General features: G+C 25.6%; 7 protein-coding genes across 8 annotated transcripts in view; 6 read left to right on the top strand and 1 right to left on the bottom strand.

Moving 5' to 3' along the window:
- LOC145829449 (uncharacterized) overlaps nucleotides 1-581 on the top strand; it is a 4496-nt gene extending 3915 nt beyond the window's left edge. The window contains exon 3 of the mRNA XM_082937239.1: nucleotides 1-581. This exon is cut by the window's left edge and continues 648 nt beyond it. The gene's annotated coding sequence lies outside the window, so the exon portion shown is untranslated.
- A 1-nt stretch (nucleotide 582) lies between these two features.
- Nucleotides 583-9685, top strand: LOC145829448 (ferredoxin-fold anticodon-binding domain-containing protein 1 homolog). 2 transcript variants are annotated; one of them, XM_082937238.1, is made up of 5 exons: nucleotides 583-943; nucleotides 4975-5101; nucleotides 8719-8881; nucleotides 9069-9179; nucleotides 9420-9685. In XM_082937238.1, the coding sequence occupies exons 1-5, from the start codon at nucleotides 606-608 to the stop codon at nucleotides 9650-9652; spliced, it is 972 nt and encodes a 323-aa protein (XP_082793364.1). In that variant the 5' UTR covers nucleotides 583-605; the 3' UTR covers nucleotides 9653-9685. The 2 variants fall into 2 exon arrangements, with proteins under 2 accessions (XP_082793364.1, XP_082793363.1); XM_082937237.1 differs by having other exon boundaries at nucleotides 9069-9182.
- A 25460-nt stretch (nucleotides 9686-35145) lies between these two features.
- Nucleotides 35146-44466, bottom strand: LOC145849857 (mitochondrial-processing peptidase subunit alpha-like). Its single transcript, XM_082954938.1, has 10 exons — nucleotides 44406-44466; nucleotides 42046-42335; nucleotides 41682-41844; nucleotides 40598-40793; nucleotides 38198-38381; nucleotides 37793-37968; nucleotides 37074-37192; nucleotides 36807-36960; nucleotides 35913-36057; nucleotides 35146-35604 (listed from the first exon to the last, which is right to left on the bottom strand). The coding sequence occupies exons 1-10, from the start codon at nucleotides 44441-44443 to the stop codon at nucleotides 35435-35437; spliced, it is 1635 nt and encodes a 544-aa protein (XP_082811064.1). The 5' UTR covers nucleotides 44444-44466; the 3' UTR covers nucleotides 35146-35434.
- A 14975-nt stretch (nucleotides 44467-59441) lies between these two features.
- LOC145828528 (MIT domain-containing protein 1-like) lies at nucleotides 59442-59894 on the top strand. The gene has a single exon (XM_082936284.1). It carries the CDS (start codon nucleotides 59442-59444, stop codon nucleotides 59892-59894), a length of 453 nt encoding a protein of 150 aa, XP_082792410.1.
- An 886-nt stretch (nucleotides 59895-60780) lies between these two features.
- On the top strand, nucleotides 60781-61799 carry LOC145830080 (proteasome subunit alpha type-1-like). The gene has a single exon (XM_082937969.1). It carries the CDS (start codon nucleotides 60796-60798, stop codon nucleotides 61573-61575), a length of 780 nt encoding a protein of 259 aa, XP_082794095.1. The 5' UTR covers nucleotides 60781-60795; the 3' UTR covers nucleotides 61576-61799.
- Nucleotides 61751-69258, top strand: LOC145830081 (pleckstrin homology domain-containing family F member 2-like). The gene is made up of 3 exons (XM_082937970.1): nucleotides 61751-61856; nucleotides 66641-66897; nucleotides 68664-69258. The coding sequence occupies exons 2-3, from the start codon at nucleotides 66643-66645 to the stop codon at nucleotides 69048-69050; spliced, it is 642 nt and encodes a 213-aa protein (XP_082794096.1). The 5' UTR covers nucleotides 61751-61856; nucleotides 66641-66642; the 3' UTR covers nucleotides 69051-69258.
- A 1679-nt stretch (nucleotides 69259-70937) lies between these two features.
- The window catches only part of LOC145829783 (p21-activated protein kinase-interacting protein 1-like), a 9410-nt gene continuing 8258 nt past the window's right edge, over nucleotides 70938-72089 (top strand). The window contains exon 1 of the mRNA XM_082937652.1: nucleotides 70938-71163. Coding sequence (XP_082793778.1) covers nucleotides 70942-71163 — 222 coding nt within the window. The 5' untranslated portion in view covers nucleotides 70938-70941. The remainder of the gene's footprint in view (nucleotides 71164-72089) is intronic.

Raw genomic sequence — 72089 nt, 5'->3', positions numbered from 1 at the left:
TTAAACAGTGATATAATGTTTTTATTCTGTGACGTTTTTATAAAAATCTGCTCTGCATCTTTTGAAAAGCTAATTAATACTAAATTTATTATAAATAATCATATTATTTAAAAAATATGTTTGCATGGTAAAAGTATTATTATGCCTTTTTAAAATGTATAAGTTTAGCTTTCTTTTCTACTTTTTAGAATCTTATGCACAAGCATTATTTTATTGTATGCTTTTACCAATTTTTTTGTGTCTTGAAAAAAGTGTAAGGGTTGCTTAACAAATTTTGCAATGTTAGATAGGTCTAGTTTGAGATTGTTATTGAGTATTTTCGTATTATAAATCTATTACTAAGTTTAGAAATTTTTAAGTAAAAATAAATTTTGTGCAGTTTAAATTTTGAACTTGCTTTAATTATTAAAGCTATAATATTTATTAATTAAACGTTTTTGTTATCAAGAAAAAAAATAAAACTTGAAATTAATTATAGTTGCACTTAAAAAAAGGTTATGTTTTTTCAACTGCTAATGAGATGTGTGCCTTTAAATTGCTTAGTATTCGTATAAAGCTTGCTCTCAAATTTTTACAGAAAATTTTAGGTTATTATAAAAAGTATAATGAAATGCAATCAAAAAGTTCTTATTGTTGGTGAAGGAAACTTGTCGTTTAGTTGTGCTTTTCACAGCTTACAAGTTTTAAATTCTCAGTCAGAATTTTACCAATGCCAAGTAGTAGGAACTACATTTGAATCTAAGACTGAATGTCTTAAGAAATATGGAGTAGAACTTACTATGAAAAATATTGAATATCTGGAAGAAAACAAGCAGACAGTTTTACATGGGATTGATGCGACCAATTTGCAAAGTTGCTTAAAAGGCATAAGTACTTCGAATATCAGAAAAATAATATTCAATTTCCCTCATACTGGAAAGAAAGCAGCTATACAAAATAACCGGTAAGTAACAAAATAAAATAGTATAATTTTAAATCTTAAAATATTTGTTCTTTCAACCTCAAAAAAATCTCAAGAGAGTTGTTATCATTCACTACATCAATAAAAGTTATTATTTTATAATTGTAAGTATACTCAACTTTCACAATTTTAGTTTATTAGAATTAAAGGGTTAAAATAACATCAAAAATAAACTTTCATTGTTTATAGTGATAGTCAAAGTTTTTCAATAACACTTTAGTTAAATTGCAAAGTATGTTATTATTCTAATAACTATTCTAATAACCGAAATATTTAATTGATAAGTTTTAAACTTGATTTTAAGTTTGACACCTGTGTGTGGTATTTAATAAAGAAAACATATTATTTAAATCATAATAAAATACATTCAGCTCCAATACATTATATTTAAAAAATTATAGACTGTTTTACATTTACAAACTCAGTTAAGCATAAATTACATGCGTTTAGCAGGGTTGCCACTCGGTCAGGAAATCAGGAAAAGTCAGGAAAAATTTTAAAAAATGACAAAAGTCAGGAAAAGTCAGGAAATAAAGTTTTAAAAAAAGTCAGATTTTGTCAGTTTAAATTTACAAAATTTATTGTTTTCCAAACCCTTCAAATGGTAAAAATTAATTAAAAGTCCTTTAAAGTCAGAAAAATTTACAAAATTTCCCTATAAATTTACAAAAAAATTTGATTATATTTCCAATGTCTTCAACTGGTATGAATTAGTAAAATATCCTTTACAAAACTGCAAAAATTTTCTATTAACATATTGAACAAGTACCCTACTTGAACAAGCAGATTTTGTAAGCTTTTTAGTGTTGATGATCTGTAGCAAGGACACTTCCATAGTGAAACTGTGATATATACACAAAAGTTTATCTAGCATAATTTTAGAATCAAAGTGTTTTTTGTTTAAGTAAATAATTGAGTTCATTATAACTAAGCAGTTAGTTTAGTATTTTATGTAACAAATTAATGTGTATACTTTACCTTTTTATAATTTTTTCAAAGTTGTTTAAATTTATAAAATAAGTTATAAGAGAGGTATATGCCAAGATTAAGTTTACTTATTATTTTTATTTTTTGTAGAGTAACTTAAGCTTTTAAAGTAAACAAGAGTATATTTATTTGTTACAAATTTTATACTAAATGATAAGAGGAAATATTTTATAAATGAAAGTGAAAATAAATGAGTACCAAAAGAAAATAAATGAAGCCCACAAGTTGTGGCTTGATTTAGAGAAAAGATTCTCTTCAACAAGTGTAGGGGCAGCAGATGAGAGCGATTTAAATAAAATAAGGCAAATAATTTTAACTGCAAATAAAATGAAGCGGAACGCAGTTCAGATGAAGGATACCATTTAATTTTAATAGATGAAGAGGTTGAAGTGCAAATAAAAAAACGGAGAAAATAAATTTTAGTACATCATTTAAAAAAACAGTATTTGATTAAGCTCTTTATTGTTTTAATGTATTAACTGTAAAAGATTGTTATTGTTTTAAGGTTTGAGTTGTGAAAGTTCCTTATTGATTTAAGGTTTTAATTGTAAAAGTTTCTTATATGTCGTTTTGTTTATTTAGATACATTTATGCTAGGAAATTCTAAAAAAAATGTGTTCTTTATTGTTTTAAGGTTTCAACTGTAAAAGTTCGTTATTGTTTTAAGATTTTAGTTGTGAAAGTTCGTTATTTATTCAAGGTTTTAATTGTAAAAGTTCCTTATATGTTGTTTGTTTATCTAGATACATTTATGCTAGGAAATGCTAAAACATTGTGTCTTTTTTCAGACAAGCTGTGTTTATAAGGTAATAATACAAGTATTTTGCTGATAGAGCTGTTTATTACAAACATCAATCATACACAGATGGTTTAAGTGATGTACTGGAAGTTTGATGATTGAATTCAGCAAAAAAAACTGTTGTTTTTAACCTATATTAAAATTAGATTGAAAGCTTTATATAGTTTCAAGTGTTAGAGTATGTATTTTAGAATAAGTTTAATTTAAGAGTTTGATTTAGAAAAGTCAGGAAAATTTTGGAAAAAAGTCAGAAAAAAGTCAGGAAATTTTTCTCAGCTTGATCAGTGGCAACCATGGTTTAGAGTATTTATCATTTACTAAATGTATATTAAATTGTATGTCAAAAAAATAACAAAACTTTCATTTTTTAATGTTTAAACTTTTTATTGCTATGCTTATTTTATTGCATGAAAATTTCTGTTCTTACAGTTATTATTTTACCTGAATGCTGATAAATTTTTGTAACTACTCCAAGCAAATACAATGACTTAAAATAAAAGCTTTGTAGATTTTTTCACGTATAATTTTTTATACATTTAGTATTTTTTTACAAATAATGTGTTTTTTTTTTAATTTTGCAAAAGCCAACTTACAAATATTAAGTGAAAGAAATCTAAATGTATTGGATCCTTGTTGGTAAGCTTATAGAAATTGTAACAATATAGAATTTAGTCTTTCATTCTCAATAATAGTTTACATAAATGATAAATACTTTAAACGCATGTAGTTTATGCTTATTTGAGTTCGTAGATGTAAATTTTGTACTTTAATCAGTAAATTGCTTTTTAATCAGGGTTACCTAAAAACCTGGAAAAATCTAGAATTTTAACATGTTCAGTATTAAAATTTCGATTTGACACAAAAATATATCATATAAGTGAAAAAATTTCATCATCAAAAACATTTTTATTAAAAAGCACATTTAAAGCAGGTTTACTTTACATATTTTCTTTTCAGTGTTTTTACACTGTTTAACACAGTTTCCTACCTTGAACTTAACTTGAAACTAGAAATAGATCCAAAAATGTGTACTTTTAAAAAACCTAAAGGAAATTTTGAAAACCTGTAGAAAATTTGCCAAAAAGATTTTGCAACCCTATTTAATTCAGCTTTAGATGTAGTTTAAATAAAATTTCAGCTGTTATTTGTTGACCGTTAAATTTTTAGTATTCATCCATGAAAAAACTTACCAAAATTCTTAGGTTAAATTATCTAATTTCTATCTACTTCAACTATTAAAAGCCTTTTGTAGGTAACACTATCTATACTCTATAAAGAATCAATTCTTGTCATTTATTTAAACAATTTATAAACAACAACCACTATAAAACAAAAATGATTATAAATACAAATAACTAAAATTAGCTTACATTATATTAACATCCCCCCAGCTCATTAAAGGAAAATAGAAATATTTATCAAAAAAGGATTAAAATTATTGAAAAAAACATTTAATAAGATAAAATTTTACTTAGTTAGATAAGACTTTACAAAGTTCAAGCATACTTAGATAGAATAGCTTTAAATAATTAATTAAACACATACCTACAATAAAACACAAATCTTATTAATATTTAAATATAGTACAGAGTTGCCCGAAAACCTGGAATTAAAGAAATTTTGAAAAAAACCTAAAATTAAAAAAAAAATACATGTGAAGTAATGAAATTTCAATTCGATGCAAAAAATCTGTCATGTGTATTAATATCATTGTATCATTGATTTTTTTAACACATTTGAAGTAGCTTTACAGTATCTTTCCAATGATGTTATACTGTTTTAGACAGCTTTTGACCCTAAACCTTATACTACAAATGACCCAAAAACTTCTTTTTTTTTAACTGTAAGAAATTTTGCAAAAACATTTGGCACCCTTGAAAATAGTACATAAAATTAATTGTAAACTTTATAACTAAATAAAATTTTTGGTCAAAGTTTGAACTAAAATAGTACTTTTCTACTGAACTATTAGTTTTTGTAAAGTTTTGAAAAATCCCTTGATCAAACGAAAAGTAGTCAAATATTATGTATATGTTATGTTTTTATTTGAAATTTATTAAAAGAAAAAACAACTAATTTATATTACTAACCTAAAATAAATGTAGAATTAAGTTCTTTTTAATTTGTTAAACCTAGTTGCTCGAATTAAAAAAAATGTATTGTGCCTGTTTTGAAAATAAAGTATGTTTAAAGTTTCTTGCCAACATTTTTTCAAATATTACCATAGAAAACTTCTGAGAAATTTTTTCGAATCTGCAAGTGAGTTGACGTCTCATGTAGAAGTTTCACTTTGCGCCGGACAAGGTGGCACACCTCTAGATTCTGTTAAGAGGCTTCCTTTTAATTCATGGAAAGTTTGTTGAGGTTTTTACTAAAACTATTATGATGTGAGGAACACTGGTATAAGCATTTTAATAACAAAGATTTTTATAATCTGTTTTGTTAAATTTTCAAATTATAAAGATAGTTTTAATATCTTAAGTTATGTATTTTTATAAACTTGAAGGGCATAGAGGGCTAACATTTTTTTTTTACAAAAATTAACATTGGCTCTTATTTGAAAGCTTATAGTATACACCATAAGATACTGTTTATAAAATAAAAAAATCAAATAACTTTTGAGGTATAACCTGTTTTGTAAAAAAAAATCTTATTAAACCTTATTGAATCAAAATATTTTCAAGGCTGATTTTCTCAGAGTTTTGATATTCACAAAAATTCTATCTCCTCTTTCATTTTAAAGTAATTTACTTCAAATTTTTAGGAAATGTACTTTTCAACATTACAAACAACTTGTAAGAGCAGATTGTTGAAAAAAAATTCAAAAAATTTTATGACCAAAATTAAAGGAAAAGTCTACTTTTTTTGTTTATTTTTGATCAAAAATAATTTAAGAAAAAATTTAAAAATCTGTTTTCTAAGTTTTTTAAAATTTATAAGTTAAAATTTTTTTTAAACATTACTCTTAAACATTTTTTAATAATTGCTCAAAAACTGAAGTAGGAGATAGATTTTTAGTGATATAGTCTAGTTTTCAGTTTGCATCTCCAATAAAGGACCTATTGTACCCTCTAACTTTGATCGCTTATATTCTAAATTTTTTTTAAATTTTAATGAGCTGTAAAAAATAACTTGAAACTTAATTATGAAAAAACAAGACTAAATTTAAAAAAAGGGTTTTACCCCTCGCCCCTATTCCCTTAATATTATAAAAAAAAGTTATATAAAAGTAATTTATGATTAAAATAATTTTTAAGCATGATTAAGAAAGTTATATGGTAATGTTTTTTAGTATTTTTTTGTCTGGTAACATAACGTATTTAATAAGACAAAATTATTCTGGTTAGTTAGATAAGTATCTACTTATATATTTATATAAGTCAGTTTATTTATATGACCAATAAAAGAAATATATTTTTTATATAAAGAACTGTAGTAAAGTGTATGCTGAAACTAGTATTATGTCCTATAGTAGCACTTTATACTATAAAATTTATCACAATAAATATTATCACAATTATAGAATAAGTATTATACTTATTATAGACCTTAAGTGATAGTATAATCTTGAATCTTGTTTTTTTAGGTTAATAGCATATGGTGGTAAATGATTTTTTTCTATAAACTAATAATGAATATGATATAAAAGCTTAGGTAATAATTTATAAGCTAGTTAATATAGAATATAAGAATTTTTATTAATGTCGTTTTTGTAAAAAGTTTGTGATACAATTGTGAAGACCACACTTTTATAAATGTCAATTTTTTTTTAATCTTAGAATTTAATAAAAATCTACCTTCGTTTTCATATTTTGTGTTAAATAATTTTTTTCTAAATACATCTATTTTTTACTACATGAATAGTGGAAGGATTCAGACAGACTAATAAGATTAAAAACATAATACATATAACATAATACTTTAGCTTATTATATTACTATAATAAATTATAAAACCTTTTGCTAGTTAAATTTTCTGATAGGAATTCTTAGACACTATATTTTGTTAACCTTTTGTACATTTAAAGAAGTATCATTAAATTTTTTGAAGTAATTTAAAGATCCACTTGAATTTTTTTTTCAACTACAGAAATTATACTGCAATATGTATTTAATCTAATCAGTCTGTCTAAATATTTTCACAGTTCATGTGGTAAAAAGTAGATGTATTTAGATAAAAATTGTTTAATCATCTCGTATTTTTATTTTACGAGTTTTGTATTTATTTACAAATTAAGTCTCAAGTTTTATACTGATATAGATAGTAAAGTTTTATTTCAGTATAACAATGCGAGTTTGTTTATAACTTATATCCCTATGGATACCAACTAAAACTTAATATGATTCATACTTTAAGATTTTAAATCTATTGATTTTTTTTGTCATCTAATGTTCACCTGCACATTACTAAATATACAAATATTTAAAGTAGAGCTTCTGATTTAGTAAAACTATGCATTTCCTTAGTTTTCGTTGTGAAACTAAACAAACTATAAAGTTTTATATACTTTAAAAAAAAGTCGCATTCAATTAAGTAGGTTTATCTAGTTCTTTTTTATCTTAGATAGGTGAAAATTTTATAGAATCATTTAGAATATAGTATCTTTTTAAATATTTAAAAATACTCATATAAAGCACACTGGATAGTTGTGTTGCTGGCACAAAATTCATATAAAAGGTTACTCTCAAAATACAGTAACCTGCCGCTTGAGTACGGACTTTGTAAACGATGTGTTCAAAATGCATATTTTAATTTGAAATTAAAAGAAGAATTATCTGAAAGAAGTAATACAAAAAATGTTTTTAAGATAAATTTTCTTTTATTAAGTTTAAATGAAACGAAAACTAAAGAAAGAGTAAAAAGAAGGTTATGAAATCACAAAGTATCAAGTCAAATATTTAAAACAAACATATTACAGTTTATTTATTTAACGAACAAGGCAATTGACATTTGCATACCCCATGGCTAAAATATAGAAATAAAAAATGAATAAGTCATATAAAATTTCAGAAAAACGAAATCAATGAACAGTGCAGTACATAATTACGTATTCCATGATTGTAACACAAATTTAAAAGATGTATTAAAAAAACTATATTTAGGTTTAGACTTTTAATGAAAATAATGAACACTTCAACTGAATTTTATTTACAAAAAGATGCTCTTGAAAACATGTATGTTAATATAGCTTGTCGTTTGGGTTTAGCAGACTTTTTTTGTTGTTTGCAAGTTCTTTTTAAAACATTTTGAATTTTTTTTTATTTATTGTAGATTTCTATAGTTGTTTTTATCAGCACCTACTTGCATTTCTGCTGAAGACTGCTCTTCTTCTAGAATGACAGACTTTATTTAAACTTTATCAATGATAAAGGTAGCTTGTAAACTTAGACTTTTGCTACCAACATCTATTGGCGCTTCTTCATGTGTTGTAATACTATCATCTTCTATTACTGGTTGATGTTCTTACAAAAAAATACGGTTTGCTTTTTTAATATTTCTTCTTTGAAATTTTGACTACTTTCATCTTTAATGCCTACAAATTCATCAATATCTTAATGTGTGGCATTAAAGTAAAAACTCTTAAAAAGCTTTAAAAAGTCATTGTTGTTCAAGGTCTCTGTGACAGCACTACTTAAAGTTATTTTGAAGTCTGCTTTTAAAATATTTTGATAGTTTCATCGGTTACTTTATTTCATGCCTCTTAAGCATAGTTAGGTGCATCTACCAGAGTTGCAGGTCAACTATAACGAACACCAAATTTAACACACTTGTATTTCTTATGTACGCACTGCTGACTGAGTAAGTGCTTTTGCGCTATGTCCAAAGAGTGTACTTAAGCGAAAAGTTACTGTTTTTTGAAAACCATACAGAGTTTCTAAAATAAGTTTCTTAAAAATTAAAAATAATTGTAAACTTTACGGAGTATGTATATAGAAAATGCAATGGTGGTAGATTTTGTATATATTTTCAGATAGTTGAGATGGCAACTTATGGGGGGTTTGTTTTGACTTCGGCAAAACCTTTTGCCAGTTACCACGGATACATATCTACTGGAAAGAGAGGCAGTAGTAACACATTCGCTCTCCAAGGAGCAATTACACATAACTTTTTTAAGATGCCTTTCCCTGTTTTTGGTTAGTGGTTTTTATTTTGATTATGCTTTTTTTTAAGTGAGACAATAAAAGTTTATAAGTAGTAAAAATATTATTTTTAAAAGAAAAGTAATAATTTTTTTCAGCCGTTAAATTATTTTTTTTATAATTGGTAAGTAAAGTTACCATACATATTTAGTATGAAACGTATTCTCTAATAATTTTTTAGATAAAGCATTTGTCCGAGACAGTATAAAGGATTCTACTGCAGAAGAAATTTCATTGTATCCTCCAACTTACCACTTTGATATTAGTTTCTGGGTTGACAATTGTTTTGCAGGTAGTTAGTTTCGTTATTAAAAATTTCTTTTAGCATTCTTCAACTTAGTTTAAATGTATCAGATAAGATAAACTTCTAATTGAAGATTACTTTTTTCAAATAGTATTTAATTATTACAAAAAAGTAAAATTTTCTTTAAATAATTGTACAAATAGAATTACAAACTACGTTTTTATGTTCCTAAGTTGATTAATTACAAAATTTCTATTAAATAAAGTACACTTGAAAATTATTATTCAGATGAAGGAGACGAACTCGAAAACTTGCAATTAGTTTCATCCGAAGTATTCGGTAAAACTGTCCAATCAATAAATTTTCTTCAGAAATACACCAACTCTGAAAATCGTTCGAGCCATTCTTTCCGTTTTCAAGTTTGCTCGAAATTTTTCGCCTTATCTCCGGTACAATTTAAGATTTTGGAGAAAAAGTTTAGAGAATTGCTTGCTAAAAACATTGGTGTTGAAGTTAGGTAGCATAGTAAATATTAATAAATTAGGTTTGTAGTAAATTATTAGTTGTTTTAGATTTTTTTAATAGTGAATTTAATTATAATAGTTCGAAAAGTTATAATTATTACAATTAATTTTCTACATTAGTATTTTGTAAAAAAACATTATATAAATTCTCTACAAAATTTTATATTGTGCACAATATAGGAGATTTTGTGATAAAATATTGTTATTAATCAACAACGTTTAGGAAAAGTGATGTGATAAATCTACTTAATTATCAGTAGTTATACTTTGATGGTTGATTATATTGTTAACTGAAAACAGAGAACTTGATACTAAACAAACTTAAAGTTATAAAGTATTATTTATTTCTTAAAAAAGTGATACTATAATTGGTATATAGTTTTCATAATAACTATAACTTTTATTTCATGCATTTAAATAATGGTTTTTATTAGTCAATTTTTTAATAAACGCAAATTTTATAATTAAAAGTTTTTAATGTTAAGAGTATACTATATATTTGTACAAAAGTCTTTATTAATTTAGCTTGATAAGTAAAAATACACATATCTAAAAATTGATATTAGCATTTTATCATACGTTTTCATCATAAACGCATACAAAATTATTCGAGTAAAATACACATGTACAAGACTTTGAAACTCTTTGAACTATAAACGTACTTTAAACTTGTAATTTTTAAGTTGTTAATCATATTTAAATTTTAATTCGTAGAACACATAAAAATCTAGTTTTTTAATTAGTTCAAAGTTTTAGTGAAAATTGTTTAGAAAAAAATTTGTTACTTTTAAAAATTAATTGATGCCTATAATTTTTTAATTTAAGTTTTGTAGTTACAACAAACTTACTTTAATTTTTTTTAATAATTAGTTTTTTTAGTGAACTAATGTGTAATTTATCAAAAAATATGATAAGAAATATTAAAACTTTTACACTGATTTATGATTTAAAGCGATAATAAATTTCATTAGTTTTCAGTTTATATTTTCGTAATGTTTTTCACCTCAGTCATCAAAATTGATAAATGAAATTGAAAAAGAGCATACTTAGTTTTAGAATATATATAATTGTTTCAAATAAAATAGTCAAAATGTAAAAGTTAAATACATAAGTCTAAACGCTGAAAATAAACTTGGTTACAAATACAATTTATTACTATAAATATTTATCACTAGTAAAGTTGGTATATTAAGGCAATGCTGATGTAATTTCTTCTACTTGAAGCATTAATTCTGATAAATCTTCGTCTTCAAGATTCATTTGAGACACAAGAGCTCCTAGTTCTCCAAACTTATCTAACTGAAAATTGAAATTTAGTACTTGATTAGTAAAAGATATTAAAAGTGAAAAAATTACTAAATTTTTATCTTAAAAAAAGTGTAAAATGAGTAGGTACTTTGATGAATTTTTTGTGGTAAATGAAGTTAATGTTTTTGATTTTACAGTATTTTTTCTTACTTTTTATAAAGTAAGTATATTTTACTACTAATCCATTGATTGGTCGTGCTTTGTACCTAAAATCATTGAATAAAATTAAAGGAGTATATATCTTTTTCAACTTAAGTAAATTGATTAACTACTAAACACAAAAGTTGGTGTTTTTAAAAAACGTTTTGCTATATATTTACATTACAGGAAATAATCAACAGAAAAAGAAACCTATATCTTTAAGTTAGGTTCAGATTGTTGTAGTTAAATAATAATTTAAGAAAAATTATTTCTAAAGCATATCTTAAGTAAGGGTTTGTTTCTTAGTATATCTTTTCATTGAAGGTAATCGCGAAAATACGTTTCTTTGTTTAAAAAATCTGTTTGCCAGAGGATATGATACTGGTATCTGTAATTCGAACTCAGCATATGTACTTACTACAACCGGTTGCCCTTGAAGGTTTTTTAAACTTTAAGTCGATAACTTAAATTATATTTTTTTATCGTTTTCAACTCTAACTGATAACTTAATTTTTATATAGGCTAAACTCACAGATAAAAATAAAACTTGAAAAAAAGTTTGTATCAGAAAACATTTTGATCACTTTTGTAGTAGGTAATTATATTTTCATCTTAATATTTTTCAGAAGCTCCACAAACATTATATCACTTAAGTTTTTTAGCTTATAATAAATAAATTACTTTCGATATTACAAAAATATATAGGTTTATCGATATTTATTTGGTTTTGAAAATACATTTCAAAGTTTTAAAAAAAGCTAGAACAATAACTTAAAAATAATATAATAGTTTTTCTGAAATGCACGACAATTCAAATTTCGACTTTCTAATAAATCTAGTTATTATGTAGTAACTCTTTTAATTATCATCAAAGTCATTTTAATATACATTTTTTTATTTTTAAGGTATTTCAGAATGGCTAAAAGAAGTTATTTATTCTTGGGTTATGGCAAAAAGAAGTATTAGATTTAATAAAGCATGGCTATTTCTAATAATTATTAAACATATTATTTATAACATTTTTTACCATTATAATCATTTTAATTAAACCTTCAGGTACATTTTAATGATTTTTAATTTCAAGTTAACTTTCAAAATGAATCCCCGTAAAATTTTTACAATAGTTTAGACTTTCGGTATTCAAGTTGTCGTGTGACCGAAAAAACCTAAATAAATTTAAATTGTAAAATTTTAAAACATAATTAAAATTATTAAACTTTAAATCGGGTATACATAATAAAAGATTTTGTTTTTATTAGTATACGATTATTAATCGGTCAATCTAAATCATGTTTAATAATTTGCTATATAGTTCAGTTTTTACAACTAAACATATCATAATTTTGATATTTTAAAAAATTACTTATGCTACATTATTTTACTTAAGCCAGCAGAAAATATTTTGTTAAGAAATTATTTTTAAATGTAGTTCATTGCTTCAATAATTTTTATGAGGTACAAATAATTGACTATCTTATAGCTTTAAGTATTATAACATATTCATTATAACAAAATTTTAATGAAATCAATATGCTCAAACAACTTTGAAGAAAGCACTTTTACGATTGTTTTTAAAGTTTGAAAATAAAAAAACTTTTTTTTATAAATTATCTCAATAGATATTTACAATGTTTGTTTTTTTATAAAAGTTAAGAAATTTTTTTAAGGGCAATAATCTTACTTTATTTAATTTATAAAAACTATTCAAAAAAATTCAACACTAACTTTTGTTAAATCTTGCCTGCATACAGGACATGATGACTTTATTTTTAACCAATTTTTTGCACAGGTTTCATGCAGAATATGGTTGCAATCTAGTTTCATAATTCGTTCATCTATAAAACACTAAACTAAACAAAATAATTAATTATTGGTTATACTCGATAACAGACGTTTAAAATTGAGTTTTAAACCTACATTTTCACAATAAATGTTATAAAACGTATTAATTGAATTAATTAGATTGTTTGAATGGCTTCATAAAAATATAACTTTAATGATAAAAACAAAGTTAAACTATCTTTTAGTTAAACTGTTTTTATGTATCTCAAAAAATGTTTATTTAGGTGTATGTTATGAAAAATTACTAGTACTGTACTTATAACTAAAAAAATGTTTAACACTTTTTTATTGTACAGGACTATTATTAACAAACAGTTTTTATAAGAAGGACTTTTAAATGTTTTGTTGAAAAAATATATTTTAAAAGAAACTAGATGTCAGTTTAGTTAAACCACTTTTTTTGACAAAGTATTTAAAAAACTTTTTTTTGGCATTCCAAGACAAACTGGGCAGCATTCAAAACTTGTTTGTGATGTAACAATTACAATTTTGAACTTGCTGATTCTTTCATCGTCTAATCCTTTTTGCTCCTCCTCTAGATCTGAGTCAACTTCATCCTCTTCTTCTAAACGATCCCATTCTACTAAGTATTCCTCTATCTGTAAAATAAAAATCATTTAAATATAAGAGTATGCTTTTATATTATACAAAGTAAAAATAAAACTTTTTCGTAAATAATTGAATAAAAATTACCTTTTTTACTTTGAATTTTATTGAATTTCAAAACTTTATATTAAAAAAAGTATATTAAAGTAGTTAAAAGCTATATAATTATAACTTTATTTTGGACATGCCTTTTTGAATTATTTCTAATAAAAAAACTAATGCAAAACGTTAAAAACACTCATTTTTTTGTAAATCTTATTACTTTAGCTTTTAAACATAAAAAAGTAAGTATTAGATTGTTAAAGTTTTTAAACTTTTCTTTTCATTACTTTAAAAATGTGCACTTTATGTTCTGGAATACTGCCACACTTAGTACAGACTAGTCTAATATTATTTATTGAACGACAAAAAAGCGCTCAAAATATTTGGTCCAAAGACCTAGTGTACGATGGAACCTTTTTGTTATCAATTCGACTTCACATGGATACAGTTTAACGTCATTGTCCAGGACTAATATTATGCTGTAGTAGCCGGTTTCTAATGATAATAAATTTAAGATAATTAAAAAATATATATATAAGGTTTGAGTTTTTTTAATATATTGGCTTAAAAAAAATAGATTATTATTGTTATTTAACAATTAAGAATGAACAAATTTAAGCAGTCGTATAGAGTTATAAAAATTTTTTTTGATAAAATGTTATTTTATTTAAAGACTTCAAAGCATTAAAGTTTATCACTGTATTTTCTAGAAGTTAAAAATTTACGTTGAGTACGTCTCAATACATATAAATGTACAAACAAAATTATCATTAAGTTTAGTATCACTAAACCTAAAAACCCTTAAGTAAAACACTTTATATTATTTAGAGTTGATCTGTAATTAGACCAAAAGACTAATTTTATTTTTGAATTTATGCATAAAGAGCTAAAATTTTACACAAAAATATAATTTATAATACTAGTTAAAACGTTTTATTAGAAGCCTGAAGTCAAACTAGTATTACAGTTTATTAACAGAAAACTTATAAATTTTGAAAACTAAGTATATCCTAGAAGTGTTAAATATTTATATATATATGGTCCAAGACGTAAACAAAATTTATATAAGTACAATTACAAACTAAAATTTTTGTAAACGTAATTTTTACAATAGCATTTATAAACAAGCGATAATAACAAATTTTCACACTACTTTTCTTTATTAGACTAACATATATTTCTGTGTATTAAGAAGTAATTAATTAAAGTGCTCGGCTGTTTTTTTGGACATAAAATATAAACTATCTAACTTACAATGCAATGTAAAGGCATTTTAAATTTTTAATGTTTTAGAACGTAATATCATGACATAATTATTAGTTAAATTTTTTGTATACTTTACAACCATTTAGTTTTGTGTATATTTTTAACTTTTATGTGTGTAGTTTATATTTTGATTTCTTATTTTTATTTTACTTTATAATAATTGAAATTTAATCATTAAAGATATTGTCTAGTTTTATAACAGTCGGATTGAACATCATATATTGTATTTAATGTTAATCATTAATATTTAGTAATTATTATAAGTTTATCAAGCACACATATACACACACCTACATTAATAAAGAAAGAGTATTTCGAAAACTCGTTATTATATATTTCAGTGAACTTGCTTCGCAAGGATCTCTGTTAGCAGACGATTAACTTTTATGCAATCGATAGCAACTTAAGAACTAATATGAATAAAAAATTTCAACGTACATTATATAAAATATTTATATGTTTCTTTGTTCTATGCATCATTTTATTAAATACTGGTCTTACACAACGTTGTATTACTGCAATAAATTGTTGAAACTGTCATTTCAACAACCAATTTGTTTCTAGTTTTATTGTATATTTTGTACCTTTGGTAACTTGTCTTAGTTTTTATTATCTAAACCTAAAAAAGAACGTTAAACTAAAAGTTGTACGATATTTAGTAGCTGTTTTGCTTTGAGATTTTGAACAATTTTCAAACTTATAAAATAACATTTTCACTGAAATACTTACTCAAACTAAGACTTTTCAACTTTTTAAAATGATTTTTTGTACTTAAAATAAATGAAAACTTTAAAAACAGTTGACAGACTATCAAAAGTGAGCTTAAACTAGCTTAACTTTAAAAAAACAGTATTAGTACGACTTTTATGTACCGTTTTAAAAAAATAACTATTTTTTAAAACGAAGCACAAAAACATACTTTTTTTTGATAAGTTACAATCGTTTTACAATTATTGTAGTCTTCAACATCGTCATTTTCATCTAAAGGGAATATAAGCCATTGTTCAGGGTAATCAGGCCAATAATAATCTTCATGTTCTAAACAGATGTTGTATTTAGTAGCTAATGGAGTCAATTCTTCTTTTACAGATGTCAGTTCAGAATCTTCACTTTCAAAAAGCCTGGAAAAGTGTGTAAATCTATAACTTTAAAAGCTTAAACCCAGTTTTCAAACTGCAGTATTTACTGAATATTCCAATTGATTTCTTAAAGTAACTTCAAAATTATTTGACTTTAAATTGTACTTGTATATTTTTAAACAGAACTTAAAACTATACTTTTGCTGTGAAAACATAACTAAAAGGCCATTATCAATTTAAATTGAAACATAAACTTATTAGGCCACACCAGAGGTCTTCAAACCCACAAATATTCGGACAGTTACTTATATTTAAGTTGAAAAGATTGTACACAAAAAAATTACTTGATAAAACAACTTTAATTCAAACTTATAAAAATGCTGTTGGTTGTGAGTAAGTAATATCGAAAAGTTTATGACTATTTTATAATAGTTTTATTTTTAAACGTTTTTTTACACAGCGTCCCGCAAAAGAATTTTTAAATTACATCCGGCTTCCTTACTTATTAAAAGCTGCCGCCCCTTGACTAAAGAAATCTAGAAAATGACAAAAAAATATAAAAAAAGAGTGTTTTTTGATATTAAAGTTTATTTTGATAAATACTTACCAAATAAACCAACCGATAAATTTAAGCACTTTGATACAGTTCTCATTTAAGTATTTCATTTCTTTTAACAATTTAACTTGTTTAAATTGATACTGAGTAATTAAAACTTCCAGTTGACGGCAATCTAAATTTTGTGCTGTAGAGTTAGTTGATACGACTAATGTTTGTGCATCAGATAAAGTATTTGAAGCTGTATCGATTTCAGAGTCTTGAAATTCTTCCATGCTGGCTACTTTTGTTTTACTACACAAAGAATACAAACGAAGTATTTACACTGTGGAGTATTGTTTAAAAACAAGGACAATTTTTTTTTATACTCATTGTTTATTTAAGCAAAATATTTTTCTAAAATACACAAAAACGGGGTGTCATAGCGCAATCATATAAAAAATAATAATAAATAACAATTGAGATAATTTCTTAAAAGTTTTTATTTTTGTTATTGATATACATGAGCACATGCTTGTTTTCTTCATTAAAAGTTGTAAATTATTACACTCTGTAAAACATTATGACGTAATTAGTAGTGCAGAAAAAGCATTACTTAAGTCACTTGTTGTATTATCTCTATAGATTATTCTGTTTAAATAACCAAAATTGAAAATATCTTGTTAAACGAAAGAGTAGAATAGTTATTAAGTAGAATAGATTAAGATATTCTATCTTCATCATTACTTAAGTATGCGATCTGTATATTTAACTGATTTAAAAAATAAGTACATTTCATTCAAAATTCATTAAATATAAATGTTTAATATTTAAACTAAACTAAAATGAAAATCAAAAGTTTACCTACGATCTTAAAAAACAGTTTTAATATTTGAAAACTATGTTATACTTTAAATACATATAAAAGAAATACAACTTATAAAGTCAGCTTTTTACCGTTAAACTTAAAATCTACAACCACAAATCTTTTCAACCAAACTAAATTATCAAATTTCATAACTCTGGTCTTAAAACTCAGGTTCTTAACTCTGAATCCTCTTTTAAAGGTTAAGCAACATAACATAATGATTATGTATATTTGTGTATAACTATGCTCACGTTCATCATCAACTTGACCCAAGTGGCACGAGTCTTAAGATACTACGTAGTGTTTAGAAAGAATTTTCGAAAAATAGCTAGGAAAGCCACTGAGTTTTGGTTAAAAGCTAGTGCACGTATTCAAGCTGCTGCTGAAAGAGGAGACACTAAATCAGTCTATGAAGGAATAAGAAAAGCAGTTTGACCCACAAAAAAGTTAACACCACCTTTACTGTCAAAAACTGGAAGAAATATTACACAGTAGGAATGAACAGTTTGGTAGATGGGTTCAAGATTTTTCCCTTCTTTATTCAACACAAAATAATGTTACTGACAATGCACTTAGCAGTATGGATAGTCTACCAACGATGGATGACCTGGATTGTGAAATAACTACTGAAGAACTCAGTAAAGCCATTATTGATATGGCTCATTGGAAAGCTCCATGCAGTGACGGCACACCAGCCGACTTGCTCCGTCATTGCAGGTCATGCTTAGTACTCCATCTACATGAAGTTTTAGTGAAATGTTTGAGACAAGTTAAGGTGCCACAAGACATGCGTGTACCAAGATCAACCCCTTATATGAAAACATAGGTTTCCGGACGGACTGCAATAGCTACAAAGGAGTTTCACTTCTTGCAATTGCTGATAGTTTTTTTTGCAAGAGTAGTTCTTCCTCGACTTCAGAAGCTTGCTGAAAGAAAATATCCTGATTCTCAAAATCTAAATGATCTACCACCGACATGATCTTCTCTGTACGACAGTTACAAGAAAAATGTAATGAACACGCATTATACATCGCTTTTATTGACCTTTTGGCATTTGACTTAATTAGTAGGGAAGGACTATTTGCTATACTGATAAAATCTTCTTTTCAATGCTGTTAAAAAAAAATAACACTTTTAGTTCATCAACAATAGGAATTAAGCTGCATACGAGAATTGGTGGTCGCCTTTTGAACCTTGCACGTCTGAGAGCAAAGCGAGATCTGAAGCAACACGTGATTATCTCTTTCTGGATGATGCTGCACTCGTAGCTCATAATGCTCAAGACCCGCAGACACTACTGTTTTCATTGGCATACTCAAATATTGGACTTACAATAAGCTTCAAAAAAACTAAAGTCATAAGTCAATGAAAGTATATTTTACCATCAATCAAGATCAATTATGTAAAAAAAATATACCTTGGCTCAATCGCTGCATCAAGCGCACCATCGGACACAGAAATCACTGGTCGTAGTGGTAAGGCTACATACACTTTTTCTAGTTTGACTGTAAGAGTTTGAGATAACCTTAAGTTAAGCATTCGCATAAAAGCTTAACTTTATCGTTCCTGTGTATGCAATACTCTACTATACGGTAGCGATATATGGAAGCTGTCTAGCGTCCAGGAGAAAAAAATCAACACCTTTCACCTACGATGCCTTCGTCGTATCGATATAATTGCATGACAAAAAAAGATGACCATTGAGGAAGTGTTAAGACGTACTAGTCTTACCACCGTGTACTTTACCCTTAGTCAGCGCTGGCTCGGTCATTTTCTAGAGCGAACCCCAAAGTCTCTGTTGTATGGCGAGTTGGTCGTTAGCAAATGCAACTGAGGTAGTGATCTACCAGATCCGGCCGGATCCGAATCCAGTTAGTTTTAAACGACTTTGTTTTCCGCAATAAACTTTTTTCAGTTTTTTATACTTAGATTATTGTGTTTTGAATATTTAATATATATAAAACTAGTCAAGCGAAACAGACAAATTATTAATATCATGATTGGAGTTTATTGTGCGAAGATGGACTCGGGCATTAAAACCTGAGCTGCTTAAACAATACACACGAAAAAAGAAACAAACAAATTACATTAAATGAAAATTAAAAAACTAAACATAACATAGTAGAAAATTACAAACAAATAGTCCTGTATGATCAAATATAACTTAGTATGCAAAAAAAAACAAAATAAATTTCTATATATAAACTTATGTATTGACTATAAAAGATTACACATTTACAAAAATTATGTAAAACAATTTATAATCTGTAGGGGGAAGGCGTAGGGAAGAAAAATTATTCTTAGTGATAATAATACTTTAAAATAAGTAAATAAAAGTTACTTCAAACCATCATTATTATGAATTTTTAAATCGATAATCAATATATTTTACTGGTGTTTATATTATTTAAAAATAAAGTTTATTAAATTCAATCATTTGTTGTAGACTTACAGGTACATACATCCATTAGAGTAAAAATAGTGAAATGTTAATTTAAAGTTTCTTGTAGATTAGATTCTTCTACTGATTCTATAATTTAATTCTAATTATAAACTTTTTTTTTAACATGTGTTTAAATTTTAATATTTTTCAATTTGTTAAGAGTCTTTATATTTCTATTTTAACTATTCAAAATATAAATTTCAGTGTTTGTTAACTTGTTATCAACAGATCCTAGTGAAACAAGGTCACTGGAATATATTATATTATTATTTCTATTTTAACTACTTTATTCTCATTTGAATATATTAAATAATCTAAAAACTCTACAAGTATAGCTCATTTAATGTTTGGTTATTATAACTTTAAGAGACAGAAATTGTTCAAAAAAAAGTTGTTTAAAAAAATAAATTTATCTTTAGCCCTGGTTTAGATAAAAAATAGAGTATTGTAGTTTAAAGTATTTCTGTAAAAAGCTTAAAATTTTGTTCAACAACTGATGCGTCTAAAAGTTATAGTAACTTAATACTTTATTCTATATATACAGTAACCTCTCGCATCTTTACGCACTCGTGACGTTACGCACTCTCGTTTAGTTACGCATTTTAAAATTCTAAAAAATTCAAAAAAAAATTTAATATTTTTTAATATTGCACAAATTAAGTTTATTTTATATTTTTAATGTAAAGTATGTTTCTAAATGCTAACTCACTTCACTATATCTTTAGACTTTGTAAACTTATGTTCCTTGACTAACTGATAAACATTTAGTTTTACTTCAGTATATCAGAAATTTTATAAACAATAAGATTTTAAATTAAATTTCTGAAAGATATATGACTGTGTTAAATAATGAAAGTATAATGAAATAATGAAAGTTTAAAACACAAACCAACAATACAGCACTCTTGCCCTATATATGAACAAACATCTAAAAAATAAATCTTATGAAACTTCCTAGCAAAAAGTAGCAGTGATACTTAATAAATATAGAGTTTACATTTAACACAAATGCTTAATTATAAATTGAATTTTCTAAGTAGAATAGAGTATAAATGTTTAGTAACATATAAATCACATATAAAAAAAGATAAAATCTACTTATTATTAAAATTAGTAAAAAGCTTCTAAAAGTATTATTATTTTTTATAAGTTTGAATCCTTTTTTTTAGTATATGTATTATTTTATCTTTTGTTTTCATATTTATAAATAAATTAAACAAATTTTTTAAAAGTGAGAAAGTGCTCAGTCTGCTTTTAATTAGAAGCAATATCAAAAAATAGCCATTATAGTAAGTATATTTGGTACCTCTCGTATCTTTACGATCTCTCGTATCTTTACGCAGTATTTCTGTGGACACAATGTGCGTAAATAAGCGAGAAGTTACTGTATATATATAAAGTATTCTCTTAAGGATAACTTTTACATTAAACAAGAATGTTTTCAATTTTTTTTTGTTGTTCTATTCTACATTTAAATCGTAAACAAGTGCAAACACTCACTAAAGTGAGCAACAAGATTTGACAAAGATTGAGAGAGTAAGACAGAAATAAAATTTTTATCTGTTGAAGAAGTTAAAGAAGCTTAAGTTTTGTCTTGGTGGAACTCGAACAAGAAAAAATACACTCATTTTGCCAAACTTGCAAGAAGGTATCTTTCGGCACCACCATCTTCTATTTATTCTGAAAGGTTATTTTCAGAAGCTGGTAACTTGTACGAACAAAAGCAAAATCGATTGCTTCCAAAAACGGGCGAAAAACTTTTATATCTTCATAACAAATTGAAAAAACAAGAATAGGTTTCTTTGTAGCTTGATGGCGATGATATGAGTAATTGTTATTTACTAAATTACTAACTTTTATATATGTAAACAGTTGCTAAAGAAGTTATTGTTCATCTTACAGTTCGAACTTTTGTAAATAAAATTATAATTTAAAACTTATGATAAAAGAAAATAAATAAAGTTCGTTATTTTTTAAAGCATTGTAACATTTAATTTATTTTACGTCATACAAGGTACAATATTCAAGTTTAGTCGTATAAGTAGCTTGAAATTTAACATTTAAACTGAGATTTTATATAACAATTCAAAATATAAGTTTTTACGCACTACAAACATAAAACTAGTTTTATAACAGTCAGATTTAAGATTAAGTATTTTACCTATTATTAACCATTAAGCTCTAAAAATCTGTAGAAATTGTTTTTATTTAAATGAACACATGTATACACTTACTTTAGCTTCTACTCTTTCCTTGCAGTATTTATTTTTTTACAGAACCCAGTTGAAGTGTTTTAATCCGTTAACACACAGAAACATATGTCGGTATAACAAAAGAAGTTCTGTATAATTTGTTTCTATATAAATAGTTTTTTTTTTTACAACATTCTTTTTCCTAGTGTTCAAATAAAATATTTAGACAATACAATTGTTTTTTTTTATCAGAATATTTGTACTAATCAATTTTTACTAATAATTGGTATTATAATAACTAAACTTTATAAATTTGTTCTCTATTAAAACTACATAAAACTTGAAACATTTAGCATCCGGATCTTAAGTTGTAAAATAGATTCGGATCTGGCCGGATCCTAATTTAAAAACAAGATCCGGTTCCGGTCGGATCTTAAACAGTGGATCACTAAACCGAGGTCGCGAAAACAAGCGCAACCTAAAAAGCATAAATATAGGAATTGATGAGTGGGAGTTGCTTGCAAATGACCGCGCCAAATGGCGATCTACCGTACATAAAAGACTGCAAGAAAGAGAAAAATAATACTTTAAAAAACGAAGAAATGAGAAGCAAAATAAGCTATATTTATCAAATTTTATGTATTTAATTTAATTATAATGATTATTTTGTTGGTTTTGTGCCACTCTAGTGGCAATTGTCTCTTTTTACTTTCTTCTTTTCTCTCAAGCGAGTATAAATTCAACAATCTCGCGTAATTTTGACTTCTTTTAGTTTCTACTGCATTGCAGCAGACTGAAGTCAGTGCAGCTTTTCGCTGCACTTAAGTTTTAATGGTTTCAATCTTGTTGTCGAGTTGATTTCGATTTTAGAACACTTTTTGAGTTTGGTTTAAACATTTAGTTTTTAGTTTCTTTTATTCGAGTATTGTCGTCTTTTAAAAGAATTGATAATTTGGTTTATTAGTGTAATGTTGTGCAGTATTTTATCATCTTTTCGTTTCGCAAATTCATTGTAAATATAATCATTATCACAGATTCGAACTAAGTTTAAATTAGTATAAGTAACTGATTTATTAAACCTTTAGTAAATAGTAAGTAATTCATATTAGTTTATTTAAGTCGACTATAATTTAAGCGTTATCTTGGGGCATCTACTATACAATTTAAAGCGCACGTTGCGTTATAAACCAGGCCAATAATAGTGTATAAGTAGAAACCCGGGTTAGCGACAGTTTTATTTATTGTATCACTGTATTTATAATTTTTTATGGTTTATTTTTATTCTTCTATGCACAATATGCATAGCTGAATTGCTGGTAGCAGGCCTATTATTATTATATAATTAAACATACACCTTTTATTTATAAATCAAATAATACGGTATAATTTCTTTCGTTTCAAACTTAGTTTATATAATAAATTTTAATTTTAAACTTACTAAAATATGACTAACTTTTTCGATTTGAATTACGCTTTTTTTTTATAGCTTATTTTTACTATTGTACTTATTTTAGATAATAAATCTTTATAGATTAGACATATTGGCACATTTATTTTAAACTTTAAACTATTTTTTGAAGTATGGCCAATTGAGAATCTCATAACAATTTGAAACGTCATATAACTTAAAGAACAGTTATTCTTAAGGCATTTTTGAAACTTCTTCAGAATTAAAAGAATGAAATTAATTTGAAGTTTAAAATAATTTCAATCTTACAACTAACAAAAAAAACTCAAGTGTATTAAGTTTTTTATACCGGACTATTTTTGAAAAATGAAATAATGAGTGTAAATATTTTACTTTCCTCGAGAAAAAAAGTTTTATGTTCCATAGTAAATCAACTTTTAAAACAGCTAACTCACACTTGAAAAAATATGAATACTACCAAGGTATTGTGTGAGATCATCAATATGTTTTAAATTTAACTCGTATTAGAAGTAAAAAAAAATATGCTTTCTTAGTTTTAAGTGTTTTTATAAATTTTCAATAAAAAGTTAAGAAATAAATTGATTAGGTTTAACTTAAAATCCAAAATAAATTAATTCGAAGTGTTTTTAAAAGAAAAATAAATAAAGCATTTTCTTAATTTTATATCACAAAGTGTAAATGTTTTAGTTAGATTGAGTTATAGCATTTTAATTTAAATATAAAAATATAAATTTAAATTCAAATATTAAACAATTAGAAGTTGATAAAAACATTTCCGTACTCGGTATACCAATTTGGTATTTTAAACTATTTAACTCTTTTTAATAAATTTTCGGTAGCACTATATTTTAAAGTCTAGTAATAATGGATGTAAGATTTTACTGTAAACTAAATAACAATGTATCAAAATGTAACTGAATCTAAATTAAGTATGACGTGAGATCATCTAAAATCTATTCAGATAAAATTTATAAAAAGAAAGCAAAGGTTAGCATGCATGCAAAGTAGTTTTTATATTTGTATAACATTCATACTTAAAATAAAAAGTTAATTTACATCAATTTAAATAAGTATTTCAAATTTAAGGGTAATAATATCCACATATAAAAAAGTTATTATAATTAAAAAACTCCATCATTTACGCACTACAAACATATCATGTTACATTTTTGTTTATTTTGGGTATAATGTTTTGGGTAAAACTTATATTCCCTAGATAATATACACTAAAATTCAAATAAATTTAGTTATTGATAAAAGTGCTATATTAGTATATTAAAAGCTAAAGTCAGTGCTCATAGATTTTTATTTATTAAGTTTGAACATAGATTAGATAGCATTTAAACTTTTTTAATTATTTCTTAAGTTTTTCATGACTTTTTATTTTATATTAGAATTAGAGCATAAATTAACTTGCTAGACTTATAATTTCAAAATGTTACTAATTTTATTACGTTTCTAAAGTATATACTTCTATGTAGTTTTATGTAATTTAAAAAATTTATTAGGCAAGTTATACATAATTAAAAAAAAAATTATATTATGTGTTCAGTAAAAGTTTATTACAGTTCATATGGTTGGACGTAGGAAAATTAAATATAGTTGTTTATACTAAAATATTTTTAGTATTTTATTGAATAAATCAGACAACGAATGAGAAGTTATTTAGTTTATTATAAAGCATTAATTTTGTTGTTATCTTTTCAAAACTTAATTTTAAACCTCTAAAATTCTCAGACAAAAGATTAGTTATTAATTACTTAAAACACATACATTTTTTTTCACTAAGATAAATATTATTTTTGTCAGATAAAACTTTTACTAAAAGTTATTAGAGTAAATATTTTTAATATATTTTTCCAGCAACTTGACTTAAAACTTAAATTCAAACAAGTAATCGGTTTTCGAGTATAATACTTAATTGTGCTTAAATTAAATATTTGAAATATTAATAGATATATAAATTTGAGACATATAAATAAATATTTTAAAATGAAGAACGTCAAAACTGTTACTACTTGCATAGATTCAATAGATTACCATTTAAGCTACTTTATCTCTCTAAAGTTACTGTATAAAACTGCTAAAAGTAAAAATATATTATCTAAATTAAAAATAAGTATAAGGAAGATTATATCACTTTATAAAATAGTAAATCAATATATAAATCAAATTTTATTTTAGTAATAAGCCCGAATTAAGATTTATATATATATATATATATCAAAAGTTAAGGTTTTTGAATTTAAATTATACATTTTTTTAAATAAATACTATATTTTTTGTTGTAAAGATATAACCAAGTAAACTTATTTTTGTGATCATATAAAAACGTTATTTACCTTTGTAAATTTTGTGGATTTAAACTTTTCAAAGCAGTAGTTTTTTAGGAAAACATTAGTTTAAGTATATACCTATCAGCTTATTAACATCTTTAGTAGTCTTCCAAAACTGTTACCTAAATTATTTTTTATTTTGTTTTAATGAAACATACACAATAAAATTTAACACCATTTTGCTAATTTATTAAATGTGTTTAACATTTTAATATATTTTTAGTATCAATATAGTAAGCGAACTCATTTACATAAGTATAATTAGAAATAATCAAAACAATTAAATGCTATAAATACAAATCAAAAACAGATTTAATGAGTCTTAAATCAGATCAAAGTGTTCGGGATTCAGGAAAAGATAAATTTTCTTTAGAAAAATTTTATGATCACATACATAAAACACCGCTATGCGATCATGATCTTTGTAAAAAGTTTAGATCTGCTGAATTTGAAAATGTATGTTTATTTTTTATACATTAATTAACTAGTTTAACGCATTTTAATATAATATAAAACAAGCTCACAATTTTTTTTTATAGTTTATCATGCATATTGATTACTGCCGTAACGAAGCTTGTTACAAATGCAATCTGTTTTATGACTTCTTTAACATTGAGCAGTACTCCTGCCAGGTAAGTTTTTAAACTTTTAAAGTTTTGTAACAATTATGTGTTTTAAAGAAGAACTGTTTTTTCAGTAGTTTTTTTCAGTTTAATTTGTTTAAATAGACTTTAAATTACTATAATTAAAAACTACAACTTATTTTTTTGCTTTTTATAATTCATTTATTTTATAAGAACGGAGAAGCCATAGAAAGATTTGCAAATGATTTTATTGGAAAGGTGTTTCAGCTTTACAATGCAGAAAAAATGTTTTCAATTCAATCAAGGTACTTAGTTTTTGATTAATAAAAATATTTCATTTTTTATATTTAACTCCTTTAGTAACTCCTTAACAATAAATTACTTAGTTCTTAAGTTAAAAAAGAAATTAAGTAGTTTTATTTTCTATAAATTTTTAATGTTTTTCCGAAAATCCTTATCAAAATTTACTTTAGTTTTTTGTAATATGATAGAATATGATAGTATATGTTGATATTTTCTAAACATACAATGTTTTAAGAACAGGTAATGGTGCAAGCGGTTATCATAATTGAAAAAGTTATCAATTATCATGCAATAAGTAGATATAGTAAAGTGCAACTATTTACAATTTAGATTTTTTCTCAATTGACTTTTATTATAGTTCTACAATAAAATAAAGTCTATAGTAAAACTTGCTGTCAGTCTATTTAATTATTTTTTGTAAATAATATTTTATTTTTTTAAATAAATGTATAGTATTTAAAATAACTGGTTTTAAAATAAAACTAAAACCTGAAAAACAAGTATTTGTTTTAAAGCTAAACTGAAAGTTTGAACTGTTTTAATTATAATTACCTTTTTTTGATAAAACTAGAACATTTTTTTGTTTTACTATGTAAGAAAAAACAATCAAAACTTTTAAAATAAAGTCAATTTAAAAAAAACATTAATAAACTAGTAATGATAACTTTTCTTTATATTCTACTGAAAATCATTCTATTTATTTTTATATTAGGTCCGAAAATATTGATGATATCCTGTTTTTTTATTCTTATAATAAATAAAACAATGACTTTTAAGCTTTTTTTTCAAGGTATGAAAACTTTAAAATAAAAAAAAGATATTTTAATTAAAACTTTACTTTCAAAATCGCTAACAAGCAAGTGTTATTACTAATATGGTTTATCTTTAAAGTTGGTCGCAGTCATAGAAACCTGAGCCCCACTTAAATGTATAACTTATAAAATTTATAAAACAAAAACTTATCGAACTTCATTTAATTATAGGTTAAAACATAGAAATACCAGACTTATATATAAACGATAACTTAGTATGTAAACTATCATAGAATATTGAAACCGATAAATATTTATAAGAAGTGCGATTATTAATTTTCAAATACATTTACTATAGCAAAGCTAAATTGAACATCTTCAGAAGGAAGACGTTGTATTAAAAATAGAACTACTGAAAAAAAAATCGCATAAGAAGTTTACCTATTCTTAAATTATTTATAATTTTTTTGGAACCAAATTACTTATCAAATTTTATAAACAGCTATTTTTTATATAAAATTTATTTTTACAAAAATACTCTACACTCTCAGTTGTGTTTGCATGTGGTTATTATATTATTACCTTCCAACATACAATTTTAAAAATATTTTTTTTCAAAAATCAAGAAATATTTTGCGACACCATCGAAAGTTTGAAAAGAGTTTTTAAGTGAAATGCCCACCTATATTCAAAAGGCTCTAGGCCAGGTGTCGGCAAACTGCGGCCCACAAAATAATTTTTAACTCTAATTATACTTTTTTAAAAACAGTAATACAAACATTTTAGTAGTAAAAACTTAGAAATAGGCTATTGATTTGATATTTATTCACTACTAGTGCTCTACTATTACTTATTTTATCACATTTTGGTTTAAAACAGTACTTTTAAACCGATTTCTACAAATATTTTAAAATAATTGCGGCCCGCAGAACATTTTTTAATACAGTGCGGCCTGCGAGCAACTTTTACGAAAACTATATATAGCCAGCGACTTATAAAAGTTTGCCGACACCTGCTTTAGGCCAAATTTATTAAGTTTTTCTGGATACGATATATTAGGTATGTTGCAACGATTAAATACTAAACGTGTAAATTTTTTTGTAATGATTTGATTTTGCTTATATATGCTTATAGTATGGTAAGACTATTAGTTTAAAATTTTTGTAGTAGTTGCTACGAGGAAACTGATGTAGGTTTGTATACGTAGTTTCTGTCAACGCTTCAGATATATAGATTCTAGAGTTCTACAAATGTTAAATAGAGTGTAAATTAATGTTATTTGTTTAAAAATAGGCTAGTTTCATTTTGTGGATGTAAATTTATTTAGAATATGTTTACGAACAAGCATTGTAATTAATAAAAAAAAAAGCTCGTTCTACATAAAATAAAAATTAGCTTAATACTTACGACTTATTTAAAGAAGAGACAATAAGGAATTAGAAAAAAAAGTGAACTAAGAACTGACTATAACTAAATTTGTAGAAATAATAATTCTCATTATAAAGTAATTACATTTAAGTTAAAACTTATCAAAGTCTTAAAATTATACTTTTAATAGTGATCATGCCTAGCATAAATTACATGTTTAATTATGCCTAGCAGGTTTAGTTATAGTTTAATTTTAAAATATTAATAATTGAATCAAAGTTATAAAAACCGTAATACTAAGTTGTGTTTTTACAAGTTAATTGCAGTTTTTATGTTGATTGTTTATAAACGAGCATATATATTGTAAGCAGCCAGAAATTTAACAGCGAAGTAAACACTTTATTTTCGCCGAAAAACTTCAACGTGCAACAAAAACTTTGTTCCTTTTTTTTTTTTCAGATAATACCAAAAAAATCGATTAACTTAGTTAGAATTTGTCGAGAAAGCATAATAAATATTTGTCCTGGACATGACATTAAACTGTATCCTGGTTTATGACTCGTAAACCGAAAGGTTTTTTCGTACACCTGGTCCTTGGACCAACTTTTTGTGCGCCTTTTTTTGTTCAATATTATTGTTTGTTGAACGATAAAAAAGCGCTCAAAAAGTTTGGTCTAAGGACCTGGTGTACAAAGGAACCTTTCGGTTATCGAGTCGTACACCACATGCTTATAAAGTTTCTTACGAGCTATTACACATAGTTTTTTTTTATCATTTAAATAAATAAATCTTTACTAATAATACAATCAGTAAAATAAAAGATAATAAAACTGAACAAAAATTAACTGAATTTTGTGTTTGATAATGTACTATGAATCTTGTTTAGTAACATAAGAACTAAAAAATATATATAACTTTTAATTAACTTTTAAAAGAATATAAACAACACCAATAAAAAACGTGTGAATACTTGAATTATAGGTTATAAATTCTTTAAAGAAAGTAAAATGTAATACGGTGAAACATTACAATCAACAAAAAATGTACATGGCAAGAATGTTAAATTAATAACAATAACTTATTATTATTATATTCTTTTTTTTGATAAAGTTATTCTTCGTCCTCTCCCTTGGTTTCTAAATATTATTTTTGTTTTCGCTTAAACTGTTTTGATCATCAGACGGCTTTTTCTATTTATCAATTTTAGTGTTTAAAATATTAAGGTCGCGCTTGCAAACTTCTTTGTAATGTAATCTTGGGCGTTTGACGTTACATTTACCAACGAATAATTTTCTACAAACTAAAGTACATCAAAGCTTTAGGATGCGATCGTAACTCAACTTCAGAATATGACTAGGCCAACAAAGCTGGCAGAGAGTAATAATGTACGTAAATTCAAGACCAGTCTCAGCACTTCTAAGTTAAACACAGGGTCAACTTTTTTTAGCCGTATAAGGCACGAGTAATAGCAGTTTTTGTGCGCATAGTTAGCTTGAAATTGTTCCAAACTCTTGCTGTCTTTTCAGAAAAAATATTTGAAGTATTACTAATTCTACAAAAAGTCTCAAAATCTTTGATGCGCTATTTAGACATTTGAGCGAAATTCGTTGGCGTACTTGTCATCAATTTTGATTTTCGTGAATTTTTTTTTGCTTTTGACTTAAGCTATTAGGTCAAAGTCTGAGCATTTTCAACAATTATTTGTCAACAATTTTTCAACTAATTTAACAGTGTGTACACATCATTGGCAAATTGAGCTACAGTGCAGCATAACCTGTTAAGTCTGTTCTCAAATGGTGATCTTTTTTACCTTTCACTTTGTTTTTAGACGTGCAGAACTGAATAAATCAGGGTTTCCCAAAGTGGGACAGATATTTAGGGGGTCATGAGCAGTAAAAGAAGCACAGGGGGCCATGAGGTCATAGTTTGAAACTTACACTAAATATTTTGGAATTGATGATGAAGAACAAAAAAAATAATAAGGTCTTAGGTGTTTTTAATGGTAGTTTTTTGAGTAATTTTGTTGAAGGGGTTTATAGCTTTTTTAATTTCTTTAAAGAGGGCCATTTGAAAAAAAGTTTAGGAAACCCTGGAATGGATGATCAAAGAACCTCAACTGCAGCTAAACGAGTATAAGTATTTTTCAAAGTTATAAAACTAAAGTTTAAAAAAAAAGAAATAGAGCAAAAACGAATTATAGCTTCACTCATTTAATCATAAACTGTTCCTAAACATTATCATCAGTAGTGATATAGCTTTAGTGGAAAGAGTTTTAAGTGGATTGGATAGCAGCCAATATTCGTCATACTGCAAACATTCCTAATCTACTCCATAGATCGAAAACTTTAGTAAACTTGATAAACTTTACAAAGCGATTTATATTTCTGTTTTTTTTTTTTTGCATTTATTTAGCATATGTCGTTTACATACAACCATATAAAGTGTTTTAAGTTGTAAATTTACATTGTGACTTATGACTTATTTCGTCGGTCGGTAATTTTCTTAGTCCTTTGAATGACAGTTAGTTAGTTTAGTTACAAGATATTTAGGTAACATTGAAATTCACCACAAGACTTTCGCTTCACTCTGATAAAAAGTAGCAGCACGTTTATGTTTTTTTTTTCAAGTTAGTCTTTTATTTTTGATATATTTCTGTTTCAAAATAGTTTTAAAGCATTCCAGTAATACTTTGTTGGATTCTAGTATATGTATTAGAGGCATAAGTGTTCGAGGATGATAGAATAGATCGCATTAAGGACGATCGATATTTTTTAAAGTCTTAGAATATTTTCCGTGACTTTTAAAACTGTCTTTTCAAAGTTAAATTTAAGTACAGATGAGCTCGTTGAGCGAAGCACTGTCTATTTAATAAAATGTAGAAAGAATTAAGTTGTATTGATTTTATCTTGATTTTTATTTTTTGATCAGTAGTTCTTTAAAATCAAGAATAGTTAACTTAATGATTTATATTAACCTTTTAGTAGCTAGTAGTATAATAATCAAGCATAAACTTTTAGTTTTTGTAAGTTATTTATTTTTATTGAATACAAATTGAGTTAATTAAATGCTGTTTTGATTTATTTTACGTCTTCCATTGATATGTTTTCAATACTATTTTCAGATTTAATTATAATCTCAAGATATCTCTACTGGGAAAAACATTGCATTCTAAGTTAAAAACTAATTAAATAAGTCATAGAAAACATGTCTCCTTATGTGAACATAAAATGGGAACGATGATTGTTAAACTTAGTAATAAAAGTATAATACAAATAACTTAGATATCAATGTTCTGATAATTTAATTTATAAAAAAAAATTATTACCTGTCATCTTAAACAAACTATAATTCATCTTAAAAATACGCTTTTCTGTCTTTGTAATTTTACGAAATAAAATTCAGAGATGTGTCATTTTAGATATTGAGTTTCTTTGTCTTAATGTTTATTTAAAGCCTTTTATGCATTGTCCAAAAAAAAATTAGTTAAAACTTACCAATACATCTGTTTTTAATGAAACTATCATTAGGATAAGTCAGGGGTCGGCCGCATGTTATAAGTCGAAGGCCAATTTCTTAGAAAAAGTTGCTCGTGGGCTTTTACAATGCGTAAAGAAAAAAAAAATACGGGCCGTACTTATTTAAAATGATTGTGGTAATCAACATAATAACACTATACGCCAAAAAATTATGGGAATATGCAATAATGAAACACTAGCACTTTCTAATTGTTAAATATGAGCTTCAGTTGTATTTTTTACAGCAAAAAACATTTTTTGTTGTTTTTAAAATGTTTGTTTTTAGCTAATAAGTAGCTCGCGGGCTGCAGCTCTCTGTTAACTGGGATAAGAGCACCCTAAACAATAAAATCAAACAACAGCAAATAACTAACATCATAACAAGGATGTAAAATCAAATTAAGCCGTATCCGAGGTCAAAACAAAATCCAGTTATCTATTATTTCAGATATTTGTATAATTATACTCAAGTCAAAATTGCACTTGAGCTCAAAATAAAGCTGTCCAATGAAACCTATTTGAATAAGCCGTTTCATTTATTAAAATATCGATAAATGATGAAAGCTTTGAATATTAGTTTGGTTTATTTTTTCATTGGACAGCTTTGATTTGAGCTCTTGTAACAATTTTGAATCATAACAAAGAAAAATCACAAACTTAAAATAATTTAATCTAAAGAAATTGAACTTTTAACTATTGGTGTACCGGACCCACAATTTCTGGTCCGGCCAGACCCAGATCCGAACTTTTTTTTCAAATTAGGATCCGGATAGTTTTTTTAAATCAGAACCGGCCGGAACCGGATTTTTTTTTCAAATTAGGATCCGGCTGTAACCGGATATTTTTTTCATATCAAGATCCGGCCGGATCCGGATATCAGACAAAAATGGAAATATCCGGATAGTGAGTCATATTATGTCAGTTATGTTATATATATATCATTTAAATTGGTCCAGCACTAAAAAAAAAGTAAAATTTAGGAAAATTCATGATTTTTTCAATTTTATTTAGAGAAATTTATGTTTTTTTTTGATAATTGCAAAAGTCTAGGGATATGGGAAACCTGTAAAGTGAGTATAAACTAGCCTGAGTCAGAATGAGGTCTTTAAAAACTGAAAATAAAATACTTTAATCTAATAATAAGTAGAACAGCTAGCCACAAGGTTGACAATTTTAGGTAATATCTACAATTAACAATCTGAAATCAAGTTCTTGAACAAAATTAACTAGAAAATCACAAAATATTGAAAACTGGATCAGCTCAAACTCACTCAAAATCTAAAAGAAAACTACCCTGAGTTTTTCAAAAAATCTTTAAACTAGCCTGAGTTTTTATAAAAAACTAAACTAGCCTGAGGCAGCCTAAGATTTTCAAAAATTCCCAAAAATTTTCAAGCTAGCAGGGTTGCAACTGTTTAAGTCAGAAAAAACTAACTAGAGTGAGTATAAACTAGCCTGAGTCAGAATGAGGTTTTTAAAAACTGAAAAAATTATTTTAATCTAATAGTCAGTAGAACAGCTAGCCATAAGGTTGACAATTTGGTAGTAAAGTTTTTAATTTTACAACATAGGTAAAGAGTTGAATTTCTGAAATGTTTATTTAATAGTTTAAATGTAAAATAATGTAAATTAGTCACGGGTACAAAATAAGCCAATCACGGTAGGTGTTTAATTTTAACTGACGATAATGACTCGTTTAAATTTACACAGGGTTTGTTTTTGAAAAAAAAAATTCTGTATATTCTTTTTTACTAACTAGATCCGAATCGGCCGGATCTCTGTTAGGATCCGGCCGGAACCAAATCCGAACCTTTTTTAAAATCAAGATCCGGCCGGAACCGGATCTTTTTTTCATATCGAGATCCGGCCGGATCCGGATATCAGACAAAAATGGCAATATCCGGCCGGATCCGGACCCGGATAGTAAGTCCGGTACATCACTACTTTTAACACAGTAAAATTAAGAAACATATTTTCACATATCCAAGTTAATTTGATAATTGATTTAGTAGAGTATTTTTCATTTAGGAATTTTAACAAATAAACAGTCATAACTGAACTATTCCTACTTTAACGTCACTTGAAAAGAATAAATTTAATGTAAACATTCTAGAACTTTATACAACTATTTATAAGAGAAAAATGAAGTCTTTTGAGATAAGTATTCAAAATTTCAGGCTAATAGTTTGCTACTACATGTCCTAGCGAAGCAAGTTCGCTGGAATAAATAATAAAAACAATTTTCACTGTGCAAATTGTCTTTGAAGTAATAAAATATATACTACTTATACATATACCACACTGTTTTAATTTAAGTAATGGATATTACCAAAATTTAAAAATATTTTGATGTTAAAAGTAGAAAAACTAAATCTATCATTAAGAGCATATAACTTACTTAGATTTTATTAACGGAGAAAAATAATTAATAATAAAATCAATAATTTAGAAGCAAGTTTTTTCTTAAAAAAATAGTTATATTTATTCCATAACTATGTTTTACCTTTTAGATAAAACACATTGTTTTAAAATAAAATTTAGATAAATAGTATAATTACTACAAATCAATCTGATGCAATAAAAATTACTAAGTATAAGATTCTAAAGAAAAAACATACTGTATGTTGTTTGTATGAAATAGTTTATCTCGTTTAATAACAATAGTATTGGTTTGATATATCTAACTATTTTAAACATTTCATTTTAAATCAATATTTATTAATTATATATTTCTTTTTTAAATTTCAACTCAAACAATAAACTCTTGAATACTAAACTTAGATGTCTTTAATCAATGAAAATTGGCTTTAAATATGAGTAAAAAAAAACCTAGGTACTAAAACAATCAAAGATCAATATTAAAACAAACGCTATTGGACAATGTAACTGATAATAATTAGACTTAATTAACACAAAAAAAGTTTATAAACGCAACTTAATAAACTTCATAGAGCTTTATACTTAATAAAAAAAGCTTTGATTGAGTTTTAGTATTTTCAGAATGTTATTATCTTAAATAAATTGTAAAAATTTCCTAAATCAAATCAGATGTTAAACAGTCTTCTCTTGTTCACACAAAAAACTCTAAACAAATAAAAACTAAATATCCTAAAATGAAGTACTTATTAATCAGCATGACTTTGTAAACGTTCAAACATTTTTAATCACATTCAACGCCTGAACAGTCGGAACCTGGAAGTCAGCCTTTTGTTGGTTGTGAGAGCCGACTCGACTTCCTGCAACGTCGGCAAATTAGTCAGGTTTCCCACTGCGGACAAGCACGGTCTGCTTCTTATCATGTTGGTTGCCACTCTCACTATATCGTCGTTGCTCACTTGCTCTGTTCGAATCATGAAAAATTAGTACATTTTTATGCTATTGCACATAAACTAATTGTATTCATACACTGTTTATAATATATAGTAATCTTCCTCTTGAGTACGTACTTCTTTAGGTAAGCACTTCGTATTGAATACGCGCTTTAAAGCCAAGTACTTTTAAAAAGTGCTAAAGACAAAAACCTCTTTTCAGATTGGTCATTCTCAAGTACGCACTTTGGAGTTCAAAATTATTACTCAAGAGGAAGACTAATGTAGTTTTACAAAGTCCTACATTAGAGCATATTTGTTATTTCAATTTGCGACGTACCGATGAGACCGCACAACTGCTGGGGTGATTTTCTGATGCCGGTAGCAAGTATTTGTCTTCCCACGTCTTCAAAGATCACCGGTCTCGCCTCTAAGTTCATCATCAGCATCGATTGAAGCTGCTTCTTCGCTCGGCTCAACTCTATCTGTTGACAAGTGTTGTTGGGTGATGCTTTGTTTTGTGATTTTTTGTTGTTAACAATTTTTGTAACGTTAATAAAATTTTTGGTGGTTGATTTTAAATTTGTAAAGATAATACTGCCATTTAATGGACATTTTTTCAAAAATACTGTTATTGATGCAACTAAAAAATTAATAACTCATCAAAAATTAGCACCATTAGATTTATCAGGTCAATAGATAATACACAAAAATATTGTTTCAATTTTTTTATTTACAAGAAGCTTTTTTAGGTACAGAGATGAAATATATTTAATGATGACACTCATTTTATTAACTATGGAGGTATTAATATAACTTAAATATATTTTTATTTGACGTGCAACATTTTATCACCAAAATAAAGTTGCTATTGATGTTTCAGTAAAATTGATACTATTGAATAAATAATATGAAATTTTGTATTTTAAATAAAAATTATATTCTTAATTTACAGACACAAAAAACTTTAAACAATTGCAATGTTATTAAATTAAATAAACTTCAAAATTACTTATTTAAGTAAAAAAAAAATTATTCACTTAACTTATTGAAAAAGTTCTGAGTAATATTTTACCACAATCAAGGTGTATTTATCGTTTTCGTAGTACATTAGCTGCTAGTTTCTTACTTACTGACAAAAACTTTAAGAGCAATAGTTTTACACAAACTTTGTTTTGAAATTAGAAAATCTAGAATACGAAAAATAAAACTAGTACTAAAAATTTCAACAAACATCTCCGACACCCTGGGTGAGATTGTACAGTTCCTGGCAGATGACATCCACGCATTCGCGCAGCTTATCGGGTGACACGGAGGCTTGTATGCAGAAGAAGCCGCCATCTTCATACGTGTGATGGAAGGCCGTTGCTGCGTACATGTAGTGGTGCCTGAAATTAGTTTGAAGTATTTTCACTCCTGAATGACGATACGTGTAAATCAATCATCAAACAAACATGCTCGTTTGTTCTTTTGAATATTTAATTTTCAATCAAATACAAACCTGTTGAGGACATTGAGATAAAGTCTCGAAAACATTCCTTTTCCGGGTCCTCCGGCGGAAAAACTTCCTCCTCCTCCCATTAACATGTTGATCACCGCAAATGGAACGAAATCTTCGTGCTGTATAGAATTTGTAAACATATAAGTAAGCATTACCTTAAACTTGATATATTTAGTACCGCTTTTACTTGTTTCTGACTGTTTAACACTTCGGCTATTGACGTTTATTTTGAAGTAAAAAACTGTATATGAAGAAACACCTAAGAATTTTAAACAAGAAAAAAAAACCTGCTTTTAAATTGATTAGTACAAGTAACATATATCTTAAACTAAAATTTGCTACTATGGGTGTATGCCTAAAAATTAATTAGATTTTTTAATTTACTATTTTCTGTATCCAAAAACACATTCTAAACTTTTATAAAGAATACATACACACTTATTAATATACTTTAAGATTTAGTAATTTTTCTGTATTAAATACTTGTTTTAATAAATTCAATCAAAAGTTATATATTAAACTATTTTTACGTTATTTTATTTTGTAACTTTAAAAAAGTATTTATAAATTATTTAATAATGTAAAACTTTGACTAGTTCTATTTAATAAAGATACAAATTTATAATAGAAAAAACCTTAATTGGTATTTAAGTATAAATACTACTTGAGTAATGAAAACATTTTTCATAACTAATGTTATCATTTTATATCATATTAACCTTGAAATTAACTGATTCCAACCCGACAGATACATGGGTGAGATCTGGCATGGGGACGACGGACATGCTCAGATCTGATTCTTTCTCGATCCTGATTTCCCCACCAGTGTACCTGGCGAGTGAATCGTCTTTGATGATCTTTCCATCCAATCCCCATGAAGGCGATTTCGATGCATCTGTTAATTTGCTAGTAGTTTCATGCACTTTTTTGTTGTGTAATGTTAACAAAAAATAATTTAATATAAAAATGTTTTAAAGTATCTTTAGACATGCATAAAATGTGGATATAATATCTGTTTCCCTGCACAATATTCAAAATATCTATAACTTTAGGGATGAAAGACATTAAACAGTTGGTTAGCAAATAGATAAATTAAAACGATATTGTAAACAAACAAAGTTAACCAGTAAAGTATTTATCTGCAAGTTCACATAAAGCATCATGGTCAACTCCTACACCAGCAAGCACCATTCTATCCGGTGTGTAGTAGCTTCTCAGGTAAGTCTGAAGCACTTCCTTGTCTATTTGCTGCATCGACTGTTGATCGGGATACTTTGGAAGGCCTAAAGTGTTTCCTCTGAATGCTGCCTGCAGTGAAAAAACAATTCAATACAGTTTTTCAACATAAACGAATGAAGTAATTAGCTTTTAAAATTGAATGAATGATTATCTAACATGATAATCTTATCGAGCTATTAAAATTAAAATTTTATGTACATATAAAACATCAATCGTACTTTCAAGTTAAATTACTATCAATAATATTAAAAAACTCTTTTTATATAAAATTATTAGATTACTAGCGATACTCAAAAATTTTAATTGGTTAAAAAAAATTACTGAAATTTTAAATGCATTTTAAAAGTAATAAATAATTAAATTTTAAACTAAATACTAAAAACAAAATTCACAGTAACAAATTCTTTATTTTAGAAACATTAGTTAAGAATTTTACGTAGAGCTATAAACATTTTGTTCATATAGTTATCAATAAATATGATTTAACTTGCACGACTTAAATGTCAAATAGTCTACAAAATAATTAAGAAAACTAAATCACATAACGTTAAATCTAAATTCTAATTTGGCAATTATAAAATTAACTTTGTTAAAATATTTAATTAAAACTAAACGCAGATAATTAATTATTAAAACTTTTAAGTAATTTGTTTTACTTGACTAAATCTAGGGCATATGGAGGTCCAATTAATTTTTATAAAATTACAATCGGTTTTATTCGAAAGAAAATATTATACCAGTAGATATTGTAAAAAAACAAAAAACTTTGAGATATAATCAGTACTGTAAAAGTTTTTGATTGAAACATATGGAAGATATACTTTCATGTTAAGTTTTATGGAATTTAAAAATCTTAATATAAGTCTATCTGCTACATTTTTTAAGCAACTTACTTTAAATTTTCAGAATATAACTTTTACAACGTTACCACTGGTTAAAAGTAGATTTTGACCAAATTTTTTAAATATTATACCATATAAATTGTTTATAATTTATTAAAAATTAACCTGAGAAACTTAAAAACATTTGTTCAAAGTCTGTAGGAGATAGATTTTTAGTTAAATTTCGCCTTTTTAGTCTGCGCCTTCCATATTGAAGGTGAGTATTGAGTTTAAAAAACAGTTAAAAAGAACAGATAGCTTAGCTATTAATGCAAAATATAAGACTAACTTTATAAATAATAATTTACCACCACCCCAATGCTCTTAACAAAATTGATTTTTGCTAAAATTAGACTTTTGATGAAAATCAATTAGTATGTTAAACTCAATTAGGTAAACTAAAATCATGATTTTTTTTCAAATTTTAGCTTAATTAATATTTTCTAGAAGATAAGTGGAGAGAAAACAGTGGTGAACACTTTTTAAAGTGGACTTAATTTGATTATAATTGTTTAAAAATTTATTGTTCTTAGTAGGTATCTTAAACAATTTTTATACACTCCTTACTAATATAATTTTCTTTAGTAATCATTTTAAATGTCCAAGTATATAAAACTGTACAAATTCGTTTTTATTTATTTTTTTATTTAAAACTAGCTTATTTTTTTATTAAAAATTATTCGGGGTTATGATTTTCACTTGATATAAAAGCTTAAACTATCTCTGTCTTTCTCTTAAATAAAATTTTGCATAAAAGCTAACAAAAATAATTAGTGAAACTTAAATTAATTTTTTAGTTACAAACAATATTTCATACTTTTTTTAATCTTGTAAGGATGACTTTTAATTCTTAAACATAATACTTTACTTCTAGCTTGAAGCAGCAATTTAGATATCATAACAATTATATGTAAACATAAACAATTTGGGTGCACGACTTATCATATTCATACAAATTAGATTCTATAAATTATAGCCGCTGTTAATTATCTCTTTTAATTAACATTTTTTAAAACTTTTTTATACTATTGTAATCCTATTAATTAGGCCTGCAAAACTTTTTTTTTTCAATTTTTAAATTTATTGACAGATTTAGCCAAAACAACTTTTATATACAGTAACATTTTAAATTCTCTTTTAAATTTTTTTTAACCTTTTTTAAATATCATATACTTGTTAACTATACCTACATGAGTTTTTTTATTTATTTTAAATATATAAGATGTGGCTTCTTAAAACTTATCTTTTAGAATTAGAATTTTCTGAATTTACAACCAATAATTTGATAATGTACAGCTTCTTATTGAATGTAAATGTTTTGTTGATCAGGTTCAGTATTTTTTATTTCAATAACTAGTCAGTATACATTAATAATAAATACCTCTTATGATTAATAAAACTAACAGCATGGATTGTTTCAGTCATAAGAGGTTCAGGATCAGGCCTTAAATTTATGTCTTGAATTTCGAAGTCAATGCCCATTTTAGCAAGTTGTATGTCTTCATCATTCAGCGAAGGTTGAAAGAGAGAATCTGCAATCAACTCAACAAGACCTTCTACTTTTTCCGTGCTAACACTAGCAGCGTATATCATGGAGTCTCTGTTAATTTTTTTCAAAATCTAGTATATATAGTATGTTATATTAAATTTAAAAACATGCTTTCATTGAATAATTTAAAAAGATAATTTGAAAATGTTGTAACCAGTAGTTTTGATAATTTTTTATTACTTTTAATCTATTGAAACGGAGTAAAATAATTTTAAAAAGCAATTGTATTTCAATTACCTTAATATGCTACAAGTCACTTAATTTGACTTAAATAATGCCTATTTTACAAACTCTAGACTTTTTTTTTGAAAATTACAATAATTTGGAAAAACCACAAATACACTTGTACAACTTCTTTTTATATGGTTTTTCATTTGATAGTAAATTATAAATTTAAAAAAAAAAAGATACTATTTTTTGTAAATAGTTGAGCATTTAAACATACAAACAAAAACTTAAAATTAAGCACTACAGTGTTAACATAATTTTCAGTACAAAAAAACTAACAGAAGTTAAGAAAAAAAAAAATTTACTATAGGCCTGAAATTAGTTACACTATCCTATAAGTTAAAATTCATTTTTGTGTTAATCCATCACTTGCTCATTTAAGATTATATAAAAAGAATTATATATTTATGAACTTTAAAACTAACATGATAGTTTGAGCTGGTGTAAATAACAAACTTAAATTTATTTACTTTTAATTTTTGTGATCAATCAAACTTTTTTGATCATTGCTTTAAAAAATATGTTTAAAATTTGTTCAATAAATTAGTTATTAAAAGCATATAAAAACTTTTTATTTTTTGACAGGCCAACCCTTGGTTTGAACTATTGTTTCTTACCTAATACACACAATAATTTCATTACATCAATAATAGTTGAAATTTTTAACTGAATAAAAAAATTGAAAAAAAATGTTGAAAAAAAAAACCATACCTAGATGATTGACAATCATGGATACCATTTAAATTTTCAATTGCTTTCAAAACTTCATCTTTAGACTTATGAAGTGATGAGCCAGTGAAAGCAATTCTTTCTAACAACAAACTGACTCCACTTGGATAGGAAACTTCATATCTTGAACCAGCATTCACTAAGACTGTTTTTGAAATTTGTAAATACATGTGTAATAGCTCAACACTTAACAATAAATAACAATAATTTTTGCTACATTTTGTTTGAAACAAAAAGTATAAATCAGATTTATTTAGAAGAAAAAAGTTTTATTTCAAACTATAAGTTAGGACTTAGAAAAAATACTATTGATTTACAAAACTTTTTAATTCATCATTTTATGTACCTCCAACAGTGCAAAAATTTCCATATATTGGTTGTGTAGCAACGGTGAGACCATTGGAAAGTTTTGTTGATTTTGTTTCAAATGATTCGTTGCTGTTTGTAGCATATTCAACATCTGGAAAATTTTCTAAAGGTTTGGACAATGAAAGTTTAAAATTTTCAGAATTTCTTTTCTCTTTTTTAGCTAATTGCTCTTGTTTTGGTTTTTCCTCAGACACTGAACTGTAAATATTGTTAAAGCTTCTGCAGGAGGTTTGTAATCTTCTAGAATAACTCGTCAAAATATTCAATCTGAAAAAGTACTTTGTTTAGAAATAAAACTAAATTGAACAAACACCAAAACAATGTCAACTAAAAAACAATTTTATTAAGTATGCATTTCTTATTATATCAAAACAAATATTTCTTTATTTTTAACAGCATAGAGGGGGAACTCATTCATTTTATATTTTGATATAATTTTAAGATCTTTTTCTTAGCTAACAGTTGCTTTTTATAGTTACCTTTAATTCAATTTACTTTGAGATTTAAAACTACAACATTAGAGAGTTAGGTTTCTTATAAAAGGGCCTAGTTAAAACAAATATTTCATTAAAAATCTATCTTATTAAAAACTTTGATAAAATAATGTCTGATACCCAATTTAGTTATCCCTTGCAAATTTATATTGATAAATTAAGTTATCATATAATTAAACAAATATAGTATTATATATTTATGTTTTCATTTCTATGTTAAAAAATGTATAAAAATTTTTTAATAAACATTGAAGATACTTATAAAAAAATGCTATATTTGATAATAAATTTTACCTTTTACAACAAGTGAGCCTAAACATAGATAATAATTAATAAATGAATAATACAAGTACATACATAAAAAGTCATTTGAATTTTTACATAATCAGCTGCAATAATTTAATAATGCCTATTCAATTTTTTTATTAAAAACTGATGTTATTTATAATCATAGATAAATGTTTGTTTCAACACTCTCATAACACATTAAATGCTATATTTAAGCATAAGAAGGTAAGCAAAAAGTTTTGCCTAATAAACACCACAAAATAAAAAATTTATAGCAAAACTTTTCTAAATAGAAGTGGGCAATGTTTTCAAAAAATTTGTTAAACTTTTGAAGTATGTGCTTTTAAAGATTTTTGTTAACTCTTTAGTGCAACCTTTTCAAACCAACCAGTTCCAAAAAATACTTTATATTAATTATGTCTAAATATAATTTATTTCAACCAAATTTAACAAAATATGCTCAATTAATTGATCCTAGGACCTGGTTTATGAAAAAATATTTCGATTATCAAGTTGTATACCATTTGGATACAGTTTAAGGTCTTGTTCAGGAAATGAAAAACAGATGACAAATACCCAAAAAACAGTTAAGCAATATAATATCTGCATGTAACACAATTTATACAATTAAAGCATTTTAAACTTACTTGGTATACTGGCTCAACAAAAAAAAAATTAACTAAATTCTAACTGATCCTTTTTTAGGTTTTATTTTTATTTTTTCTGGAACACTAGACCACAGCTGAGAACCCAAACACCTGAAGGAATTTAGGTCAAGCCTTGGCTTAGTATTTTTTGAATGTCTGGTATTGTGTGTATGAACCATACTGGTAATTACCTAAGATGATGTCGCACCAATATCAAACTAAATATATATTATATTTGATGTCTTTTTTAACCATAATTATATGCTAAAACTCAATGTTTTATGCCTAATATGATTAATCTAAAAAGATACTTTGTTTTAAACAAGCTATATAAATACATAATAAGAATTAAATTTATTTATTATAAACTAAATAGTTAATCTACTTTATTTTACAATATTAAAATCAATATAAATTATAAATATAGTAAATTGTCAAATAAAATAATTAAATATTCAAGTTTTATTATTTTATAATAAATTAGTTTAATTTAATTTTATTTATGAATTTATAAAATACAATTTTTTTGCCAAAAAATATGATTAAAAACGACAATGAATATAATATGTTTTCAGTTTGATATTGGTGCAACATCATCCTAGGTAATTACCTAGATAATTACTAACTGGAGTAAAGCAACTGTAGTCAAACTCAAGTCCTCTCAAAGTATTCAGTATCAATTTAAAAACATGCATATTAAAAACTTCATTAATTTTAAGAATACCAGTTTTTACAAACAAGGAATCTGTTGGAGTCAGTGCATGCAGCACGCAACAAACAAGAAGTTAAAAGAAGAAGATGATAAAAAATAAGAAGTAAATTGAAAAAGAAAAATCTTGCTAATAAAAAAAATTTAAAATTTAACTTATTATTACAAAGTTATAAGTTTTCTTGTTAATTTATCTTACCTGCTGGTATTCGAAATCAACTTTTTTATAAATGTCATCTTGATGATTTTTATTATATAAAACTTTCCTTTTAGCTTTGAACTCTGTTAATTCATGCTGTTTGAAATCTGTTCTTAAACATTCAATGTTGAAACTGTAAAGATATTACAAACAAAACTGTTGTCAAATAATACATTTATAATTTACATAACTCCTGACTCCTGAGCTATTTTTTTATAGTTTTTATATGTTTAACGCAGATAAATAAATATCTTTTAACTAAAGTATAATTTTATCAGTTTAAGATAAATTATAAAAATAATGAAAACTAACAATTTCAGTCTTGCATAACCATGTACTTATAAATAAGTAAAGTACTTCATTTAAAAAGTGTTCATACTCATTTAGGAATTGCATAAAATTTTCAAAATAAAAAGCTAAAAACTTTGATAGTTGTAGGTAATAGTTTTAGTTATATTTTTTAGCGATAGCTTATTTAGTATGAACAACTGAAGTTATAAATATAGCGAAATTTAAAAAAATTATACTGTATCTGTGGAATATGACTCGACTTGATAACCGAAAGGTTTATTTTTACACCAGGTCCTTAGACTAAACTATTTGAGCGATTTTTTCTTTGTCGTTCAATGAAAACAAGCACTTACAATACCGCAAGGCGCAATGATCTAGCCTTAGCACACTATCACCTGCCTAAGACCTGCAGCAGACACTACTGAGTCGGTTTTCATTGGCATGATCAGATTTTAGCATTACAATAAGTCTCAAAAAAAACAAAATTCTAAGTCAAGGAATAGATATTCTAAAATCAATCAAGATCAATAGCAAGGGTATCAACCAGAGATGTTAAAATGCTAAAAGTTACTATGGTAATTCAGCAATGAAGTGTTTTATTTTTGGTTTGTTTTAAGTTAGTAATTTCACGCTTGAGTAAACAAAGCAGAGCTTTTTAACATGTCTGGTATCAACTATTTAAAAAAAGTATACCTTGGCTAAAAATGTTACGTCAAACGTACGATCAGACACAAAAATCAATAGTCGTATTGGTAAGGCCACAGACACGTTTGCTAGTTTGACTGCAAGCGTTTAGGCTTACCAAAAGTTAAGCATTCATACAAAGGCTAAGGTTTATTGTTCTATAAATTCAGTACTGTGCTATACGGTAACGAAAAATGAACGTTGTCTAGCGTGCATAAAAACAATATCAACACCTTCCACCTACGATGCCTTCGTTGCATGCTTAGAATTACATGGCAATAAAATATCACCAATGAGGAAGGGTTGAGACGTAATAGTCTTAATACCATGTACTTTACCCTCAGTCAGCGCAGGCTTAGCTGGCTCGGTCACGTTATAGAGCAAATCTAAAAGTCTCTGTTGTATGTTGAGTTGATCGTTAGCAAACACAACCGAGATCGCCCAAGACTACGTTTTAAAGACGCATGCAAGTACGAACCAAAAAGCTTGATTATAAGAATTGATAAGTGGGAGTTGCTTACAAATGACCGCGCAAAATGGTGATCTACTGTATACAAAAGACTGAAAGAATAAAAAAACAACGCTTTAAGAAACCAAAGTAGACAATTAAATAGAAGCAAAAAAAGTTTTTATTTAAGTTTATGTTTTTTATTTTATGCATCTTATTTTATTAACTTGTATTTATTATTTGTCTATTTTAGTTAATGCATCACTGTATTTATTTTATTTTTCTTCTATGCTTAGTACGCATAGCAAATTTTGGCTAGTATAGCAAGCCTAATATTTTTGTTATCATTATTGTTATATTATTATCATTGTTTAGTATTGAAACTGAGTTTTTTAACTGGAGTAAAGGTATTACAGCTTAAAGATACTTGTAGATATTTTTTAACTGTTAATTTTAACTGTTAAACACATAAAAAAAAGTCTTTAACTCTAATATGAGTATATTACATGCAACATTAATAGGTAAATAAAAAATGTTATTGGATACCTTTAATATAATAGTTTTTTAAATCATAAATTATTTATTATTATTTAAAAACATCTTAGTAACTTTTGTAAGAGTGGGTAAAAAATTCATGTTTAAATAAAAGGAGAAGAATTAACCATATAAACAGAATTTATATGTTAGAAATCACAAAAAAATTATTTGTTAAGAAGATTTTTCAAATAAATAATGTGTTTAGCCTAAACGAATTGATTGTATACATATTATAAAATAATAGATACATTGCTTGAATAACCTATCAACAAAAAAGCATTTAAGATCAAGGTTTTCAAAACTTATTTTCGAATTCACTCAGTTGATAAAATTTTTAAAACAATCGATCCCTTAATTAGATATCGCCTCTTTACCAGTTTATTACTTATTTACTATATAGTACCCTTATTTATTATTTCCCCTAGATAGATAAAACCGCCCACTTAAAGGAAAAATTAAATTTAGCATACATAATAGCTAATATATATAGTGTAATATGTTTTTACAGTTTATTAGTTTCAAATTTAAAAATTAATTCGAAAAATATGTTGATAAGAACTATTTCAAATTATTTTTTAACTTTAGTAGTTACTAGTTTCAACGCTGAACGCTTTTTTAAACTACAAAGCTGTAATAAAACAATTAACTACTAATCAAATTGTTTTTTCTGCTAAATCTGTTTCAACCAATTATATAAGATATAATAAACTTAAATTACAAAATAATTTTTGTTATTTTTTTCTTTATCTCAATAAGATTTTTATTTTTAATTCCTTAAAAAAAAACTGTTACTGTATAATTTGTTGTTATTATATACTCCAGTGGACTTGTTTGGTTTGGATCTTTTGTTAACAAATGCTTAAATTTATATTTTTTAATATAGAGATACAAATGTATTGCATCCATATAAATTTTCATCCGTTACTTACAAAAGACTGCTGAACTTGACACAGAGTAGACAAATTGCAATTGTTTTATGCAGCCATAGGCTTTTAGGCTTTTTATGAAGTTAAGCTTCAACTCGCAAAAAAATAGCAAAAGTGTATGCAATGTTTTAGACATATAATAAATAAGTTCAACATTATATTTTTTTATTAGTATAGTTAAAAAAAAATAAGTATAGTTTAAAAAATCAAATACAGCAGTTTATACAGTTTTTAGTAAGCATAATAACCCAAGCAAATCTCAATAAAGATTTAGAGAGGGTTTTCCTATAATTTTGTCTGAGTTTGTGGTGATCTATCTACATTTATATGTGTGTGTGTGTATATCTTACTAGATCTAAGTAAACCTTTTGATTTATGGAAAATGGGGTTTTGATCAAAAATTAAAATTTTAAGGGAATATTTGTCTTTATTGCTAACATAATATATAGCTTAAAGAAAACAGTGGAATTTTATTAAACATGTGTAAACATTTATATATGCGTGCCGTAAGGCTCAATTTTAAGACCTCTATCGTTTTGAATACAAGGTAATGATTTGCAGAAAGATACTAGCTCAAATATAAATAACTTTGGTAATAAAAGAAAGTAGTAAACGTTTTAACTTTAAAAGAAAACAAACACAAACTAAAAGTTATTGGTTTTACATATTTAGTTCTATTGTTGAAAAATTTTTTATTGTGTCCAAATACCATTTGTACTACTACAGTTGAATAACATGTACCATTAAATAAAAAGGTTTTATAACTAAATATGACTAAATGTTTTATTCTATTATACTTGAAGCTTTTTAAATCTAGTCTTTGAGTATCTTTTTAAAATGGGGAAACACTACGTTAAATGTTTAGAAGAGCTGCTGATCACAAAGAAAAAAAAAACGCAGTACTATTTTTTATCACTTGCATCATTTTATACAATATAAAACTTCAACATCGATAACAATTTCAAAGACCTTGAAAGGTGTGCTCGAGGTGAGTTTTATAGTTAGGAATCAATGCTCATCGGAAAATAATAACCAACTAAACATACAAATATCTGCAAACAGAAAGATAGCCCTATTAACAATATATTAACTCTATTTTCGTTATTAGTTGATGTTTGAATAGCAAGGGTTTGTTTTGACCAGTTTCCTTTTTCCTGTTCTACCGCTGAAAAAACTGAAGAATTGTAATAAAAAAGCAATTGAATATAGTTTTATTTTCAAACAGTTTACTAAAATTCATGTTTGTGGGTTAACTTTTTAACATCAAGTAAAATTTTGTTTATAGTTTTATAAAACTACGTCCAAAACTAGATAGTTTTACAATTTTTTTTTAATAAAAAGTATATTTTATATATAACTTTATAATTATGAATTGAGCATATTTTTAAAAGTAAGCTTTTCATTCATAACTAGCCAATAGAATTTTTTTTAAAAACTGTTTTTGAATGATTTTACAACTCACTTTTAACTAGGAAACTTTTACCAAACCATATAATGTTTTGTTTTTACAACATAAGAAAAACTATAGTTTTAAAGTTTTTTTTTGCATTAAATTGTAAAATAATTGTTTACGTCTGCTGTTAGTTTGACTTCAATTTTTTATTTTATTTAAATTATATTTTTTGCTTAATTATTTCAACTGCAACTATTTTACTATGTAATTTATATACGAATGAATAAATTTATTTTATTATTAAGACAAGTTAACTACTAATTTTGATTAGTACTTCGTATGTAGTTTCTTTTTTGTAAAATATTTCGTTATACATGCTAGTTTCACAATATATGGCAAAAATTTTACCTTGTAAATAATAACAGAACTTAAGTATTTATCAAAATTATATTAATAAAAATTAAAGAAGTGGATTACTTATTTATATTTTGCATTCAATTTTACTTGTATTTTCAAATTTTCTTAAGTTTAGTAATTTTTATTTACCTGAGAAACTTTAGATAGTTTTGTATTAACAAAAGTGTGTTATTGAAAGCTACTACAGAAAAAACTCTACGATTAAACAGAACAATCGTGCAACCCCACTGAAAAAAAGTTTAGACTCGCCCTCGTTAAATAGCCTGCTTTTTATATTTTTATATAGTCGTTTCATAATTATTATGTTATGAAACACTTTATGATATTTGTGTTTATAATATTTGTGTTTATGATATTTGTCTTTATGATATTTGTATGTTTAATATAGTTATTTTTTTTCGATGAGCATTGAAACCTAACTATAAAGCTCAACTCGAGCACACCTTTCAAGGTATTTGAAATTGTTATCGATGTTGATGTTTGATATTGTTTAAAATGATACAAGTGATAAAAAATAGTACTGCGTTTTTCTTTTTTATTATTATTAATTAATTATAATTTTATCACATTTTGTTTATCTTTTGAAAAATATAAAATTCGAAAAGCTTTAAGTTTACAAATTTAATGTAAATGAAAAATATAATTTAGAAATATTTTAAGGAAAAAGCGTTTAAGTTTGTTGTACTACAAATTTTTGGGTATATTGAAATAAAAAAAACATATTTAATTATTTTTAGTATGAGTCTACTTTTAATTCAATATATAGTGTTAAACGTAATAAACAGTTTGTTTATAAACGTCTATTTATTTTATTTTTAGTAGCATTTCCATACCGTTAAAACTTTTGGTATAAAGAAACGTTTGCAAATTTTAGTATATATAACTTTACTTTAAAAAAAATGTTTTAAATAATTTTGTTAACAAATTATTAGTTTTAAAATAAAGTTCACTTGGTATTATTTATCTTGATCATTATATCATAATAAGTTATACCTAAATACTTGATACTAAATTGTTTTAGTTTTTATTATTCAAGAGAAAAATTAAAGTTTTACTTTATTTTGTCAACTTCATAACATATTCATACGTGAATATTATTAGTGAGTAACGTTATAAATTTAGTACATTTTGTAGTAAAAACTAAACGAATTGTTTTATTAGTACAATTTAATTAAAGCCTATTATGCAAACCTTTTTGTAAGTTGGGAATACTTATTTACGCACAAAATTTATAACATTACTTATAAATATTTACTATTATAACATCTAATTTCTAATTTCTAATCTATTAAAGTATAACATCTTAAGTTAAACGGAACAAACGTTATTTAGTATTCAGAACTCTTAAACTTTTGAATTTAAACCCTTCCTTAAACCATTATTACCTAAAAAAATTCCAAGCTTTGTTCTATTCCACTTTAACCAAACAAGTTAAAAATTTTTTTATAAAACTAATAACACGTAGAGTAGAACCTAAATCACCCGTAAGTTAAATGTAAGCTACTTAATTGATTAAAAGCACTGTACATAACAAGAAGACCAAAACAAATACCAAACCAACGATAGATACAACATAAATAAAAGCCAATTATCTTGTTAGTTATAAATTACATTATTCATCTTAACATTATAATTATATGTGGTTTTTAAATTCTATTAATAACAAAACTTTTTTTAATAGATCTTTTATGCTTAATAAAAAATGTTTTATTAAATGCAAGTTTTAATTTATTTTTGATTAAAAAATTGTATTTAAGTTGAAGCTGTTGTTTTTATTAGATATTAAAAACAAAAAGGTTTAAAAATAATAATATGCAATTTTGTTTATTTTAAAAGCTAAATATTTGTTAATTTGAAGCTTAGTATTTTAGAAAAGCTAAATGAAACGTTCTGACAGTCTTAAAATTTTATTCCAATTAATTTTTGCATTGACTCATAAGTACTAAACTACTACTTTCACAAAAGCTGCTTAAAAAGTCCTTTGAAAAATAAACTTGCAGTTTCCAATTCTGCTAAAGAATAAAGTGTTATTGTGGTATGAAGAAAACTAGTTAATATTTTACATTTTATAAACTTTACTTAACAAATCTGTTTACTGACACAACTCTTTTTTCTGCAATCTAACTACTTTATTAGGTTTTTAGCAACATTTTTCGTACATGTTTTTAAAAAGTTAATAGTTGTTATTAACTTATCGACATTAATAAAACTCGTGTTTATCTTTATAACTATTGTTTACGAATAATGGTGAGTTTTATTATTTTTTGGGACTTTCTGAAAAATCGAGAGAGATCGAGCTGTTTTTTAAGTTGAACATTTACTATACGATGTATAGTTATTAGAAAGCATCCGATACAACGAGCTTAAGCAAAATTAGTAGGTTAATAGTAATACATTAAGACTGTTTGTTGACCGAAAAAGAAACTCAGTTACCCAGTTCTGTTGCTACTTAGTTATTAGTTTAAGTTTAAACGATACTTTAATTTAAGTTTATTACTATTAACACGGTGTTCAAATTTATAGACTAAATAAGTTATCTACTAAGAAAAAAAGTGTTTTTCTTATCTGTCAGTATTGCTTGCAGCGCTGATAATTTTTATAACATTTTGAAGTCGCATCAAGACTGAAAATTTTACTGTATAAGTAATAAAAAAAAATTAATAAGTTCATGCTAACCCAGTATATGTGCTTTGTAAAAGCCATAATTGTGAAAGCCCTATTACTAATCAGTTTTCATTTTTAAAATGAAAATAATTCTTCAAAATATTTTATGAAATTTTTAAATCTTATTTAAATGTAGAATATATAGAAAGAATAGTACTCAAAAGCTTCCTAATTTCCCCATTGTTATTTATTTTCTAAGACATATATTTGTTTTAAATTTTCTTTAGTTTACTTGGATTAGTTAATATCATGTTAGCTTGACACACACCTTAGAATGCATTTTTAATAAGTTGAACAGTGCTCTTTAATGATAAAACTTACAGAGTTGTCAAACAATCAGGATAGTCAAGATAACTCTGGAAAGTTTAAAATTTTTAAAGAAACTCAGGATGACTCAGGCCTGTTTTTTTTATGAAATAAACTAGAACAGTTTTAAGTTTAAAAAAAATCTTAGTCTAGTTTTTTTCATGGTCTTAAGTGAAAATTTGTTGTTTTAATTTCAATATTTTGACATTTTATAACCAATTTTGTTTAAAAACTAAGTTTTTGTAAGTTTTGAAAAAAGTTAGTTTTAAAGAATATTTAATTAAATAATAATTTTAGAATTCTTAAGTTATTTTAAAAACCTCAGGATGACTTAAAACAGTTAAAAGTCACTCAGGATACTGTTTTTGACTCAAAGAGTGGAAACCTTGCTCAACTAAACCTCTGATTAAGCTACTTGATAATTTTTATGTATTTAGTAATATTTAGAAGTTATTAAAGTAAAATTTTCTTAGTAAAGTTGCTCTTAATAAATTCATATAATGATTTTTATACTTGAAAGCATTAATATATATAAAGATAATATAAAGAAATATATTTAGTTTTAAGTAAGTAAAGACATATCCCACAAACTTAAAGTTATGTAATTTTTATTTTATTTTTATTTCATAATTTTAGTAAACTCATTTTAAAATCTTCACTATAAATAAGTAATCATTTCAATTCAGCTATGTTTTATTGATTGATTAGTACACTACTCTGATGTCATTTAAGTTTTCATTGAAATTAAAAAGAATATTATTTGGTTTAAAATAATTAAACTCTAATAGGGCTTATATCTTAGTTGATAACTCAATAACCAAAAGATTTTTTTGTGCACCAGATCCTAGGACCAAATATTTTGTGCGCACTTGTGTCTTAAATTGTTTTATATTATAATTTTTTGTAATACAATGTTGTTTTATTATTAAACATAGATAACATATGCATAACATTACATTGATAACATAGGCAGGGTAATACACTTTTTTACAATATAATTTAATACTTTGACCATTTGTATACTTCCTCTACACAACTTTAGTAGCTCAGAAAATAAGAGTTTATCTTGAATAACTATGTTCTAGTGTTTAACAAACAATAAAAAATAAAGAATAAGATTAAAAATAAGGTAATGTATATTGAAACAATGTTTTATACTTCAGCTAATAAAGAATAAGTTCAAATTATTATTGTTGAATAAAATAAATAAATCATAGAACTCTGTCTGTTATTAGAAATACAATAATGAAAAAAAAAAATTCTAACTAATCTCTCAGTTTTTCTCGTAAGTTGTAGCCTGATGGTGTAAGTGTCCTAAAGACAACTTTGAAAACTCTCTTAGTAAAATATTGTAAGATCAAAATCATGGCCAAAATATATACCAAAAAAATCCTGATAATTTTGAATCAATTGCCTGAATAAAAAAACAAATTAAACTTGTTTGGATTTTTTTAACTTAAAAGAAAGTCAGCCATAAAAAATTAGCAGACCATACCTTTGTATTTAGATTTTCTATTTGAATACGATTATATATCAACTGAGGATCTTATTTGATTTATTTTTAACAAGTGAAACATTGTTTTGACAGTAGAATTTAAAAATTTGTATACAAAAATAATAATATCTCTAAAGTTCTATAAAACAGGGTGGCCACTAAACCTGGAATCCTTATAAATCCTTAAATTTTAAAATTTAGGCTAAAAAAACCTGGAATTTGAGAAGTTTTGAAAGAAAACCTGAAAAAACCTATGAATTTGAACAAAAACCTGGAATAACCTGGAGTTTTAAACAATTTTACCTTTTTTTAAGCAGTGAAATTTTGATTTGACACAAAGTATTTATCATATAGATAATTTTTTTGTCATTATCAATTTTTTATATTAAATAGCAGATTTAAAGTAGCTTAGCACTGTTTCAATACCTTTAAATACATATTTTTACTTAAAACTTAATTTTAAATTAAAATCAAACCCTAAAGCGAGTGTTTTCAAAAAACTTAAAGAAGTTTCTCAAAAATCAGTGGCCAGCCTGATGAAAATATTCTTTAAAAACTGACTTGATTATTTAAAAACTGATTTAAACTTCTAAACTTGAATATAAAAGGCATAGTAAGTTTTTGTAAAAAAAATCTTACTTATGGCCTTCAACACTAGGTAGGACTGATTTTTTTAAGTTTTATTACAATTTAATTATGTATATAATTTCTAGTATTACTAGTATTTCTAGTATTACTAGTAATGCAAAATTTGATAAATCATTAAAGCCAAAAGGATAGTTTTCAACAGTCACTTTACAAATATTAAAACATAGGCTCTTAAGTAAAAGTTTTAATTATAAAATATTAGTCAGTTTTTTTTAAGAGTTAAAATTTCTATTTACATTTAAGATAAATTCATTTTTGCAAGAAGTTACTTATACAAGGTTGTACCACACTTTTTTCATTTTCATATTTCTTGGAAATAAAAATACTCAATACTAGGGGTAGGGAGTACAGCACATTTTTTTGGTCATATTGTAAAATTCATATGAGTCCATATGATTTGGATGTGGTTTTGCTTCTTTAAAAAGAATCTTAAAAAAAAAATTTTTGCAAAAAAAGGTATGCCTCCCAAAAAACTAGTTTCAACCTCAAAATTCACATATTTTTTGATTTTTTGACTTAAACGGTAATAAAATCACTTTTAAATGTCCTAGACTAATAACTTATATCTTAAATGTAAGCTTATAGTTGTTGACATAGATTTAAAAACATAACTGCTTTTGATCTATTATGGTGTCATAATCACCCTAAATATGCAAATTTAGTCTGTAAAATTGTGCTTTTTGGTAAAAGATTTTTGGTAGTGATTTTTATAAAGAAAATTTATTGTAAAACAAAACTTTCCTTTAGAAATTTAGGTGATGTGGTATTTATATTAGCGGGATATTTGATGTCATAGTTCATTTAGCTTTTAAGTGTTTAAAAACCCTTAAATAATATTCAACCAGCATTATAACGAATTAACAAAATATTAAAAAGTTTTGATTTATTATAGCAGGGGTTGGCAGCCTTTAATAAGTAGCGGGCCAATTTGTTTAACTAAAATTTGCTCGCAGGCTGCATTATACAGAAAAAAGTCTTTGTGGGTTGCAGTTATTAGAAAATTATTACAAAAAGTTATTACAAAATTAGTTATTACAAAAATAATATTTTAAACCAAAAAATTAGACAAACAAGCTATAAAAGAGCACTAGTAATGCATAATTACTTAAATTAAACCCTAGTTGCAAGTTTTTACCGCCAAAACTTTTTTTTTCTATTGTTTTAAAAAAGTTTGTTTTTAGCTAAAATGTACCTTAAGGGCCACAGATTTTGTCTTTGAGGGCCGCATTTGGCAGGCAAGCCGCAGTTTGCCAACCCCTGTATAATAGGTAAGATATTGTTGTATGGCATTAATGATTGCAAAATAAAGACTTTTACAAAGAAATAAAGAACATTGCAAAATAAAACTAACATTGTACTGAATAATTTAATATTAACACTTAACATTATTGCAAAATAACTGATACATTTAAAAATTTTAGTATAAAAAAACTGTCACATGATTTATAAAATCTAATGGACTATTTGTTTGAAATAATTAAGTAAACATAATACTCTTAAAGATAAAAAAAACTATCATTTAACTTTCTGTAAAAGCCATCTGTTCTACTAAAAAATCTATCTGGATATGGTTTCTTAGTGAAAAAAAACCTTACATTAGAAACATTCCATTCCCCTTCAATTTTACAATCAAGAAAATAATCTATATGCAAGTTCAGCAAATCACGTTTAGGTGGGTGTTTTCACTTCAAGTTATTTCCATCTTGAACTTTCATGAGGTGGTCCATTTTGTAAGTTCCATCATCATATTTACCTCCACAAGTAGTAATATACCATGTGTCTGATGATCCTTCACTAATTAATGTGGCATAATAATGCCCTACCAAACTATCTTCATTTTTTCTTTCTGTATATTGGGGGAAGAAGCCACTACAATTAATGCTGCACCATTGTTTGTTGGTAATGTACTGTACACAGAGACTGAGAGCATTCATCATCTTCTGCAACAAGAGCATATACATTTAGATGTCTTTCCTTGTGGGTATTACCATTTACTTTGAAAAGTTCTGGATAACCCATCTTGATCAAAATGAAGTTATTGTTTGTCCTGAGTTAATTTACTTTAGAGAGTCACACAAGTACTTATTAAAGTAAATGGTAATACCCACGAGGGTAATTAACCTTTTTTGGATATATATTTTTGATTTTTCTTAAGAAACCAAAAACAAATCAGAATCATATGGACTCATAACTCCAGTAAACATCACCCATATACTCCCAACCCCTATATACACTTTTTGTTGAGCTAGAGACCTCAAATTTTTAGGAAATGTTTTTTGCAATATTTAGAAAAACTTTAATAACAAGTTCTATTAAAAGTTTAAGCAAAAGCAGGAGAAAACTTAACATTTTGTTTGATTTGTTCAAAAAATTAAATAAGATAATAAAAAGTTAAGCATTTTTTTTTTAAATAAAAGTTAGACTTAATAAAAGTGAAAAATTATGCTAAAAATTGTAGGAGGATATTTTATTTTTATTTAATACAATTTTGTTATATTTTTTTTGTAAAGTAGTGTTTTTATACCTTTTAGTTATCGGATTCCATAAAGGTCCAAAATTTAGTCTTTTTTCAAAAGTTAGTTTGAATTTTAATAAGCAGCAACTGGTGCTCAAGGCCATTGGGGAGAAGAGGGCAAATCCCTTTTTTTGAAATTTAGTCTTATTTCTTCACATCATAAGCTAAGATACTAGTTGTATCATACTGTTTTTAAAAATTCAAAGAAACTTTAGCTATAAGTGATCAAAGATAGAAAATTCAATAGCTTCTTTATGGGAGGCCTAAACTAAAAAGATTAAAATAGGCTGTTTCACTAAAACTTATCTCCTCCTTCAGTTTTTGAGCTATATTTTTAAAATTTTCAGTCCAATCTTAAATAAATTTTGAACAACTTCTAAAATACAAATTTTTGATTTTCTTGAACTAATATTTTTTATAATTTTTTTTTTTTTGATCATAATTTTTATTTTTTCTAAATCCACTTCTGAAAAGTTGTTTGTAATACTAAAAAGAATATTTCCTAAAAGTTATAAGTAAATTGCTTTAAAATTGAAGTAGGAGATAATTAACAAATGATTTTTTTTAAGTTAAGAGGAAATTTGCAATAATTATTCAAAGCTCCATACAGTTGTATGAGATTTTTTTAAACTAGTTATATCTCAAAAATTAATTTAAAATTTTTGTTCTTTATAAAGTATTTTATGGTCTTTACTTAAAACTTTTAAATAAGAGCTAAAAATAATTAAAACAAATACCCCCTTGTCCTTAATTAATTAAAATAAGACTAAAAAAATATTTTACCTCTTCAGACTCTTACAATGATATTGTAAAATAATACAGTGAATAGTTCAGGATGAAAACTTAAAAGTTTTTAAAAATGAAAATAACTTAAATTTATGTGGAAGTCTGATATGTTATAACCAAATAAATCTTAAAAAATTAGTAATTTAAATATTCTTCAAAAGCTACTAGCATTTGTACAAACTAGTTTTTGGCATCAGTGGTCTTCCTCTTGAGTTGGCACTTTTGGGTTTTGTTCAAAGTGTAAACTCAATTGGAAGACCACTGTCTCCCTATGGTTTGTTTACTTTTAGGGTCATAAAAGGGGTTTACTTGGTTTTTTTTTTTACAAGTTTATCTTATTTTGTACAGTAGCTATCAGATATTTTTAACCTTACAAAAAAGTTCAAAGTAGCTGTAAAGATCCCTGTTGGTGACCTCAGCAAAAATATATCTCATCCCTTATTTTTAACCAATCTTCTTCAAATTTTACAATAAGTCTTCTACTAATATTTAATTATTTTCAATACTCAAAATTTTTTGATAAAAAATAAAAAATAAATATTTTCCTTTATTTTGTCTTAAAGTTTTTAACTATTTAAAAAATTCCAACATTCAAAGTATTATTTAACCTTACACCATTCAAAATATATAGGGAATGTTTCCTATAAATTTAAGGTCTCTAGCTAAAAAAATTAAAAAAATGATATAATTTTACTAAATTTTAAAATTTCCTAGTAAACTAATAATGAAAAATTTGTAGTCCATACGTGAAAATTTTTACAAAAATTGCAATATCTCAAAGGTTAACATAGTTATTAAATTTTATTAAAACTAGCTAGTAGTTTATTTATTAAGTTTTTATTTAAGTTTTAATATATTAATTAAATAAATGTTGTACCCCCATATGGCTTATATATAAAGATATTGTATTAAGAATCTGATAGATTATAGTTTGATTGACAATAGTAAGAAACAAATAATATAATAACAATAGTATAACTTAAATTTATGTGGAAGTCTGATATGTTATAACCAAATAAATCTTAAAAAATTAGTAATTTAAATATTCTTCAAAAGCTACTAGCATTTGTACAAACTAGTTTTTGGCATCAGTGGTCTTCCTCTTGAGTTGGCACTTTTGGGTTTTGTTCAAAGTGTAAACTCAATTGGAAGACCACTGTCTCCCTATGGTTTGTTTACTTTTAGGGTCATAAAAGGGGTTTACTTGGTTTTTTTTTTTACAAGTTTATCTTATTTTGTACAGTAGCTATCAGATATTTTTAACCTTACAAAAAAGTTCAAAGTAGCTGTAAAGATCCCTGTTGGTGACCTCAGCAAAAATATATCTCATCCCTTATTTTTAACCAATCTTCTTCAAATTTTACAATAAGTCTTCTACTAATATTTAATTATTTTCAATACTCAAAATTTTTTGATAAAAAATAAAAAATAAATATTTTCCTTTATTTTGTCTTAAAGTTTTTAACTATTTAAAAAATTCCAACATTCAAAGTATTATTTAACCTTACACCATTCAAAATATATAGGGAATGTTTCCTATAAATTTAAGGTCTCTAGCTAAAAAAATTAAAAAAATGATATAATTTTACTAAATTTTAAAATTTCCTAGTAAACTAATAATGAAAAATTTGTAGTCCATACGTGAAAATTTTTACAAAAATTGCAATATCTCAAAGGTTAACATAGTTATTAAATTTTATTAAAACTAGCTAGTAGTTTATTTATTAAGTTTTTATTTAAGTTTTAATATATTAATTAAATAAATGTTGTACCCCCATATGGCTTATATATAAAGATATTGTATTAAGAATCTGATAGATTATAGTTTGATTGACAATAGTAAGAAACAAAAACAAGTAATTAAAAAGTTTTAAATTTCTGAAAATAATCTGTTTCCTATTCAGTAAAAAATAAATAAAAAAAACTATGTCAATTCATACTACAATCGACATAGAACAAAATGCTAAAGGATATGGGTACAAAACAGTTTTTAAAGGAAAAATATTTGACAGTCAAGTGAAAGTAATAACTGTTCATGACAACTTGAAGAATGATCAACAAATGGCAAACTTCCAAAAATTTTGTGAGGTTATGATCCTTTTCTGCCCTAACATTGAACAATTGAACCTTTGCACCACAGATTTAATGAGCAAAAAACTACAAGCTGTTGCCCTCCATCTCCAGGATCATGACATAACAATGAATGTAGAATTTGTTAAAAATGTCAATAGACCCATGGTTAAGTGTGATTGTGGCTATGTATTCATGATGAATAAAGGTTTAGACTACTTTCAAGATGTTGACAAGTACTCATTAGGATACCATGATTTGGAACTAAGACCCTGTAAAAAAAGTACAATTCAAATTTTTAAGGCATAGAAAGTAATAAAAGTGATATATGCTATGTTTGCAACAGTAAAATGTTATGCTTACTGTTTCTTTAAATTTTCTAAAAATTGTAAGTAAAGTAAAAAGTACAATACTTAAAAGTACTATATAAGTAATATGCTTCTCCGTATTTAACAAAAATTGCTTATTTAAAAGTCCATTTTTATTAGTTAATTTTTTTTTTGAATAATAGCTGACATTTTTTTTTATTGTTGGATTGGTTGTTTCAGGGTTGCCAAAAAACCTGGAATTTGACAATTTAGGCTAAAAAACTGAAATTTTAAACAATTTTTACATGTTAGGTAGTAAAATTTCAATTTGACACAAAAAATCTATTATATAGATATTTTTTTTTGTTATCATCAAAATTTTTTTACTAAGAAATACATTTAAAGAAGCATTAAAATATATTTTTAATGACGTTATACTATTTAACCTTGTTTTCTACCTTAAACTTAATTTTAAACTAAAAATAGACCCAAAACATATACTTTCAAAAACCCGAAAGAAATATTGAAAACCTAAAGAAAATTTGCCAAAAATAATTGGCAACCCTGTTGTTTTACTGAGCTGTTTCTACTTAGCAATGAATATTCTTGACCCATTGGAAATGTAAATAAGCTGAACATAAAATGCTAGTATATTCATTAGTGTTCCTGGGGTTTTTCAATCAATTACTAAAAACTGAACAATATGATTTAATTATATTAACAATAGACCTGCTAATATAAATTTTGAAGGTCTTGTGATTTAAAACACTACTAACAATAAAAAATTGGTAAATATATTAAGCTACTTACTGAACTTTTAATCTATATGTTTCTTGTAGTTTGTAATAAACATGTAAAATAAAGTAGTTCTAAAATATTTTAGGATTTTGTAAAAATTTGAAATGTTCAGAAATCAATATGATAATGATGTGACTACATGGAGCCCACAAGGAAGAATTCATCAGATTGAATATGCCATGGAGGCTGTAAAGCAAGGTTCAGCTACAATTGGACTGAAATCTAAAACACACGCTGTTTTAGTTGCATTGAAAAGAGCACAGTCTGAGCTTGTTGAACATCAAAAAAAAATTGAAAAAATTTCTAATCACATAGCCATTTCAATTTCAGGTCTTACCTCTGATGCTAGGTCGCTAGGTAAGTTTATGAGGACAGAAACTATGCACCATAAATTTTTGTATGACTCAGATATTGCAGTGAGTGAGCTTGTTGGTGTTGTAGGTGATAAATTACAAACTCCTACTCAAAGGTATGGACGCAGGCCATTTGGAGTAGGAATATTAGTTGCTGGTGTTGATGAAAAAGGACCTCATGTTTTCCAGACTTGTCCATCTGCTAATTACTACGCATGCAAAGCAATGTCTATTGGTAGTAGGTCACAGAGTGCTAGAACATATCTTGAAAGAAACATGGATAAATTCTTAGACTGCAATAAGCAAGAGCTTATAAAGCATGGACTGCTTGCTCTTAGAGAAACTTTGACTAGCGAGCAGCAGTTGGATGTAAAGAACACATCTATTGCTGTTGTTGGTATGAATGAGAATGGCAAGGCTTTGTGTGAGGTTTTCGAAGGTGAAGCAACTGATGCTTATTTGCAACTTATTGAACAACCTGTTGCACAAGCTGATGCATCTGAAGAACCAGCAGAAGCTATGGAAGAATAAAACTGTAAATTCACGTGTTATATTAAAAAATGGTAAACTGTAAAAATGGTTCATAAACATTCTTAAAATTACAATTTAGTTATATAATATAAAACTTGTATATCTCATTCACATTTTCAAGATAGATATATTTTTGCAAAAATTGAAATATTTTAATTATTCTGTTGCATTTAGGATAAAAGTAGACTTAATTTTTATTTACTTTATTTTTTATTGTTATTTAGTTACAGATTATAAAAGTAGTTGTAGAAATCAAAAGTCAAACATCTATAAAACTACAAGTTAGTTTATTTTTATTTATAATTTTTTTACATTGTGTTATTTGTTTTTAAACATTTAAGAATATTATTTGCACGCTATGTTTTTATTTATTTTCTAAGTATAGTTTAAACCAAATAAAGAAAAACAATCTCGGTTGAGACACAAAAACAGGGTTTCCCAAACTGGGCCAAGTTGGGGGCCATTACAGAAATTTAGGGCGCAATGAGCAGCAAAGGGGGGCCATGTGGTTATAATATGAAATTTACACTAGATCAAGGTTTCCTAAACTTTTATTCAAAAGACCCCTTTAAAGAAATTAAAAAAGCTTTGGCTCCTCAAACAAAATTTATCAAAATCTACCATTAATACTGCAAAAGACCTTTCATTGTGCTCTTTATCATCAACTCCACAATATCTAGGGTGAATTTCAGTTACAGGACAATTCAATTTGGACAACTCAAATTCCGACAATTCAAATTCTTAAAAAAATATTTAAAAGAATATATCTCAAAAAACAAAATAAATTTGATAAAATTCAAAAATATGTATGTAGATCTTATTAAAATCAACCAGCCATTTTTATTTTCTGCTAAATTTCAAAAATTTTTTAAGATATTTTAAATATACTAAAATTAACTATGCATTTTACTCTATTTAAGCCATATCCTAAAAAATATTAAATATTTTGCAAAAAGAAAAAAATGGCTTGTAGATCTTAAAATAACCTGCATATATATATTTTTTATGTTTGACAAATATACATTAATTTTTAACTTTGGCCCTTCCAACTTTTTTTAAGAATTTGAATTGTTTGAATTTAAATAATTGTGCACCCATGCATTTCAAATTATGGCTTCACGGCTTTACCTTTTACTGCTTGTGGCCCCCTAAATTTACTAATTTTTTTCCATAAAATCTAGTATAAAAAGTTTCAAAATTACCATTAAAACCACTAAGGTCTTTTTTTTTTGCTTATCATCATTCAGCTCCAGAATATCTAGTGTAAGTTTCAAATTATGGCCTTGTGGCATCCCCTGGCTCGTAACCCCTTTAATTTTTTCCATATTGTCTAGTATAAGTTTCAAAATTACCATTTAATCCGCCTAAGGTTTTTTTGATCTTTATATCATCAACTCCAGAATATCTAGTGTAAGTTTCAAATTATGATCACATTTCCTTCCCTTTGCTGCTCATGGCCCTTAAGGGAGCCACTTTGCCAGTTTGGGAAACCCAGCACTAGATATTCTGGAGTTATTGATGAAGAGCAATTAAAAAAGGTTTTAGTCGGTTTTTATGGTAGTCTTGAAACTTATACTAGATGTTATGGGAAAAAATTAGGGGGTCAACTAATCTTAAGTGTTGATGAAGTTAGGACTGAAATAATGTTAATTAAAAAAGTTGAAATTAACTTTTTTTATTAATACAATCAATTCTGGCCTTTTAGCTTGTACTGCTAAAATTATTTTGTCAAGTTCATAGTACTTATTACTTAATTACAAATTTTGATATTTGTTTTTTGTATCTTGAGCTTTAAAAAGAGCTAAAAGCAAAGTGTTACAGTACTAATGCTGTTATATTAGTCAAAATGACAAATTAAGTTTTAATTCACATGTGCTATGAATTGATCACAATTTAAAAGAAGCTTTTTATATTTTTTGCAGGCATTGTTTCTGCAAGTAATTATAAGTTTCAGCTCTGCAGTTTGTAACTAAAAGTTAATACATAATTTTATGTAGTTTTATGGTAAAAAAAAAAAATGTTAGCTTTACCCAGAAAATCATACTGACTTACCTAGTATTTAAGTAATTCGTTTTTTATTGCTTTAAATAGTGACAACCCCCAATAAGTTGATAAGAGTTAATACAACAAAACATAAGTTAAAAATACATAAAATTTTTAATTTAGTCTGTAAGAGTAAAAATCTTAATTTTAAGCTTTTTACATTTAAATCATATTAAAAATTATATTCTACAGTTGTTAACAATCTCTAACAAATCTTACATTCATAGTTGTGATGAAGTAGAGTTATATACAAGCTTAAGGTATTCACAAACGCTGCTAAATAAGTAAACATTTTTTTGTCTTTCTCTGTATACTTTAGCTGACTCTTAATAGTTTTAAGAAAATCTATTACGTAATTATTTTAATTTAATAGTTATAATTATAGTTATAATAGTTATTTTTTAAGAAAATCATGTACCAAAATATATTTTTTAAAGTATTATTTCATGGTTTAAATTTGTCAATTTTATAGTACTCAAGCTCCATAATTATTTAAGTTAACCTCCTTGCATCTACCACCATGTAATTAAACATTTTTTTAATTAGAAACTTAGCTGAATTGTATAGCCTAATATTCCAAAATAAAAATTTTGTTTACAAAATAGTAAACAAAGGCTTTTAAATTTTATTAATGATTGTTACATTTAGTTATTGATTTAAACTTGGTGTTGTTTATGATGAATGTAACGTATTTGTATATTTTAAATGAAAAAAAAAGTAATAATAATAATAATGTACTAATATGCACAATATATTACAGAATATAGAAAATGCTTGAGAAAAATAATTAAATCATAAAACAGGGTTCGTGCGCGTCAGGCTAAATCAGTCTAAGTCAGGCTAAATCAGTTTTTTGAAAAAAGTTGAAAAACGTCAGGCTAAGTCAGTTTTTTTATTTAAAAATTTGAGAATCTCAGTTTTTCTCAGTTCAAATGCTTAAAAATGTTTGTAAAAAAAAAAGAAATATTTTTAAGATCAGATTGAGATGTGAATTTATTTCTAAATAAAGATTTAGTTATTAAAGACAAAATCAGTCCGTATTTGTAAAAATAAATGCTGAAAACCTTTTTGTTGAATCTCTAAAAATCACCCTTTTCATAATTTAGTCTTATTTTATCGAGTTGTAACTAAGCTATATGGGTTGCTTTTTGCAGATTTTTAAAGCTCAAAATATTTTTGAGATCAAGCTGGTTGAAGTCGGAGACTACAATAGTACTAATCAAAACCCCCAAATACCTAAAATGACTTCTAAAGGGGATTTTCCTTACTTTGAAAAAATGTCAGGCTAAATTAGTCTTAGTCAGGCTAAATGAAAAAAAATTCGCGCACGAACCCTGATAAAAAAGCCATAGATTTAGAAAAAATCCCAAACTAGCCCTAGTGTGTGGCTTCACTGTTTTTAAAAATAAATCATTACATTATTCCTTTTTTATTATTCTTGTTGTATAGATATGTAAGCTTGATGAACAGTATTATTTTACGGGTGCACGGCTATTAAAATTCGGACAATTAAAATTCTGACAATTCAAATTCTTAAAAATAATTGAAACGACCACAAATTAAAAAGTAATGTATATTTGTCGAAAATAAAAATCACATAATTAAATCATATTAATATCTACAGGCAGTTTTTTTTTCTTTTTGCAAATAATTAAATATTTTTTGAGATATGGCTTTAATAAAGTAAAAAAAAAAACATTGTTATTTTAAGTAATTTTAAACTATATTGAAAAATATTTTAGATTTTGCAAAAAAGAAAAAAGTGGCTTGTAGATATTAATAAGATCTACATATGTATTACTTTTTTAAATTTGTACTACTTTTTGAGGTATTGTCTTTTAAACATTTTTTTAAGAATTTGAATTGTCACAATTTGATTTGTCCGAATTTGAATTGTCATGTAACCTTATTTTACAGTTTCTTTCTTATTACTTACTTACAGTTTTATAAAAAAATCATGCTAGTTTTTGTCCCACAGACTAGATTTTTTGTTTCAACGAGTTGCAATCTGTTTAAAGATATATGTTGAAGTAGTACAAACTAAATGTTTTCTTAAGTTTGTATAAAATGTTAGCTATTGTTGTTTAAAAACAGTAATATAATTAAACTAAATATTTTTTATTAAGTTAATTTAAGCTGTTTAAATTTTCAACTCTTAGCCTAAAAAGTTAGTAATTAACTAAAGTAATAGTTGTTTATGTATTGTATGTTATATAATTAGATATTTTTTAAGAAAATTGAGAGATATAATAAAATTCAAAGCAATAAACTGAAGCAGTAAAAACTAAAGTGTGTTCTATTTAACAATATAATGGGTTGGTATATTTAAAAAAGTAAGTCTGGTAAGAATTTAGGTTTTATCTAAACCTTAAAAAAAATTCTACAAGATTCAAAAAGTTCAGGTTATATTCTGTTATATAGTTAGATTTAAAGTTTGTACTATGAAAGACTTTTCGAGTACTTTGAACTTAAAAAGTAGTAAGTTTTAAATTTATGGTTATTTTATTAAAAGCTGACTGAAATAAGTTAACTGTCTTATTTGTTCTACTAAGTTTTTCGACTTTGTAGACTGAAGCGTAAGAAGGAATATTAAAATAAATAGGAAAATATAAATTTAAGAACTTAACTTTTGTTGTTGACCAGTCAGATTTAATTGAAACACCTGGACATATAGATTTTTTTATATAGTAATATGTTGCTCTAAATAACTCAGATTATGTAGATCACTTAATTTGTTATATATGTTATTTCTTTATCAGAAATAACTTGAATACTCACCAAATAGTTAAAACTATATTAAATCAAAGTAAAATAATTTTTTGGAAGTAAAACTTTGTATTTAAGAATTTTTACCTGAAACATAAAAAAAAACTTAAAAATTAAAAACTCTGATTAAATTGATGTGAAAACTGATTTTTAAATTCAAGTAAAGCGAGTACAAGTGAAAACTTCAAAAATATTAAGTTTGTAAAAGACCTGACAACTTGACTAAATTACAAAATCAAGTGTTTTAATTTTTTAGATATGGACGATTTAAGTGACTCAAGCATCAACCAGCAGCGAATTCTGAACGTGCAAAATTGCTTTGGCAGTTCTGGTATTCCGTTGATGAAAAAAGGAAGAGTGCTGGTCGGAGAGGGAGTTCTCACTAAACTGTGCAGAAAGAAACCTAAACAGCGGCAGTTCTTTCTTTTCAATGATCTTTTAATCTACGGTACTGTAGTCGTAAGCGGGAAGATTTACAACAAACAGCACGTTTTGGAAATGGCTACAATTCATGTTTGATTTTAGATGTGTAGATTTTTACTTCTATAATTTTGTTATTAAATAATACATACTGCAATAATAGCAATAAATAAAGTTTATATGAACATAAATGTTCGTTTAACTATTCAAAATTTAAAGTTAATCGTTTGCTAATAAAGATCCCAGAAAAACAAGTTCACTGGAATATGTAAAAATAATAATAACAAATTTAAACAGTACTCTTTCTTTCTTAAACTATCTTATGTTTCAAGTTAACACACTTCAACGAAGCTCTATAAAAAATAAATACAGTAAAGAAAGAATAGAAGCTGAAGTAGGTGTGTATATGTGTTTATTGAAAATAAGATCAAGTACTATAAATTATTTTAGCTAAATGGTAAATAATAGATACAACATATGATGTTAAATCCAACTGTTTTGCATTTTAATTTATTTTATCATAATTTAGATTTTAATAATTACAAGTATTATATATTTTTACAACTGTCGGATTTACCATCATATATTGTATCTATTATTAACCATTAATCTTAAGTTACTTGTAGTACTTATTTATTAAATTTCAAGATATTTTAAAGCATACTCAGTTTCGATTATTGCATCTAGGTTCTTATAATTGTTCTATTATATACTTTTTTATTAACGTTTTGATTTAGATACTTCACCCAAAAAAAATTAAACTGTAACATACTTACATTCAAACGTAGGATAAAGATTTAATTAGTGTTTCATAAGTAATGATTATTTGTATTTATTCTTCTTTTTTGTTTTAGCACTGTTTTTCATGACTATCATATATCTTTCTAGATTTTTGAAAAATAAGCACTGGAAAGGTCAATGACCGAAACTGAGTCTGCTTTAAAATATTTTGAAAGAATTTAATAAGTATTATTTCTCCTCTAGAAATTAAGATCTTTTTATTAGTTTTTGAAAAATAAGAACATATAATATAATTTATAGTACTTAAATTTATTTTTAATAAATACGTGTATACACCTACTTTTGCTTCTATTCCTACCTTACAGTATATATTTTTATAGAGCTCCGTTGAAGTGTGTTAACACACTGAAACATGTGTTAGTTTGATAAATAAAGTGCTGTTTAAAATTGTTATTATTAAATGTTCGTTGAGTTATTGCGCTAAATTTTTTGGGAAACGAGTTTAGATAGTTTTTGCGAAGAAAGAACACAATTAGGAAGTATAAATTATCCAACTGATATTTTGCAATACGAGCTGTTTTCTAAAAGCTTTTTCTATTTGGGTAAACTATTCCATCCATATTATTTACCAAATTTTTACACACATCTTTATCAGCCGAAACCTCAAATTTAAGTTTTTCTTAATATATAACTGGAGAGTTTAATAATAGAAAAATTGATAGAAAATAATTGAAACAAAGCTCTTATTAGATTTCAAAGTTGAATTTAAATTAACTGTGAAGTTGGAATGAGATTGTTTATAAAGATTTTAAAAGTTCTAGGAGAAAATTGTTTTTAATTTTTAGTTTTTTATTGTCTTATTTGCATTTTCATGAGCCAATGATTAAATCTTATAATCTTTACAACTTGACCAAACAGTTTGATTTTAAAGGTCTAAAAAGCAAATGAAAGTTAATATCAAAATCTGCAAAATTAAATCGACTACAATAAGAAAACGTATACCCTTCTACCTTAAATGTTAAATGATATGAATAACAATAATATAAATTACAATTTTTTAACTAATTAGTTGTTTGACAGTCAGTTCAGTTGAAATTGTTACATAAATATAAACACAGGTGGAAGATATACCTGAAAGCCAAGTGAGATCCGATTCCGAGTTTCGTTACGGTTGGCTGGTCACGTCGCCGAGCAAATCGTTTGCTGTTTACGCGGAAACGCGCGCTGAGAAGAACGACTGGCTCACTCACATGCAGGGGTGCATCGGTAAGCTGAGGGAAGTGGAAGAGGCGAATTTTGAACGAGCGCCGACGTGGGTGCCTGACTCGGAAGCGAAGGATTGCATGAGATGCCTGCGGGTGAAGTTCACCGCGCTGCAGAGAAAGCACCACTGCAGGAAGTGCGGAATCGTCGTGTGCGGCGGGTGCAGCAGCAACAAGATGCTTCTGAAAGAACAATCCAACAAGCCTCTGAGAGTTTGTGACTCCTGCTTTGAAAGCGATTAGTAGTTTGTTAAACTGTGGTCGCAAATTGAGTTCATTTTGGATTTTTTTTAAGCTTTATGATGTGCTCTACAATTTTCACGTGGTTTAAAAATTTGTTGAATATAAGTCATTTGTTATACACTCTGACATCCAATTCTAATTTTTATAGCCTTTTATACTCATGTTATTTGTTTTTATTTTTAAACACTCTTATTGTATTGTTTGGATACTTAACACTTTTCAAAACAAAATTAACATATTTAACATAAGATTGTTAATTTAAATTAAGTAAACATATTTTATAAATAAAAAATCTGAATTTTCATAACAATATAGTGAGTAATTATTCTTAAGAAAATAGGGATCTTGTGTCTTTGTTATATATTATTTTAGTTATAAAAAGTATACTTTGGTTCAAATAATAAATATTATACCCAGGTTCTTATTTTCAAAAATGTTTAATTAATGTTTTTGTTTACTATAGTTTTTAGCTATTTTCAAATTAAGAAATTAGAATCAAGTGCATTCCATTTATTTTCTTTATTGCATCTGTTCTTTTTCAGGTTTCAAGTATATTTTGCACAGGTTTTTATATTCTATGAGGCTTTATTGTTGCAAATCACATTTCACTTACCTTTGAAAAATAAAAGTTTTACGTGAAATTTTTCCATATGCCTCAATAAGTCCTGTTGTTATTTATTTTTACTTTAAAACAAGAAACAGGGTTGCCACTTTACCTGGAAACTTGGAAAAACCTGGAATTTGACAATTAAAGCGAAATTAAACATGGAAAAACCTGGAATTTTAATAATTTTCACATTCAGTGGTAAAAATTTAATTTGACTCAATAAATCTATCACATAATTAAAAAGATTTGTCATCATCAAAAAATTTTATTATAAACAAACAGACTTAAAGTAGCTTTACAGTATCTTTTCAATGTTTTTATACTATTAAACACAGTTTCTTACCTTAAACTTAACCTTAAACTAAAAATAGACCCAAAAATGTGTAGTTTTAAAAACCTGGAAGAATATTATAAAACCTGGAAAAAATTTTGAAAAAAACTAGTGGAAACCCTGAAGAAATATCAACGACTTAACTTACTTAAATGAGTTCTTAATATTTTAGTTCTTGAAGGTTTTTTAATAACTAAAGTATGATTTCATGAAAACTGTAAATAAGTAAATTTAAGTCTATTGTGAAAATTAAGTGTTTTCAAATTTTTTATACGCTTTTGTTGAAAAGTTTATATTTATATACATACAAGACCTGTTCTTTTTATAAGAAACTACTTTAGTATTGATAATTTATATAAAGAGTTTTCCTGATAAAAATTTTATAAATACGCGTTTTTTCTATTGTTGAAGATTATATAATTACATTGTGAAATTAATCATGGATTTGCCTTGCCTTTTTTCTTGTGTACCTGTATTTCTTTATACTTGTATCATCTTTTATTATTAATGATTATTACCTGAATGACTATAGACGATTTATCAAAAAATTAGGAATAACTATAAAAGAAAAAAATAAAATATTATTTTGTTATTATCATACTTACATGTAATTTAGTATGATATTGAAAATACTTTATATTTTGAAATAATTAACTAAACATTCAGTTGTAGCAGAAAGTTGTTCTTTTAACGTAACTAAAACTTTTAATTAAAAAAATAATAATAAACAGTTTTTTGATGTTTTTAATTAAAAGATACGTTGTCTTTGAGTTAAGATATTGATTGATATAATTTATGTTAAAACAAAATTTTGTCGTAAAATCTTGTAAATCTAAAGTTTTGGTTACCTACAAAGGTTTTACGCTTTTTTGAAACAAAAATTAAAACTCTACCTCTGTTTATTGTGAAGTCCGTGCAAAACTGACCTGTTATAAATTTAGAAATTAGTAATAATGAACATCATAGTTGGATCAGCAGAACACGGCGTCTCCTTTTATGAAGTCAAAATAGACGAAGAAGGCCAGTTAAGCCACAAACTTAATTTCAGATCAACGTATCATGAGTCTGCGATAACAGACCTTTCCAGTGGCGAGAAGTACGTAGCTTCTGCGGCTAAAAACTCCACTATTGGCTTGTTTGATCTCAAAAACAATGTTATTACAGCAACTTATCAGGTTTGTTTTAATCGGAGTAGTTGAAATTATTTTTAACAGTCTCTATTTTATTCACAAAAATTAACAACTATTCTGATTATATTGACACTATTTGATAAATTACTACTATTATATAGTAAACGTTTTGTATTAGTTGATATTTTTATTTTCTATAATATATTTTTTACTATCAAATATTTATTTGAATAACATCTATCCTTTTAAAACTCAATAATTCATTCGATAAAGCTAGATCAGAACACTTTCTTTTTTAAGTATAAAACTAGTTAATAAACTTAGACTGTAAAGTAAATAAAATAAATAAAAGTTTTTCTTATTATTAGTCCAAATTAAATTTTACACTCAGCAGCTTTCCAGCAATAATTTTTTTTTGTGCCTTAATTACTAAAAAAGACTTAGTTGTTGACTTACAAAAAGTTTTAATAGTAAAATTTATTTAGTTTATAAGTGGATTAAATTTATATGGCTACTAAAAAGAAAATTTAAATTACTTAATGAATCTAAATTAATTTTACTAGGTTAAAAAATTTTTTAATTTAAAATGTATAAAACCATTCGAAATAAATTACTAAAAATGATTATTTTTATAAGTTCTTTAATTACTGAGTTACTAATGTATTACTATGTTCATGATAAAATGTTAGAAATAAAACTGGGTTTTCTTCCAATCATATTTTTTTGTCAATAAGTACTTGTGCAGGGTTGCCACACACTCAGGGTACTACAAATAACTCAGGATATTTTTAATTAGTAAACTGAAACGGACCCAGGATAGTTTTGTTTTTTTTTATGAAAAATTCAGCCTAGTTTTAGTTTTTTAATAACCTCTGGACGTATTTTTTCTAGATTCTGAATGAGATTTTGTTAATTTAATTTCAATATTTTGTTTTTTTACTACCAATTTGTTGGAAATCTTGATATTTATT

The sequence above is a fragment of the Thalia democratica genome, chromosome 2, assembly GCF_965202585.1.
Source record: "Thalia democratica chromosome 2, ktThaDemo2.hap1.1, whole genome shotgun sequence".
In the NCBI taxonomy this organism is placed as follows: domain Eukaryota; kingdom Metazoa; phylum Chordata; class Thaliacea; order Salpida; family Salpidae; genus Thalia; species Thalia democratica.
Note: the sequence above shows the minus strand (reverse complement) of the source record. Positions and strands in the feature narration are given on the sequence as shown.

What these genes read in the sequence shown, in the direction of transcription:
- LOC145849857 (XM_082954938.1), bottom strand. Translation starts at nt 44,443, where the DNA reads ATGACATTTATAAAAAAGTTGATTTCGAATACCAGCAG. An exon ending in TGCAGATAAATACTTTACTG is followed by an intron (nt 37,969 to 38,197) that starts GTTAACTTTGTT and finishes GCAAATTAACAG; the next exon opens with ATGCATCGAAATCGCCTTCA. An exon ending in GCAGTTGTGCGGTCTCATCG is followed by an intron (nt 35,605 to 35,912) that starts GTACGTCGCAAA and finishes TGATTCGAACAG; the next exon opens with AGCAAGTGAGCAACGACGAT.
- LOC145830081 (XM_082937970.1), top strand. Translation starts at nt 66,643, where the DNA reads ATGGACGATTTAAGTGACTCAAGCATCAACCAGCAGCGAATTCTGAAC. An exon ending in TGGAAATGGCTACAATTCAT is followed by an intron (nt 66,898 to 68,663) that starts GTTTGATTTTAG and finishes ATATAAACACAG; the next exon opens with GTGGAAGATATACCTGAAAG.
- LOC145830080 (XM_082937969.1), top strand. Translation starts at nt 60,796, where the DNA reads ATGTTCAGAAATCAATATGATAATGATGTGACTACATGGAGCCCACAA.
- LOC145828528 (XM_082936284.1), top strand. Translation starts at nt 59,442, where the DNA reads ATGTCAATTCATACTACAATCGACATAGAACAAAATGCTAAAGGATAT.
- LOC145829448 (XM_082937237.1), top strand. Translation starts at nt 606, where the DNA reads ATGAAATGCAATCAAAAAGTTCTTATTGTTGGTGAAGGAAACTTGTCG. An exon ending in GCAGCTATACAAAATAACCG is followed by an intron (nt 944 to 4,974) that starts GTAAGTAACAAA and finishes ATATTACCATAG; the next exon opens with AAAACTTCTGAGAAATTTTT. An exon ending in TTCCTTTTAATTCATGGAAA is followed by an intron (nt 5,102 to 8,718) that starts GTTTGTTGAGGT and finishes ATATATTTTCAG; the next exon opens with ATAGTTGAGATGGCAACTTA.